At 39.2% G+C, this 72,089-nt stretch overlaps 1 protein-coding gene across 2 annotated transcripts; it reads left to right on the forward strand.

Annotated features, from left to right (window-relative positions):
- The first annotated feature begins 2,742 nt into the window (after positions 1-2,742).
- On the forward strand, positions 2,743-26,267 carry crlf2 (cytokine receptor like factor 2). 2 transcript variants are annotated; one of them, XM_062975324.1, is made up of 10 exons: positions 2,743-5,576; positions 6,671-6,709; positions 8,489-8,606; positions 13,589-13,755; positions 16,208-16,344; positions 17,891-18,038; positions 20,032-20,149; positions 22,378-22,462; positions 23,687-23,803; positions 24,670-26,267. In XM_062975324.1, the coding sequence occupies exons 1-9, from the start codon at positions 5,501-5,503 to the stop codon at positions 23,801-23,803; spliced, it is 1,005 nt and encodes a 334-aa protein (XP_062831394.1). In that variant the 5' UTR covers positions 2,743-5,500; the 3' UTR covers positions 24,670-26,267. The 2 variants fall into 2 exon arrangements, with proteins under 2 accessions (XP_062831394.1, XP_008105345.2); XM_008107138.3 differs by having other exon boundaries at positions 5,486-6,709.
- Positions 26,268-72,089: the final 45,822 nt, after the last annotated feature.

A 72,089-nucleotide genomic window follows, 5' to 3' on the forward strand; every position in this document is an offset into this window, starting at 1 on the left:
TTGTTTCATTTTGGATTAGGTTTTCATAGTAAAAGACATTCAAAAGGGATTTACCAATCCTTCTTCTGTTAGGTGCTAACAAGTGTTAGCTATGAGGCCACTGCTGTTTCTGAGAGATCCTCTGCTAGTATACCATCCACTACTTCTCCCTGGTAGTTGGTTGTCATATTTAGTCTAGCTCCACAGAAAAAGCTAGTCTAGCATGAGAGACTATACTAGCAGCATTTCAAATCTATAGTTCTTTTTAAATGCATGCCATTGTGCAGTTCAGTGTTCTAATGCTGGTTATATTACAACAATACTCCCTTACCCATCAGAAATAAATCTTCTCTCTGCAGATCTGCAATACTGACTTAACTTCAACAGATTTTGTAGGCGTTCACCAGTTCTGTCTTTTTCATCCTTGCCAGAAATATCACAAGATTTCTCCGATCAAAAAAAGGTACTGATCTGAACAGCCTCTTAATTGACCCTATTGTCACTTATTCACTGCTGTGAATGACTTGGAAGTGATGAAAGTGGACTTACAAGGGCTGACATTGTGGATAGCGCTGCAAGAGTCGACACAGAGTTGAAAATGAATGAAAGCACCCATGGAAAAGATGAAAGAAGAGAGGAGATCAGGGAAGCTTACCAAGCTGAAGCTTCTTTGTGTAAGAGTTCCAATTGAAATGTGGAATTTGTGGCAAGTATTTTCTTAGTATTTTCTAGGGGTTTCGGGGAATATTGGTGAACTGAACTAACCAAGGCCATAGTTGGCCAGTCATATTTCAGTGCTTGGAAACAATGGCCATTAGAAGCAATTTCATTTCCAGATATAGAACCATGTATTAATGAGTACTTAAAAACCCAGAATACCCTATCTATCTCCAGGCAATATGCCTAGTGTCCTATGTGGTACTTTTAGTAGCACACATAAATCTGTATTTGGGTTATATCGAATTAATCTCCATGCAATCTATTTAAAATTGTTGCATGGAATACCAAACTTTATACTGGGTACAAAATACAGGGTTGTTTTTCCTTACCTTCTTCTTATGAGTTTGTGACCAATGTCAATCGGATCCTCTGTAAGGAAGGATTCCATCTTAAACAATATGATTACATAAAATAAAGCAATAAAATTACCACTGTGGGATAAATTAGTGTCATTGTTTTTAACCTTCCATTCATGCTGGGCAAAGACAATATACAGCCCATGGTCTCATGTAGCCCATGGCTTTTATGGAAGCTCCAGTCACCCCCTTAAATTGCTGCTCTTGCTACACATGTGGGGACAAAATTGAAACCCCCTTTTCTTCTTCTCCTAGCAAAGGTAAAAGAGATGCTTTGTCTTGTTGTGTGTGAAGGAAATCTGGCTTCAGATTTCAATGGAAACAGCAGTGGGCATTAGAAGGTGCTGCTGCTGCTGCCAGTTGACTGGGAAAGCCATTGGAGGCAGAGAGACAAAGAGCGATAATAAATAGATTTTAGCTAAATTATAACAGATAATAATCTAAGAACTCTAGACTGTGGATCCTGGCCTAGCAGTGCCCTTCTATTGCCTCAGATAGCAAGGCTATTGGCCATTCTAACTGAGGGTTATTGGAGTTGTAGTCCTATGCATTTAGAGGGCAAACTTACAGAATTCTAAAACAATTAATATACTTAATTGCTTATTTTATCTTTGAAATCACATGTTAAAATCACCACCCAGGGAATGATAGATCACATCTCATTTGAAAGCAGTATATGTGAAAGGGACTGAAGAGTCTTAATAGACCACAAGCAGACCATGAGTCAGAAGTGTAATGCGGCAGCTCAAGGAGCTAGTGAGATTCTAAGCGGCATCAAAAAGCAGTATGATGTCTAGATTGACAGAAGTTATAGCCCCTTCTGCAGTTCAATGCAATTAAACTGCATTATTTGAGACTACACTGACCAAAAAATGCAGTTTCAAATTACATTATGTAGCAGTGTAGATAGGGTCTAAATTAGATTTCATACATATCTCTTATTTGTTGTTTCATATTGTAAACAGTTCCTTATGCACACATATGCCTGCTGATGCATGCCAAACTTCCCAACAATGTGTGACACATTCGCCTGCCAACACTTGCTTGATACCTGCTTGAGACCTGTCGACAAATTTGACTAGTTATCAGTTTTAACGTGCATTTTGTGTGTTCATTTGGAAAATAAAGTAATAATCACTACAACTTCAACTCTGTGTAATACAACAGATGAAAGATGTATGAATGGCTTTTCAGTTTTTTTCTTTTCTTCCTTTATGTTTCAACCACCCCAATTGCACCCAAGGCTAGTACTGGTGCCCTAGATCATTCCAGAGCCCCCCAGGTGGGAAATATCACCCATTTACACTCACACAAGCACATTATTCATTCTGTTAATCATATTTAGCATATATTATTGTGACTATCCTCTTTCTGCACCATTGTATACCTCACAATATTGTGCATTACTGTTGTGCCAGTAAAAAGCCTTCCATAGTGAAATCTAATTGACTGTAATTCTAGAATGTAAATATATTACTGTTAATAATCCCATAATGGAAATATAATGAACAAGTGAAATGTACAGTAGATTATCTGTAGTGTTGGAAAAGCTTATTAAATGGATTAAGAAAGAGAATTTTCACAGGAACTCTGGTTCTACCCACCTAGCCGTAATGGCGCTTAACAATTTTAGAGTAATCTTTAGATGTTGTGCTTTGCTATGCTCAACCTTTGATTAAACTATCTGTAAATCACCAGCCACAACAAATTTCCTTTCAGTTTAACTTTGCAGGATGGTCACTGAACAAGAGACATACGGGGATTTTGACCTTTCAGAGCTGAAGTATGTTACACACTGTCCAACATTTCATATTTAAAAGCCAGGATACATGTGGTCAAGAAATATCAGATTGTGGTCAAGATGGCAAAAATGTGGAAGTTTGAATAAGCTAGGAGAGGCTGCAGCAGTGTGTTTTCATGAGTTTATAAGGAAATGCAAATTCTGTCTGTTCCTATATCCCATGGAGTTAATTAGTGCAAACTACTTTTGTACTTTGAACTCATTTTCCAGCAATTGAAAATGATCATATACATTACTTGTTGTTTTCTGGGCATCAGAAATATATTCTTTATTTGAATGAATCTTTTTTTCTGTTAGAAAAACAACACACCTGTTTTCTTTTTAGCTTCAACTTAGTAGCAAGCACTATTTTAATCTTTTGGAGATTTTCTATATGATTAGAGTGCAAACGGGAAGATCATGGTTATTTCCTCCAGCTTCTCTCATTTCTTTTTCTCACGTGAAAAGATCTGAAATGTGCTAGGAGGAAGTCATAGGCCAACTTTGTTGTGGGATTGATAGAGCTGCAGTAAGACTTTGTTGATCTCTACATTCTGAAACAATGGCTTTAGTTAATGCAGTGATTCCCAACCCGTGGCCTGTGACCCAGTGGTGGGCTGCGAGGCCTAAAATTAGGTCTAGGAAATATGGGGGAAATTTTTTTTATTGGTGTCTTCATTTTTAGGCCTGTTTCTGGAGTTATTTGGAGTGCTGATTCAGAAAATTGCACAGGATAGAGCAAATCAGCTCTAGATTATTAAATATGGTTTTCTATGGGCAAACAGATGGTGACTACTGGATGGCATATGTTTATCAGAAACTAGAGCTGATGTAGTCTATCCAATTCAAGTTTCTGAATCAGCACCCCAAATAACCAAATCAGGTCAAAGTGGTTCCTGGTCAAGTGATCCCTGGTCAAAAAAAGGTTGGGAACAAATGAGTTAATGGATGGAGAGGAGTCAATTTTAATGATTTAGGCCGGGGAAATGTGTTCAAAGGAAATGAGACTTATTTGTTGTGTTTTAAAACCTTTTGGGTCTGATGGCATATCATATAGCACCTGAGACTCAAATAGCATAATCAGAGGCATAACCCAAAAGATATAAAAAACAAAATGTCTATAAAATAAGTAGGAGCTAATGTTTGCAAAGGGGCCCCCCTGGCGGCACAGCGGGTTAAACCGCTGAGCTGTTGTACTTGTTGACCAAAAGGTTGGCGGTTTGAATCCAAGGAGTGGGGTGAGCTCCTGCTGTTAGGCCTAGCTCCTGCCAACCTAGCAGTTTGAAAACATGCAAATGTGAGTGGATCAATAGGTACTGCTCTGGCGGGAAGGTAACAGCACTCCATGCAGTCATGCCAGCCACATGACCTTGGAGGCATCTGCAAACAAAGCTGGCTCTTCGGCTTCGAAATGGAGATAAGCACCAACCCCCAGAGTCGGACATGACTAGACTTAATGTCAGAGGAAACCTTTACCTTTACCTTTTAATGTTTGCAAAACTGTATGTTCTTTAAAACAAAACTAGGGTTAGAAAAGCTAATTTCCCCAAGTTAATTTCATTTTAGCAATTGCAAAATTCTAAAAAATGCAGATTCTAACATGCTAATGCAATTATTAATGTATAACTGCATTCAAGTTTACTTTTAGATTTACCAGGTCTGAGTGTGCTAAACCTTACAAATATCTGAACCTACTAGTTTTCTGTTATCTCTCTAATAAAATATTCTTTTAGCTTATAGTAAGCCAAAACTGGTCTATCTAGAGCTGCACTGAATATTCTGACTACTTTGATTGATAGCCATTCTGTCAGATCCTAACACAATCTCAGTTTTTTACACAGAATTAAGAGTAATTACATGGTAAAATATAATACATGGAAAGTGGGAGAACAATATGGGTGGAGAGAAAGAAAGAAAGAAAAATGAAGAAAAAAATGAAAGAAAGAACAAGGAGGAAAAAAAAAGGTATGTGGGAGGGGTTGACTTCCATCTATTCCTTGGTGTTTGTATTGTGACTTTCTGTATTTTAGTATTTTATAGTCCAAACCGTCTTCTTCCCCTTTGTCTCTAATATTTTCTTGTTGTTCTTATCATTTCAAATTATAAGCTCAATTTTAAGTTGATTAAAATATTCTTTTACCGTGTCCCAGTTCGTTTGTTTTTTTGGTAGTCCTTGGTTCGGAGAGAGCCAGTAAGTTAATTTATCCATATTCATTATTTCTAAGACTTTATTTTGCCATTCTTCTCTTTTCGGTATTTCTTTTGATCTCCACTTCATAACTTCTTACACAGGTGTAGTGACATCTGAATTCTTAATATTAGCTACCAGATAGAAAACTAGAAAGATGGCAGAAAATGGGGGCTCAGAACTTTGGTTTGGGACTCAGATGTGGCTCATAGAAATCATTGTTCAACTGAGTTGTAAAAGCTTTCCTTCAGCCCTTGGTTCTAGGTCTTAGAGGGAATCATATCTGAGATCTATAATAGCTTTGCAATTCTTTACTCTGAGATTAGGTTATCGTGTTTTCACCATTACAAAAGTTTCCTATAGTCATTTCCTCTACTTTTTTCCTTTATCATATAGATATATCTCTAGTATAAAAACAGTTATAGAGAATGATTGCTATTGCTTACATACTGATGAATATTTGATTTCTTGTAAGACATGGAATGGGGCATTCAGAACTATGTTATTGTAAATCTCTGGATCAACATGTTGACTCCTCAAACATGGGCACAAGGTAAGTTGAAATTTGAAGGCGTGACTTTTAAAAGCACAAATGCCACTGTTAACTATCTGCAATCACTTTATTTAGAGATTGCAAAAAAAAGTATAAAGATTGAATGAAAATTCCAGGTCATTCAATTTCCAATATATCAATTTTCAGGCAACTGCTACAACCCTGAGATTGGCGTGCCAGTGACAATATGACACAATGATCATTAAGCTATTTAGTAAGTTTGAGCCTAAGGCAAATGAAACAATATATAATCATCTCAGACAATGTACAAGTGGACCATCCCTTAGCTGGAATTTCAAAATTTGAAAAACTCTAAAATCTAAAATGCTCTCTATGAGAGGCTGAGATAGTAACACATTTGCTTTCTTGTGGTTTAAAGTACACAAACTTTGTTTCATGAACTAAATTATTAATATGATATAAAATTATTCTCAGGTAGGTATACAATGTATATATGACTTAAATATAAATTAATTTTGCATTTGGACTGGGGTCCCCAGCTCCAAAACATTTCTCAATGTATGTATGTACAAACACAAGTATTCCAAAATAAAAATGAAAATGAATGAATTAATAAAATAATCCCAAATGCTTCTTGTCCCAAGCATTTTGGAAAACAGATAATTAAGAGTGATGATTTAGTTAAAGTAAATGGTATCTGTAACATATAACACAAACTTTCCAAAATCCTTTAAAATTAAAAAAAAAATCTTATATGGTCATACATGTTTCTGCATCTTAAATTCTGAGCAACACTGGGTTAGACTCAGACTTACCAGGAAATTCTCACTGATTTTATTGGGTTTACTCTAATATGATGAAGTCTGGATCCAAACTATTTTTTTACAATGAGCAGACACAGGTAAAAGTTGCCTCCATGGTTATCCTGTTTTTCTTTGAGAGAGGTAAAACATTGAACTAACATTATTAAATAATGTTTTGTTATTTTTAGTCCTTTGTTCAAAGAATTATGATGGCAAAAAAGAGTGGTCTATTGGTATATTGCACACTGGGAAGTTTAACAAATATATTTTATTATCTGAAATTTAAGGTTTCTAATTCAACATTATTTCTTTTGTTTTGTTACTTGCAAGTTTTACACCCATCAAAAGATGCCTGCCAAGAAAAAAAAGGTAATAATAATACCTATGCATTTTTAAAAAATTACACACGTGCACTTTCCCCTTTTGGGGGAAAGTCCCCATTCGGGTGAGAAGGGCGGGATATAAATGTTGTAATAAATAAATAAATAAATCTTCTGCATCTCAAGATAGTGGGCGAATCTCTTGGTCTTTGCTTGTTCTTGATATTCTTACTGAGTGGTAAGAAAAATCTCATCAATAATTTTCAAAAAAGAAACCAGTTTTTTATTTTATTTATTTATTTACTTTATTTTTACCCCGCCTTTGTCAACCCCGGAGGGGATGCAAAGCGGCTTACAGATCCGTCAAAAATTCAACGCTGCACAGGTAAACAATAAAACACATCTCATAAAAATATAAACAATCTAAATATATAAGCAATTAAAACACATAAATCATTTAACACATTAAAACCATATAAAATGCCGAGTCATGATCTCATTTTTTTAACCGCATATACTTATATATATATTGCTCATGTGTAAGTCAAGGGCAATTTTAAAGCCAAAATTATGGATTTTGATATGATTCATGGATAAATCAAGGATCATTCAATAGAGATGGTAAAGGGTCAAGGGATCGATTGTCCATCACCACTACCATTTCCCTACCCCAGCATTCAAAAAGGCATTTCACCATTCTGCACAAAGAAGGGAATGGTTCATAAATGTTAAAGTGCAGTTTTAATTCTAATTTTTTTTTAAAAAGAAATAATCTCAAGAGGAAAAATAGAACTGGTTTCTTGCTGTCATGGGGATTGCTTAGGGTGATGACAAATCTTAGTGAAATTTTATCATGCTAATATGGTTAATTCTGAGAAACATAGGTAAAGAAGTGGGTTCTTTCACACCCAGAGGTAGAGCATACATTAGTTATGTTTTGGTTATTAAATTCTAGATTCTGAAATGTAAAAGCCTTTTCTTGTTCTGGATCCTTTTCCTCACTTGATTTCTCATAAGAGCCCTCCACACGTTTTAAGAATGTGCCTTGACACACAGAATATCCTTGAATGTTGCCAGCACTATCAAATCCTTCGCATTTCCCTCTTCTGATAATTGTTCACTGGACGTTTATGAGAATTACTGCACATGTAGCTATTTGCAAAAAGTGAGCTCTTACATTTTAGGAGTTACCCTGTGGCTTTCTCTTATGAGAGCCCATTGAATTTGGCAGTGTAGGGATGGTGATGTGCATGTGATTGATTTTGATTGTTGATTGATTGTATGGAGAAGCACATGTGACACCCTTGGTTCCACTATTGATCAATATGCCATTAATGTCAGCAGCTCAATACTGAATTTGTACTAATGGAAAACAAACAAACATTAAGCTTAAGGAGCTTGGTAGAAGTAATACTGCCTATATCCTATATCTCTCTGTAGTCTGGTTCCAGGACTCTTCATGGATACTAAAATCTATGGATGCTGAAATCCCATTATATACTATGGAATAGTAAAAAGGTGTTCCTTCTCAAAAATAGCAAAATCAAAGTTTGCCTTCTGGACTTTTTCTTTTCCAGTATTTTCAAGATGTGGGTGGCTAAGTCCATGGATACAGAATCCATGGATACAAAGAGCTGACTGAGATGTGGGATGGGAATAGAAAATGGTGTTACTTCAGCTGCTGAATTCCAATACCTATCAACCCTAGTAAGGTTGGACAGTTGTCAGGAGTGGTGGGTTTTGTTATTCAACATGTGGTTTAAAGTGTATTCCTGTGATCATCCCAAATTTCAAATGTAGCATTTTCTTTTTCTTTACTCACATTTAGGTTTCTCGGATAACATTCTTTGTTCAAACCAAAATTACACAATTGTATGTTTTCAAAATAACCAGACAGAAGTCAAGTGGGATGACATAAAATTTTTAAATGTGACAATGTTTTATAGGTAAGTACTGCTCTGAGGTTCTAGGTCTGAATGCTGATGATTCCTTCACATGGGCAGGAACCAGTTTCCCCAGCGAAAGTGTCCTTCCTGTGTCCTCCCTTTTTCTACTTCTTGCTCTCTTTCATTCTGAAAAAGCTAAAGGCATATAAGTGAGACAGGAGTTGTGTCATGCTTTGCCTATAGGTTTTGGCTACCTTACTGCTACTCTTAAGCCTTTGCACCCTTTGTAGAAAGAACTACTGGCAGTCCTCCCTCATTCCCTGTAGTTAGGAACACAGGACACCAGTGAAAGTAAACAAACAGAAATAAAGAAAAGGCTGTAGGAATGTCTAGGTCTTGTAGCACAACTCTATGGTCAACTCCCACTGGAAGATGGAAAGAGAATTACATTGGAAGAAATAAACATTCCTCGACAGATGTTTTCTCTGGACATCTGTGGGTTGTTTAGCATGACTAGAGAATCCTAGACAGAACATTTTAAAACAAATTTGTGAAAACTCAAAAAGTCAAAACTGCAAATTAGCCGAATGCTGATATGTATCTCTTCTCACTATTTTCAGCAGGTACCTTCCAGATTTACCTTTCAATATCCTGCTTAGGTCCTCATTCCTTCTTTTAGGAGCACTGCTCAGGTCCTCATTCCTACTGCCATAGAATTACAAGCAGAATTAGAAAGTTACTTTTAAAAAGTAAATTTTTTCCTCTTTCTTCCTTGCACTGTTTGAAAAATGATTGTTGCTTTGTCTTCTGACCACATTTTATTATTCTCTGTTACTTAGAGAGCATTGACATAAATTTTATAATATTTGGAAAATTCCACATCAAATACTTCTAAAAATGCCCTGAAATATATCTTATCAGAATAACCAGAAACAATCACTTGTTACACCGTCAGCATTTCACAAATGAAAAGCAGGCTGTGTGTGGCCAAGCAACCTCAGACTGCAACCAAAATGCTAGAAGTTATAAAGGAGGAAGCTCATACAACCTACAGAGACTGTAGCAGTTTGTTTTTCCCTAAGACTATTGGGGAAAACAACACCCAACATCTGCCTTTGCTTTCTCCATTATGAGAGAACAGAATGAAAACTATTTTTTAAATAGTTTAACTTAAAACTTAAGACGTGGCTTTGAGATCAAGCTTTTGACAAGTAATTGGAGCAGTGCAATAATTAACCATGGATCAAAGTGATTGACAAATGTAATGCCCCTGGATTATGTTTTGGATGATGTGATCTTAATGGTTGTTTTGATAATTCATGTTTTAATTGTTTGTTTTTAACTGTAAATGTTTATTTTAATATATGTCTGTATGGCATCGAATGGCTGCCTGTTGTAAGTCCACTTTGAGTCCCCTCTGGGGTGAGAAGGGTGTGGTACAAATATGGTAAATAAATATGAGGGTTATCCAGAATGTTCATTACATTTTGGAATTAAAAATAAACAAAGTATAGGAGAAAACATTAACCATATTCAGTTGAAAGCCAGACCCAAATACCAGTTCTCACCATAGTCCCCATTGAAATCTAGGCAGTTATCATAGTGATAAAAGTGTTTGGAAAGCCCCCTCCCCCCCACATTCCCACCTGGCTTGCATCCTGAACCAGGCTAGCTTCCTTCCCTCAGCTGTGCTTGTGCTGCGCTCAGCTTTCCCCACAATCTTCCTGGATCGCTCGTTTGTTTTGCAAATGCTTGCAAGGAAGGCACTCTTTTAAGGTTTTGCAAGGAGCACACCTTTCCTGTCCCAAAAAACCTTCCTTGCAAGCATTTGCAAAACAGAAGAGCGATCCAGGAAGATCGTGAGGAAAGCTGAGCGCAGCACATGCGCAGCTGAGGGAAGGGAAGCCAGCCTGGTTCAGGATGCAAGCCAGACGGGAATGTTGGGGGGGGGGGGGGCTTTCCAAACACTTTTATCGCTATGATAACTGCCTAGATTTCAATGGGGACTATGGTGAGAACTGGTATTTGGGTCTGGCTTTCAACTGAATATGGTAAATGTTTTCTCCTATACTTTGTTTATTTTTAATTCCAAAACGTAATGAACTTTCTGGATAGCCCCTGTAAATAAATAAATAAATGCATTTTACAATATGAACTCAGATTGCAGCATTTGAAGTAACCTGAGAACAAATGGACAGAGTGGGAGGAGTAGATAGAGATTCTGGGACATTTTAAAAGCAACTGAAAAACTGAGTGTTAGAAGATTAAGGGAACTGTCCCTGCCACTTGGAAGTTATGGGCTAGAACATGGGTTCTCAAACTTTTTCACCCACAGAGCCCTTTTTGAAGCAAAGTTTCTCATGGAGTCCCAATAATGTTTATATATTATGTTATGTATTATACTATATATAATGTATATATATCAGGCATGGGCTGGGCCAGTGGCAGATGGATGGAGAGTGTGCAAACTAATTTACACGGTACAAAAAAGGAAAGAAAGAATAATACAATATTTAAGATGAAGAATTTTAAACAACATAAACTCAACAATATTTCAATGGAAGATCCCCGGGACCATCTCCAACCCTATTCTGCCATGCAGGAAAAGCACAATTAAAGCACCCTCAACAGATGGCCAAACAGGCAGAATAATAATAATAATAATAATAATAATAATAACAACACAACACACCAGACATCACAGCTGTGGAAAAGAAAATGGTTTGGATCACTGATGTTGCCATCCCAAGTGACAGTCGCATTGACGAAAAACAACAGGAAAAACTCAGCTGCTATCAGGACCTCAAGATTGAACTTCAAAGACTCTGGCGGAAACCAGTACAGGTGGTCCCGGTGGTGATGGGCACACTGGGTGCCGTGCCAAAAGATCTCCGCAGGCATTTGGAAACAATAGACATTGACAAAATTACGATCTGCCAACTGCAAAAGGCCACCCTACTGGGATCTGCATGCATCATCCAAAAATACATCACACAGTCCTAGACACTTGGGGAGTGTTCGACTTGTGATTTTGTGAAACGAAATCCAGCATATCTATCTTGTTTGCTGTGTCATACTTACAATAATAATAATAATAATAATAATAATAATAATAATAATAATTCTAGAGGCCATCCAGTCCAACCCCCTTCTGCCATGCAGGAAAAACACAACCAAGGCACCAACAGATGGTAATCCAACCTTTGTAATAATAATAATAATAATAATAATAATAATAATAATAATAATAGCAAAAATCCAGGAGGCCATCCCGTACACCCCCCTTCTGCCATGCATGAAAAACCAAAGCATCCCCTGAAAGTTGGGAAGGAAATGAGGTTTTGGAATGAAAGAAAGCAGGGGTGAGGGTCAGACAGGCAAGAAAAAAGTCTGGGCAGTGAGGGAGGTGGAGGAGAAAGGGTATGTGCCCAAGGAAAACACTGCTGCTGCTGTCCTTTCCAGAAGCTCAAAGCTTTCATTTCCCTGCATTTCTCAGGAGGAGGAAAGAGGAGTAGGCAGGAAGCAGAATGGAGCCACGGAGCCCCTCACTATCACCTGCGGAGCACCAAGGGCTCCACGGAGCCCAATTTGAGAAACTCTGTTAAAAGTTCATATAACCTTTAGGAGTCCTTTCAAGGCTGCACATTTAATCACTTTGTTGTGTCCCTTCAAAGTGTTTCCAAGTTATGCTGATCCTAAAATAAGCCTATTATGAGGTTTCCTGGGCCTGAAGGTATATAAATTACCCAAGTTCACCCAGTGGGCTTTTATAATGAAATAGAGAATCTAAACCAAAATCATAGGCTCATACAGTTTGGAAAACTACAAAGACTATGCAGTTCAGTCCCCTGCCATTGAGGAATATACAATCAAAGCCTTTTAGCCTCTGTTTAAAAACCTCCAAAGAAGGAGAATTCACCATATACTCCAACACAGTATATTCCTCTGTCAAAATGCCCTCCCTAATGCTTAGGTGGAATCTCTTTTTCTGTAGTTTTATCAAAAACAATTTCCCCCAAATTTCATCTATGGGTGTGGAGGCTTTTTTTTTTGGTCACGTTTTTAAACCTGTCCCCCCTTCCAGCATTTTTGACATGCAATTTTTTTTTTACAAAACAGTGAGTGGTCAGAAGTCTTCCTCTTTTTTATTTTATTTTATAAAAACCCTAATGAGTTTGAAAAAGTAGTACATAAAGATTATTGAAATAAAAAATGCAATCCCACTGCCTCTATAGTACCTAATAAGTATATTATCATCTAAACCTAGTTAACCTAAAATGTTCTACCCCACAAGGTTCTTTTCTTGTCTCTTTACATCTGAACCCTCAAATCTCTATTTTTATCTGTATCAACTGTCTCACATCATTCTTAGCTATTCCTCTCTTCTACCCTTCAGCGAATCCCTTATCACACAAAAATCCATCTTCTTTTTGAACTTGCAGGACTGTTCTGTTTCTGGCAATTATAAATCCATTTCCAAAGATGTGAGACCAAAAGTAAATTCCAGATTATTGTATATTTCCAATGCGTCAAATAAACACTGGGCATTTTAAGACACCACCTACCTCTTAGTATCTTTTAATATATCCACCTGTTCAGGGACCACTTTTAAATAGAACATTACCTTCTGTCCAGCCACTTGCCCATCACCAGGAAACTACATTAAAGACTATTTTATCAGATATTGCTTCTAAACAATTTTAATTAGTATGGTCTTCTTTGCAGTGTGTAGTTACTGAATAATTTTGGATTTTCTACTCATGCATGTGTGTTTATGTGCTTTTTATATCTTATACCTGCTGAAGACAGCCTCAAAATATGTAGAGTGTGAACTGCATTACATGTTTAAACAATTAGACATAACCTGTTAACATTATGAGATGTGTCCTCTTCATTTTGGCTTACTGATGATTGGGTCTATTATTTCTTCTTCTTCTTCTTCTTCTTCTTCTTCTTCTTCTTCTTCTTCTTCTTCTTCTTCTTCTTCTTCTTCTTCTTCTTCAAAAACTCAAACAAATTCAGTGTCATTATTTCAATTGCAGATTAGATGGCCAAGACTTGAAGCACTGTCCTCAATATACATTTGACCAAGGATATAAAATTGGATGTGTCTTTCAGGCTGAGCACAATGCAAATCTTCAAATTTTCATCAAGGATGCTAATGTGACAAAAGATCTTTATGATGATGAACAGAACATCTTTAAATATTGTAAGTGAATATGTATCATTAGTCTATCTTTACATATGTCACTGCTTGGCTTTTAAGACCAAGCAAAGCCTCACATGTAAACTAAAGGAATCTGAAGGCTTCTGAGGGTAGTGTATCCACTTCAGGTTTAGGATTGAAGCTAATGGGATCATGGGAGTTATAGTTTTAGAGGTCTTTAGCATTTTCTGCCAAAGAGTACTCATCAAACCTCAGATCCCTTGATTCTACAGCATTGGACTATGCCAGTTAAAGTGTTCTAAGTGTATTAATTCTACAATGATTTTTTTTGTGTGGAACACTTTTGGGCCTCACTACTGACAGTGTGAGCCCCCGGTGGCAAAGTGGGTTAAACAGCTGAGCTGTTGAACTTGCTTAACAAAAGGTCAGTGGTTTGAATCTGGGGAGCCAGGTGAGCTCCTGCTGTTAGGCACCTTTTAAAGCTTTGAGATGTGCTTCTTCTTTTGCCCAGGTGAACTACGGGGCCTTACTTAGAAGCTCTGGAAATCCCAGTAACCAAAGGCACTTTAAGTTGAACGATCAAACAAAATTTTATTTTCATGAAGTCCTTGGCAGACTTGGCACACGGAGTTAAGGTTGCAAATAAAAACAGTCAACTAATAAAACCTTGCAGATGTTCCTTTCTTGCTTTTCCCCTTTAGTTGCTGGGTTACCTTCCACCAAAAGCAAAGAGATCCTGAGATCCTCTTTACCCTAAACCTGAGCTGCTATCAAAAAGAGCAGGTCTATCACTATATAAGCCCAAAGCTAGTTTTTGAGGCGAAGTTGGTAGGGCTTCTTCCAGTGGCAGAGAAATCCTGAGATAGTCTTTTGCCCCAATACTAAGCTACTATTTTTAGAAAGAATAGGTCTTTCCCTATATGCTCAGCACTGGTTTTAAAGGCAGGTCAATACTTACGATGGCTTTGTCAGAGTTGGCCTGGCTTGGCCACACAAGCACATCTAAGTTGTTTCTTCTTCAGTCTAGAGTGCACACTGATATGGCATACTACATAACATCTGACTCTTGGCCAGAGACATTATTGAATATTTCACAGTGTTTTATGGTTGACAGTTCGCATTGTATTTAATCTTTATATCATATGGTAAGCAACCACAAAGATATTTAGCTGTGAATGACCATCTCCACATTTGCTTCTGCATCACCATACTAGAAACGGACAGAAAAAACACAAATTTTTGGATATGAATCTTTTACAGTGCAATTTAATATGGGTATATTTTAGATTTATTCACATTCTGACTTCAAATATAAAATCTCACAAGTCTTTTATGGTTTCACAGTTGAAGCCTGCCAAAATACAAAGAGGTAAGACAAGGCTGAAGATTTCAAGTATTAAATTCCTCATCTTAAAACCCACATCCTGATAATTATCTTTCTGTAATGATTCCTAAAAGGGGGGAGGCCTTCATAAAGGACACAATGCAATCTTTGATTAAGTATTTTTGTTGAAATTAATGGGGCTAGAAGCAGCCAAAAATCTTTGCTGCCAGTTAAGAAGAAAATATACTCTCCCCTATTTCAGATGCAAATGCTTTGTGAGATGCATATGACTCTTGTATCCATTCTGGGGATACAATTCCTTCAGAATTGCTGAAGATGGCTAGAGAACGTGAAGGCAGGTTACTTAAAATACAACTTTCTCCCAAAATTTGATGCCAGAGAAAACAACCTTATTCTGCCAAATGGGAGAGCTGGCCTCTGAGTTCCATGGCTCCATTTGGTCCTCCAGGTGTTTGGAACTTCAACTCCCAGAAGCCTCAACTAGCTTGGCTAGTAGTTAGGAATTCTGAGAGCTGAACTCCAAAACATCTGGAGGGCAAAAGGTTGGGGAACCACTGATGTACGTGAATCAGATTGATTAGCTTTAAATATCAATGCCTCCTATAACCGTGCTACTGTATTTTCAAGTTGGTTGAGATGGAGGACTGGCATGGTTTATGTGCTCAGAACTGATTCCCATATTTATGCCCATTGGCTACAGCTGTTTCTTTTATTCTTGGAAGAGTGCCAGAGACCTTTAGACAATGGCTCAGGAACTACCACTGATCAGTGGACCATTGCTTTGAGTAATAAGTATGTGTTGGCTTCGACGTGGTCTGAATTAAGGCTCTTGTATAAGGTCTGGTGGATGAATGGCACAAGCACTTTGCATTGTTTTAAACTTTGTATATTGTATTTTATGACTGTTTTAACTGTTTTAACATTTTAGTTCATTGTATAACTGTAACGGCATCAATTGCCACTTGTAAGCCGCCCTGAGTCCCCTCGGGTGAGAAGGGCGGGGTAAAAATAATTGAAATAAATAAATAAATAAATAAATAAATAAATAAATAATGCCCTATATCATGAAAACAATCTCCTAAAAACAGCAATACAATCATTTGGGGAGACTGTAGAAAATAAATTTGTATTTGGTTTTATCTTCACCAGTGAAGCCCAACCCGCCTGAAAATATAACCATCCAATGGGTGAATGATGAAGTGACTGCAAAGTGCATAACACCTAAGGGTTCTCACGATTTTAACTTTGAATTTCAGTACAAAAGCAATTTTAACAAATATTTGGAGGTGAGTAATTGGTAGCTAGCGTTTTAAGGGAGGCAAGTGGAAATGGAAACTTAAAATGGGGCTTTCTCTTTTTTATAATAGATTTTCTTTTGAGAGATTTCCCATCAGATTTCAAATGAACATATGCTTAATGAGCCACATCTTGTGATGTTAGCAGTTGCAAAGAAGACTTGGCGTTCCCAAAACATTACCCAGGTGCAATGTCTGAACATGGACCATGCTGATGAATCCACTGACATGGGTCTAGAGTTTGTCTTGTTCAGATATAAACATCAAAAGCTGATAAATCTAAATGTATTATAATTCAAATAAACCTTGTTCTCAGTTGCTTCTTCTTTCCCACAGCCCTTCTCTCCTTGTTTCCTCTTCAAAACAAAAATATTTTGGGTTGTGAAATCAAACCTAAACCAGGGAGCAATAGTTAAGCACTGCTTACAAACAATATATAGGTGCAATTACAACTTGATTTACCAGTTAGTATATTGCTTCCCTAGTTCATTGCGCATGTATGCCTCTTGTATCAAGTTTGAAGGTATAGTGTGCAGAATAATTGAACATTTATCTATCCTTGACACGTTGAAGGTCCCCCACAACAACATAATGGTCAACTGCTGTAACATTTCATATACTTTCAGACTTCTTAATAAAAAAAGCTGTTTTATGTAACAACATTTTTGAGAACAAAACTGTACTTGGCACAAAATAGATTATTTTATGCACAAATGTTGATCAAAAAAGTATTTTAATGAGTTATTTTCATAGTGCACCAAACTATCCAAAATACAGAAAAATCTTCATAATCTTAGCTAATGGAATGAAAACAAGATGCCACAGTTTTCAGTGGGAGAAATATATGGATGGCACTTTCTCATTGGAAGGCATTTGCCTTCATTAATCTGGGTTATTTTCTACTATATGGCTTTTTGTTAAAAATCCATATGAGACTGGATTTTTAAAAACCCAATTGAGCTTAAATCCTGACTAAAGGGGAAAAAATCTTTTTTGTCAAGTAGAAGGATGTCATTCATCTATTTCTAATGAAATTTGATTCTGGTTGCTCTGAAATGTACTATTTTTGGGACATTGACATGTTCATTCTTGCACTAGATGTTCAAATGGAAAAGGTAACTGAAATCACCTGTTCCCCAATCCACAATTTCTTACGAAAATTAAATCTGAGTGGTCACTGAAGCAATTGTACCCCAGTCGCTGAAAAAATACCACAGGATCAGTGATTGCTGAAATAAAATTCAAATATTTTAATTTTTCAAAAGTATAAGAATTTTTAAAGATCCTGACTTTTCTTTATCTTTTAAAAAGAAATTATCATTTATCAAATAATCTTGTAGTGCTTGTAATTAAATAATGAATGAAAAACAAAAAGGGAAAATCTCCCCCCAAAAACTCTTTTGGTAGTCACAGAAATAATACATTTTTGCTGTAGCCATTTTGAAGCCAGTTACTGTATCCTGTTAAGATAACTTTGAAGTGAAAAAAATGTACTTTGGATAACAATATTAATGACTGACCATTCTCTGCTGTTTAGATCAAGAAAAATGAATGCTGCAAGATTAAGGTTCAAGGATTTGATCCAGGGAAATGCTACTCTTTTCGATTCAGACTGAAAAACAACAATGGGGATTATTTCAGTGAATGGAGTGCAGAGTCACATTGGACAAGTGGCAGTTCTGTGGGTAAATGGTTCTTTTTCTTGTTGCTATGATAAATCTTCTTGAATTGTTTTCTTTTTCCAGATAAAATTCATATACAGTAGAGTCTCACTTATCCAACACTTGCTTATCCAACACATTTTTGTAGTCAATGTTTTCAATACATCATGATATTTTGGTGGTAAATTCGTAAATACAGTAATTACTACATAACATTACTGCGCATTGAACTACTTTTTCTGTCAAATTTGTTGTATAACATGATGTTTTGGTGCTTAATTTTTAAAATAATAACCTAATTTGATGTTTAATAGGCTTTTCCTTAATCCCTCCTTATTATCCAACATATTCGCTTATCCAACATTCTGCTGGCCCATTTATGTTGGATAAGTGAGACTCTACTGTATTAATCTACTTCTTTTTGGTGCTACCTTGGCATCCACAGTTGGTGATTTATTCCACAGATCATGGAAGTGGCTGCAATGGAACTATTGATACAAGATTTATATCTAACACACAGAAGGAATTCAAACTTGTGATTCCTCTTCCAGTCCCCGCCCCCCTCCGAATTTTGAAGAAACAAGAGACTCTGATCACCAGTAGAGTCGCCCAGGTGGCTATTGCTTAGCCCCTTCTTTCATAGACATTAGGAGCCAGAATTTAGGCCAAATGACTGGACCAGCAAAAGTTCTTTAATACTGGCAGCAAGAAGAACCTTAGTTTTGGTACAAGCTCATAAAGGAAGAAAGATCTTACTGGAAAATGGTAGGAGGCTCCAGATAATGGCCTAGCTTTTGGTCCCTCCCTACAATTAATATGTAGATCTACTGTTTTCAGCATTGTGGACCTGAGCTAAATCATATTTGAGTATGAATGAAAAGTACAATGGGGTTTCCAAACTGAGAATGAAAATAAGGGGCAGATGAGGAACTTTTATCCATCATCATTAGATCATTAGACCTTGGTTTTTGCTGAGTTCCAAATCAAATGAGATCATTCCCTTCACTAATCCATGTTATATGGGAACTATTTCTAAATGTTACTATGTATCCCGTCCTCTCCATATTCTAGTGTATAGCTGGCAAAGGGGGAACTTACTTCAGATACTTATTTACTCAAGTCTAATGCTGACCTTTTTTGGCTAAGTGACTTTGCCAAAATTAGGGTGCGCATTAGATTCGCATCATACAGCAATCTTAGTGCTCAACCAACTAAAAGGGGAAGCTTCAGGAGCTGCATCTGGAGCTCCTATTTGAGATACCTCATCTCTAATGTAATGGGCCATGGTTCAGTGCTATGCCATCCTGGAATGTATAGTTTGGTGAGCCACCAGCATTCTTTGGCAGAGAAGACTCAAGATCTTGTAAAACTACATGCTTTCATAGCATTGAGCCAGAGTAATTAAAGCAGATTCAATCTACAGTACAGATGCACTGTTTCCATTTTCCTTTCTGTTGCTGGAAGCTTTGGTATTTTAACACTTCTGCTTTTAAAGAAGGAATTCTAAGCAGGCAGCAACTGTAATGACCAAAATGATGAAAAATTCACTTTTCACCACTTTTTGTTCATTACTTTCAGCAGCAAATACTTTTTGTGGTTTCAAGGTTTCAAAAATTGGGTTGCACTTTAGATTCAATGGTGCATTAGCCTCAAGTAAATACAGTATATCAGGCAGGGAGAGTAGTGGATGGTGGTTTGGATTCAGCACATATAAAGATGCTATTTCTGTTTTTCTTACTCCAATATGTAACTAAATTTTATGTTAGAACTGTGAAGGTTAGATATAGAAGATATCATATGGTATTATCCCTTAAGTCGACTTTGTATCAGAAAGTGCTCTCACAAGGATGCACTTGTGAATACTACAAGATGCTCCAACAATGCTGTAAATGTATACTGAATTCATCTGTATAATTGTCTTTCAAAAGAAAAGGTGGCCATAACTTACTTTTCATAATCTAATTTTGCAACATGCTAGAAAATGCTTCCAACCTTTTCTTTCTATGGTTCTCTTGAGATTCCTGTTCTACTGATGCATTTGAACCTGGATCAAATACAGTAATTCTTTTAACTTCAGTGATGGGTGGTTTCCTGATAATATTTGTTCTTCTGCTCTGTGTTTGCAGGTTAAGCAGGTAAGAAAAGTGGTTTTTTTCATGTTTCTTTTTCATTACTACCAAATTAATATGACCAAGGATATTACAAAATATGACCTGTGGACCACATGCGGTAGTCCCTGATACCTTCATTTGCAGTTTCCGGCCTGCTCTTTCCCATCCCCAAATTTTGGGGATGAATGAAACCCCCATAAGTGAAGAAAAACAACACCTCTAAACTTCTCTAACTTTTGCAAACACCTTTTTTGCTTCCCTTCCAAAATAATGGCAGGTAAAAGTATAATATCACTTCTGTTTGCCATTTTTGAGTGGGGTTAAGAGAGACCCGGGAAAAGTCAGGAGAGCAAAGTTCTCCCACAATTGCCCACCTGTGTTATAAAGGAAAGATCTATGTACTTTACCTACTTTGTGCATTAGCAGGATCTTTCCTGTTGGAAGCTTATTGGTGGAAATTAGGCAAAGGTGCAAGACGTATTGGCTCATTTCTGCCCTGTATCAATAAACCTGTTACATGGAAAAATCCATGTAACAGTCTTAGAAGCTTAGCAAAACAAGTGGCTGAAATGAAATATGTCTCTTCAGATAAGTTCTTGAGTGATCGATAATGCATAATATGCACTATGTAATCCTGGGATTTGGTGAGGCACCAGCACTATTTGGCAGAGAAGCTAAAGACCTTGTAAAATTACAACTTCCGTAATTCCATAGTGTAAAGAACTCAGGCAGAGGGGAATCTTTTTATCAATCCCACCGCTGCCACCAAATGTAAAGAACTCAGGCAGAGGGGAATCTTTTTATATCTCCCACCTCTGACACTGATTGTGGAGAAGGATGATGTTCCTATTAATTAATTATTATATATTTTATATCAGCTGCCACCAATATAAAGATATTTCATAATTTAAACACCGCCACCAAATTATAGATGTTTTATAATGCTGCCACCAAATTACAAAGGGGATTATCAACACTTGCCACCACTATAGGAATACGTAGCCACTAGCTACCTAGAGAGGAGACTTTTATTTTTCTTTCTTCTTGTTTATTCTTGATGTGTGTATATATTTATTTATTATTTATTTATTTACAGTATTTATATTCCGCCCTTCTCACCCCGAAGGGGACTCAGGGCGGATCACATTATAACACACATAGGGCAAACATTCAATGCCCATAAACACATCAAACAGAGACTGAGAGACACACACGCAGAGGCAAGTTAACTTTCTTCTGAGGGGATGTTCGATTCTGGCCACAGGGGGGAGCAGCTGCTTCATCATCCACACTGACGGCACTTCCTCATACCAGGTCGTAAATTAGTTAATCTTGCCTCCCCACTTTTATTAGTGGTACCTTATCTCCTACTTGATAGATGCAACTATCTTTCGGGTTGCTAGGTCAGCAACGAGCAGGGGCTATTTTTTATTTTTAATTGACGGGTGCTCACCCCGCCACGGGCTGGCCTCGAACTCATGACCTCATGGTCAGAGTGATTTAAGGCAGCTGCTCAACAGCTGCGCCACAGCCCGGCCCCCTATATGACAGACTGAGATGTTTGAGAGAACAATAACAAGTTTATTCAGGCACAGCTTAATGGTTACAATTTCTCACTTAGAGGCACTTTCCTTAACAATTGCAATAACAGAATTAAATGATTCAAGCTTCCTAAAATGTCACTTCTTTCTCCACTAACAGACTACCTTAAAATAAGCCACCAAACTTATTTTAAACTGACTCAAATAAACTCTTGAGCCTCCCAGATTCCCTCAACTGAATCATACTTCCCTGTACCTTATCAGGGCACAGACTACCTAAAATAAGTCAACAAACTTATTTTAGAATGGACTCAAATCCCACATTTGAGCCACCCTGGTCCTCCAACTGAGAATCAGACTTCCCTGTGGTTCGCTGACCACAGACACTGACTGACTGACTGACTGACTGAGTTTTCCCTCCAAATTCTGCTCTCTTTAGCTAACCCAGTTGGCTCTGCCCCCTTTTCCATGGCAACCAGCTCTGAGTGCTGAGTAACTGAAATATTAAACCTTTTTAAAACACAGTTAAACATGGCTTCTATAACTTAAAAAAACCACACTTCATTACACATAGCATTGAGCCATAGTAGCTAAAGTGGGGTTAACCTGCATTTGTAAAGCATAGATGCACTCTCAATCAATAAAATGATTGCAATGTCCTGTCTTTTGGGTTATTTCCTCTTTATTTTAATGTTATTTTTTTTTTTACAGAATTAGGAACACCCTAATACCTATTGTTCCAGACCCCAAACATGTATATTCTGAAATATTTACTGGTCACAACAGGGACTTCCAGGTAATGTGTCAAAAGGTTTGCCTTCTTTTAACTTTAGTAAATCAGTCAGTGCAATTATTTGGGGAGAGAGATTATCTGGGCTTCTAAATAACTAGTATTCCACCAATGAAAGTGTTGAAGGACTGCGTCATCCCAACATTATGGAACGGTATTTTAAAAAATAATAGTTAATGCATCTTAGGTCAGTGGTTTGATGTAGTTGTTTGTAGTTGTTTGAGTTTTACACTAAGTCTGTGGAAGTCCAAAGTTCAAATCCCCACTCAGCCATTAAAACCTACTAGATGACTTTGAGCAAGACACATTCTTTCTTTTTAGTCTTAAAGGAGGCAAGTTACTAATGAATCAAGTTTGCCAGGAAAACCCTAAACTGGCACATAGTTTATGAAAGTAATATAGTTTGAATGGAATTTTTTGTCATCTTTTAAATTTTTGATCTTAGTATAATATTTTTATAAAAAAATATCCCATTTCATTGATGCACTATAACAGTGGTTCTCAACCTTTTCTTCACCACAGACTCCCTTTTAAATATATTTTGTGGACGTCGACCCCCAAGACTTCACTCACGATCAAAGGCATTAACACTGCATCAATTAATTATTTCAATTTTCTCATAAAAGTCATTCAAATTTATAGAAAAGAGGATAAATTCATCTGTTAATGCACATATATTAAATATGTTTCCATACAAATTTAAAATAATAGTATCAACACTAATCATAGTAAATAATGTAATAATTTAATCTTTCATGTACCCCTTGTGATGACATTGGGGACTCCCAGGTGTTCCTGGACCCCAGGTTGAAAACCACTGTGCTATAGTGATACAACACAGTAACTTAATTTTTTAAAAGGAGAAAAAAAGAGAATGAGACTTTTTATTCAAATGTATCTCAAAATGTTTAAAAGAAACTCATTACATGGTGGAAAAGAAACTTTGGGATAACTAAACATGCTGATGAATAACATCCCAATTGGTTTGCTCCCTGTAATCATCTGATTATGCACAATGATATGCCTTAATTTGTCTTGGCACCAACTCAGCCCTCCCCAATCTTTAGTTCCCAGATATTGTTGGACTAGAAAGGCCACCATCCTCCCTGAGTATGGGTTGAGTAAATTGAATTGTAATCTGTACTTGGGGAAGGCTGCATTAGCTGAACATGTCAAGAATAAAGAACTACTATTTAAAAATGATGAGCTCCACACTTCTCTCTTTTAAAGGAATGGGCTAGCAAAACTGAGAATTTGTTGGCTAAAACAAATTTGCAACGTATCGAAGAAGAATGTATAATTGAGGAGAAGGGAGCAGATTTCCAAGAAAGCAAAGTTGAAGCATAGGTACTGTTTTTATGAAATATTATGTATGAATGGAGAAAGGGGGAAGGGAGGGATTGGGAAACTATTGTTGCTTATTTCCTTTTTCTAAGCAACCTTGGTCTAAGCTTATGCCATCTGGGAAGATTTCATGATGGAAGTGCTGGTGCTTCAATATGCAAAGAATACAGAATAAGAGCAAACATACTATTAGAATTTGAGATTTTTAAGAGCGTTGAATAAAAATGTGTAAGGAGCACATGAAAGGGTGGAGGTGTATACAATTAGATATTTTGTGGAGCATTTACTATAGGGAAGTTTTATTTTTCCCCATAATAACACTACTATAGATTATCCATCTTCCACCTTCCCAGCTGTTTTATTAACTCCATTATAATATTAAAGTATGGATTGAATGATGAAATAACATTTGTGAACATTTCTTTCCATTAGATAGATGTTTTCTTTGGGTGACCTGGCCCTTCTACATTTCTTTCTTCCCTTCCCCCTTCAAGAATGGTGTCGGTGGGAAAAATATAGATGAAGAGTTCCCACCAAAAAACATTCACATTTTTGCCTGTGCTGTTTAATTCTGCAAAATACACAGCTCTATCAGCATAGTAATGCTATTCTGGGTGACAAGATGGTGGTTACTAGGCCATTTAGGGGGCTTTGCCAGTAGCAGTTCTGGGCCATGATATAGAACTGTGACCGTTTACTGGACTAACCTTGAAGTTAGGCAGCCGACTCCCAGGTGAATAAAGAACTACATGCACAAGTGGGTACTAGATACCTCCTTACACAAATGTGAAAACAACAATGCAACCACAGTAAAATCAAATTCTCTGTTTTGTCTTAATATGTGTTAATTTTCTTCAATTTTCTTACAGTAACAATCAAAGAGCTGCAATTTGCCTGAAGAATTCCAATGCAGGTGGGAACTTCACAATCAACCTTTGTTCCATGGTTGCTAATAGAAACAAAAGTGTATCTTTTCCTCACAGTCAACTGGTTTTTGCTCATAAGTTTGTCTCTATCCTGTTGACTATACAATTTTTTCATACTGCATATATAGCATTAAGCAACATGGTGTAAGTAGAAGCAGTCATTGCACTTATAGGAGCATTAAATCATTTGTTAAGTAATCATTCAGTGCAGATATTGTAAAGGATTTTAAATGATACTCTTACATGCCATTACAAATGCTCCATAGCCACTAGGGGTGTGCATTTGTATGAAACCACTGTTTGTTTTGTTTTGTTTCATTTGTTTTGTATCAGTTTTGAATTTGTCCCCATTTCTGAAAATGGGGTGCCTATACGAACAGAATTTTCATCTCGCTTACAAAAAACCGAAAATGTTTGGACCATTGGCGGCAATGGGAAGGCTTCCGAGACGCACACCCCTCCCCCCTGCTTGGCTTTTGGGCTAGAGGGGTCAAAATCACCACACATGGAGGGAATTTCGACCCCTTTTAGCCCATCAACTTTTAAAACATTTGGGTCTTCCACAGAGTACTATTGTTATTAATATTAATATTATTATTAACATCCATTGGTATACATCAGCTGTCATGGGGAAGCAGAACTCTCTCTGACACAGCTTAGGGTCACAGAGTAACTATTGTTATTACTACTAATATTATTATTAACACCCATTGGTACACATCAGCTGTAATGGGAAAGCAGCCCTCTGTCAGTACCTGCTCATTGTTACGTGGCCGAAACGAAAGGAAAATGAAAGCAAGCATGATGACTATGTAGCTATCATTTTCGTATCACCTCTCATTTCCTACAAAAATATCATCATTCATTTTGTGTAGACGAACAGTCAACACGAAACAAATGCACAAAAAGCAAAGAAAACATATATCACACACATCACTAATAGCCACTCAAAGAGGCCTGCTTGTGGCTTTTTGCTGTTGAATCTGAAATTACCATGCTGTTTTCAAATGACTAAACTCTGAGATTCTATTCTTTAATAAGCCCATGAAAAAAGAGAGAGAAGAAACTATATCTACATCAGAACCTCATAAGGAAGACACAGTATGAATTATCTACTTCTTGGTACATGTCTATACTAAAGCATGTGAAATTTACACAGCATCCCTATCAAACAGACATGTTTAGGAATGGTTAGGATTACATGGTATGTTTATGTGTTCCTTTCTTTCAAGTTTTCCTTTAATCAGGTTTAGTTCTCTTCTTTTTTTCTCTGCACTGAAATATTATGTCCTGTAAGGAAGGAACTACTTGTTGGGGATGCTGGATGACCAGCTTGAGAGGAAACATGAAAGATAGCTATATATGATTACTGCAGCTGGAATTGTCTGTCCCCAGAGATGGAAAAAATGAGCTATCCCAATGCAAAAAGGATGGCTGCCAAAGATGTGTAAATTAGCTGAGATTGACAAACTACCTTTTTTGTATCTGTTTTTGTATGTTTGTACTTTTGAATAAAATTAGTGTTAAAAAAGAAAATATTATTTTTGGTATTTAAAATATCATTTATTGTGCAAAACAACTACAGTAGAGTCTCATTTATCCAAGCTAAACGGGCTGGCAGAACCTTAGATAAGCGAATATCTTGGATAATAAGGAGGGATTAAGGAAAAGCCTATTAAACATCAAATTAGGTTATGATTTTACAAATTAAGCACCAAAACATAATGTTATACAACAAATTTGACAGAAAAAGTAGTTCAATGTGCAGTAATGTTATGTTGTAATTACTGTATTTACAAATTTAGCACAAAAATATCATGATATATTGAAAACATTGACTACAAAAATGCCTTGGGTAATCCAGAACCTTGGATAAGCAAGTCTTGGATAAGTGAGACTCTACTGTATCCAGAGGCGGTCCAACCATAAGGCGAAATAGGCACTTGCCTGTGACGCCATCGTCCCAGGGGCGCCATCGTCCTGAGAGGAGGGCACCAATCTCCACCTCCTTCTCTTTTGGGCCTTCCGGCGGCCACGCTGGGCCTCCCGGTGCCCGTGCTGGGCTTTCCGGCCGGCGCAGACCCACCTTCGCACCTGTCAGGACCCAGACCGCAGAGCACCAATAACCATACACCGAGGCCAGAATCTATCTAATATCTTTATTGAAGTAATATATAAAGTTGATAAAAACAAGTGTAGAAAATAGTCCAGAAGTAGACCTTTCAGGAAAGGTCAAAATTAGTCCAAAGAAACAATGTCCAATATGAAATATTAAGGTCCAAAGTTGTAATCCAGTAACCGAAACACTCACTTTGCCAAGCAAAGTGAGGGGAGATGACAAGGTCCTTTAGTCCATGAAACTTAAGCAAGGCTAGGAAGTAAACTTGATTCTTGGAACACTAGGCTTATTTCAAGGCAACAAGAAACGAGGAGCAAGAACAGGATCCGTGGTAAATTCGTGGCGAGGTCCGGGAAGCAAGGCAAGGTCCGTGGAGCAAGACAAGGTCCTGGGAAGCAAGGCAAGGCTGGAAACGGGAACAAAGGGCTTGGACGCGGGAGTAGCGTAGTCCACACACAACCTACTCCCGAAGCTGACGAATTGACTACGCAAGATTCCTACGTGGGCAAAACACCTAAATAGGGTCTCGTTTTCCCGCCAAAGAACATTTCTCTGGGGAACCAGAACCGAAAGCCATTCTCTGTGTCCAGATGCATGACTCCCTAAAGTTTCCCATGGGAAGCAGGCTTAATCAGCTGAATGCCTGGCAGCAATCCTAGCGCTCCTGCGAAACGCCTCCTGAGCGCCTTTCTGTTGTTTATAATAATCACGGCGAGAAAATGGGGGAGATTTCTGCTCAGGGCTTGTTTGGCAGACTTCTGGAAGGCAAATCTCCTGCAGGTGCAAGGGCTCCAATTCTGGCTGAGAAAACTCCAATTCTGGCTGAAACGGTGGGAAACCTAAGTTTTCCTCTTCATCTGTCACAACAGTGCTAGGAACGGAACTACATGGCCCATGAGTCATCACAGCACCACAGGAGCCCACCTTTGGGGCCTTCAGAGATTGTGAGGTTTGTGGGAACTTGGAAGCTAGGTATGTGGGGTTTATATATCTGTAGAAGGTCCAGGGTGGGAGAAAGAACTTTTCTTTGAAGCAGGTGTGAATGTTGTAATTAATTACCTTGATTAGCATTTAATGGCCCTGTGGCTTCAAGGCCTGGCTTCTTCTTGCCTGGGAGATTCTTTTTTTGGGAGGAGTTAGCTGTCCCTGATTGTTTACTGTCTGGATTTCTTCTGTTTTCAGAGTGTTATTCTTTATTTATTGTCCTGATTTTAGAGGTTTTTTTTTTAATACTGAGGGCTATCTGGGTTATCTAAGTCCACACTGCCCTATATCCCTGTTCAATGTTTAGTGCTAAATTTGCAAATATAGTAATTTCTACATAACATTACCATGTATTGAACTGCTTTTTTATTGATTTGTTGTAAAACATGATGTTTTGGTTCTTAATTTGTAAAATCATAATGTAATTTGATGTTTAATAGGCTTTTCCTTTATCTTTCTTTATTATCCAACATTTTCGCTTATCCAACGCTTTTATTTTTCAGTGATTGGTTTGGGGGGGGCGCCAAAATTCTGTGCGCCTACACTTGAAAAATACCTAGGGCCGGCTCTGACTGTATCTGCAAATTTTATGCAGAATAAATTCCAAACTGCAAAGATTCTTATCTATCCTGGATTGTTGTCATGGTGTTTCTCAGTAGCTGCAAATCATGTTTTTTGAACATCTTTTAAATATTTTGAAATATGTTTTTCACACCTGCTCTGTGTTTAGCTGTTTTTCTCTCTCTCTAGTTAGAACCAGTGTTTCCTGTTGATTTATGTGCACATAAAAGACTTATTGGGAGACAGTGTTGGATTATGACTCTGGAGACCAGAGTTCAATTCCGCACTTGACAATGGAAACCTTCAGGGTGATCTTGAGCGTGTCACACACTTTCAGCCTCAGTAAATCTCTGAAGGTTTAAATGGAAATAATTTGAAATAATAATAAAAAGATTAGGGCCTATTTTTATTATCATTGCTGTTATTATAACCCCACATTTTTCCAATCTGGGAAACAAAAGTTTAGAAAAGATAAAGCAGATAAAGCTACACATTCATATCACAAAGAAGTAGAATAAAATTATTAATATAATTAAAATAAGTGAAAAGCAAAAGAAAAACAACAATATAGGTAATAAAGACCCTTATGAACAGTCAGCCCTCAAAAGCTGTCAAAACAGAAAGCATTTTCATTTGCCTATGAAAAGATAGCAAGAAGGGGGTACCAGTTGGACTGATTTTGAGAGATTTGGACTGAGTCAAATCATCCAAAACCACAAAAAAGACAACAGTTTGTTCCCTGAAAATGTCTGCTTCAGCAAAACTCTCAATAAAGCAACAATAATTAGCCAAAATGGCAATTGGAAGTGACGTCCCATCACTTTGAATGAGCTAAACTTGTTGTAGCCTGCCAGTCATGCAAACGGAGGAAAAATTACTTTTGTTGTGTTTGCAGTTGCCTACCCCTGCTCTACAGTAGAAACAAGGGATTTAATCCAAACATTAGAGGTTTCTTCTGCACTGTGGTTTTGGAGCCCCCGGTGGCGCTTGGGTTAAACCCTTGTGCCGACAGGACTGACCACTTGAGGGTTGGGTTGCAGACTTGAAGATTGCCTGCTGGTTCGAATCCAACCTGGGGAGAGCGTGGATGAGCTCCCTCTATCAGCTCCAGCTCTATGCGAGGACATGAGAGAAGCCACCCACAAGGATGGTAAAAAGATCTGGGCGTCCCCTGGGCAATGTTCTTGCAGATGGCCAATTCTCTCACACCAGAAGCGACTTGCAGTTTCTCAAGTTTCTCCTGACACACACACACAAACTGGTTTTGGTCTAGTTTGAGTTCCCATACATGAATATCTGCTGACACTTGTTATCTGGGGTCCTAAATAAAAATATTTCCAAGCCTGCCTGGAGATCTGCTATCACAGACGTTAGGATGACATCCTTGTGTTCATCACGTGTTCATCCTGTGGATATTAGATCTTTGATGCTTTCAGGTATGCTCTTATGACTGTCTGATGTGATGTCAGATGGATTTACAGAAAGGGAAAAGTCATATTTTATGAAAAATTGTATGTTTAATGTAGCATATATCTCAGTAGCTATAGCTGATCTATCTGTATGTATGTATGTATGTCTGTATGTATGTGTGTATATATATACAGTAGAGTCTCACTTATTCAACATAAACGGGCCGGCAGAACGATAAGCGAATATGTTGGATAATAAAGAGAGATTACGGAGAAGCCTATTAAACACCAAATTAGGTTATGATTTTACAAATTAAGCACCAAAACATCATGTTATAAAACAAATTTGACAGAAAAAGTAGTTCAATATGCAGTAATGTTCAATATGCAGTAATGTTAATGTTATCATGATGTATTGAAAACATTGACTACAAAAATGCGTTGGATAATACAGAATGTTGGATAAGCGAATGTTGGATAAGTGAGACTCTACTGTATACACACACACATAGAGAGAGAGAGATACAGCATAGATATCTAATAAAAGTACACAGATTCCCAGCATTGCCCACCATTGTCACTATCATTTAGAAGACTACAGAATTCTCATTTTTGACCCACAATGTGAAGAGAAGGTGGTTCTAATGGATGATTCTTCAAGAACAGGTTCATACAGGAAGAAGTAATCATTTGCACTCTTGTATTTTTATTTGCTTTTGGAAAACAGTTAAATTTGGTTGATCAGTTCTCCGGGGATATACAATTTAAAAGTAGATCTGCAGCCACAATGAATATTGGTCTTTGCAAATCACTCTTTAGATGTAGGCAATTGTGGATGAGGCTACCGTGTGCTATATAATAACATAATATAAATTAATTTAAATAAGTCTCTAGCCAACAGATTCCCATCCTGTTATGGAGGTGAGGCTGAGTAAGAATCATATTTATCTTCTTTTCATACTCCTAGTCCTGGTTTATGTGTCAGGCCAGTTTTTCCATATGTTTGCAATTAGGCTATAAGCTGTAGTAAGATCCTTTGTACCAAAACCTCGGCATCAAGAGTTTTCTGTAATGGAACACTGAGATATGTCTATGACTTATCAGACCACACAGACACATGCACAGAGGCAAAACACATAATAGTAAGAGCAGATGTTTTGATACATTCCTGTAACTATAATAATATGCTCAAGTGCCTATGGGTATTTTGGAGAAATGGGAAGGGGAAGCCCATAATATTTTGTCTAGACAAATCTCAAGCTTCTCACACGCATTCACTTCCTGAATGAAATCAGGAATCTAACTATCAGAAATCTTTCTTTTGGGTAAAAAAACCTAGCAGTAACCATAACTTTAATGTATCTTTATAATAAACTAAAGAAATATAATAAACAAACAAGTAATGGATGCAATGTAATGGGACTTTCTCTAATAACGGTCTATATATTATAGCATATTATTAATAATAACAGCAATTAACATTTTATATACAGCCTACTTTTCCCTCCAAATTTGGACTCAAATTACAATATAATAAAGATATACAAAAAGTCAGCAATAAAACAGAATTAAACTGTTAAAGAGTGCTTTAACAATTGAATATATACTAAATATAAAAAACCTCATCAAAGCAGAATAATTATAAATATATGGCACCTGCTTTAAAGCCCTTTCTTTAAAAGCCTGCAATTTTAAAAGCTGTCATGATAAAAAAGCTTTGCCAGTTGGCAGAAGGACAACAAAAAAGGGGGCGGATCAGGCCTCTCTGTGAAATGAATTATAGAGTTTGGAGCCAGTCATTGAGGGGACGTCAGATGAGTCTACGTGGATAAGAAAACATGGATTCGTCTTTAAGTCATTTCTGGCTATTACCATTACACAGGCTGCCATTTGATGTATACTGTGTATTTTAAAGGGTTAGACTGGCTTAGCCTTGTTTTGAGCGAAGTTGGTTAAGTAAAGTTAGGGATACTCTGGAGTTTGCTGGATACCCTAATATATCCTGTGGCTTTGGGAAAGTCTGGATAATGGTACTGGGACACATTTGGATTGGTCAATTGTCCAGACAGGACATCATTAGCCTGAGGCTTTAGTGGCCATCCCTCATCTCATGTCTACACCAGCTGTTCCTCCTAAGGTAAAGAGTCTGAGAAAAGGGCCTGTCCTGAGGATCTTGGGCCTGACAAACTCATATGGGGTGATATAGTCTGTCCGATAGCCTGGACCTAAGGTTTGTTGGTCTGTATTGTCAAACCGGAGCCCCGGTGGCGGAGTGTGTAAAAGCACTGAGCTGGAGACCGAAGCTGGTCCCAGGTTCAAACCCCGGAAGTGACGTGAGCGGCCGCTGTTAGCTCCAGCTCCTGCCAACCTAGCAGTTCGAAAACATGCCAATGTGAGTAGATCAATAGGTACCGCTCCGGCGGGAAGGTAACGGTACTCCATGCAGTCACGCCAGCCACATGACCTTGGAGGTGTCTACGGACAACGCTGGCTCTTCGGCTTAGTAATGGAGATGAGCACCAACCCCCAGAGTCATACATGACTGGACTTAACGTCAGGGAAAAACCTTTACCTTTACCTATTGTCAAACCAGCACCTTGAATTGCACACGGCAACAGGCCAGTAGACCTGTTGTAGCAAGTGAGTCATATGGTCTCTGTAACATCTACTAGTTAACACTCCAACAGAAACCCTTTGTGCCTACAGTGGTTTTTGAAAACTCTTCAAATAAAACTCCAAATATTAATAAAAAATTGCTTGTGGAGGCATTGAAAATTCACAGAGGACCAAGTTTTAGTGAGCCAGGGTGCGTCCAGACAGGATTGAAACCCGTGATGAAGTGGGTTTATGAAAACCACTTCATTGTGGGTTTAAGTTCCCATGGGTGAACAAAAGATCACACTGGAATGGGACCACCCCAACCCTCCCCCAAAGCCTTAAAAGAAAATAAAAACTTACAGTGCCACCATTAGGCAATTTGGCTCCCCCCGTATCCTGGCACATCATGGGTACACGCCAGGAGGCCTCTAGAAAGGCTTAATTGTGGCATGGTAAGTTTTTATTTTATTTTAAGGTTTTTTTGGGGGGGGGGGAATTGGGGGGGGTAGGTGCCTTCCTTAGTTCTACGGGCTTTTGGAAGCCCAAAGAACCAAGGTGGGCTGTGAGGATTGGCCCCAGGACAGTGGAAGCAGTCCTGTGGGTCAGTCCCTATTGGCCCTATATATATTTCAGGAAGGCTCAGGTCTAATGGAGTATCAAAGTAATTCAGGACAAAGCAGGGTTTACCTGCTTCGTCTCAAATTACTTTGCTTTTATCTGAGGCTTCATTTGGACACCTCCGGTAAAAAATCTGACAGGGCCCACATTTTGGGCACTGACTGGAAGGGCCCCGTTTCTTTCTGCTTATTAGCTGCCACTAATATTAAGTTCCACGTGGGAACCAGTGTGGTGCAATAGTTTGAACATTATGCTATGACCTTGGAGAATTAGGTTCAAATCTCTACCATAAAAACCCACTGGTTGACCTTGGGCAAATTGTATTCATAGAATAATAGAATCATAGAATTGTAGAGTTAGGAGAGACCTCACGGGCCATCCAGTCCAACCCCCTGCAAGAAGCAGGAAAATCTCATTCAAAGCACCCCCGACAGATGGCCTCCACCACACCCCTTCACCACACCCTGGGGCAGAGAGTTCTACTGCCGAACAGCTCTCATAGTGAGGAAGTTCTTCCTAATGTTCAGGTGGAATCTCCTTTCCTTTGGAGCCATTGTTCCGCGTCCTAAACAAGCTTGCTCTCTCCTCCCTATAACTTCCCCTCACATATTTGTACATGGCTGTCATGTCTCCTCTCAGCCTTCTCTTCTGCAGGCTAAACATGCCCAGCTCTTTAAGTCACTCCTCATAGGCTTGTTCTCCAGACCCTTAATCATTTTAGTCGCCCTCCTCTGGACGCTTTCCAGTTTGTCAACATCTCCCTTCAACTGTGGTGCCCAGAATTGGACACAGTATTCCAATTGTGGTCTGACCAAGGAAGAATAGATGGGTAGCATGACTTCCCTGGATCTAGCTGCTATACCCCTATTGATGCTGGCCAAAATCCCATTGGCTTTTTTCGCCACCGCATCACATTGTAGGCCCATGTTTAACTTGTTGTCCACAAGGACTCCAAGATCTTTTTCACACGTACTGCTGTCGAGCCAGGCGTCTCCCATTCTGTATCTTTGCATTTCATTTTTTTCTGCCTAAGTGAAGTATTTTGCATTTGTCCCTGTTGAACTTCATTTTGCTAGTTTTGGCCCATCTCTCTAATCTGTCAAGATTGTTTTGAATTCTGCTCCTGTCTTCTGGAGTGTTAGCTATTCCTCCCAGTTTGATGTCGTCTGCAAACCTGATGATCGTGCCTTAGTTTTGCCTAGCCCACATTTGACTAGCTTGTTTGCCAGAAGGTCATGGGGTCCTTGTTGAAGGCCTTACTGAAATCCAGATAGGCTACATCCATAGCATTCCCCACATCGACCCAGCTTGTAACTTGTTCCTGGACAACTTGTTTCCCTATTTGGGGTTGGATTTCCATCAATCCTTCATCCGCTCCATGTTGCTGAGGTTGAGGATGGCTTTCTTTTTGTGAGAAGACTGAGGCAAAGAAGACATTAAATACCTTTTCCCTATCCCCTGTCAGAATTTCCCCATCTCCTCCTCGCAGAGGCCCTATTGCCTCCTTTCTCCTTTGTTCTGTTTCTGTGAAAGGTTATAGCCTTCAATGGCTACATTCCAGTGATGGGAGTCATCCCACCACGTTTCAGTGATGCCTATGACATCGTAAGTGTGATGTTGTGCTAAAAGTTGGAGTTCGTCTTGTTTATTCCCCATGCTCTGTGCATTCTCCCAATTTTAGAGGAATGAAATGGCAAACAAATCTTAATAAGAAAACCCTGTGATAGATTTACCTTAGGGTTGCCATTAGTCAGAAACAACTTTAAGGCATATAGCAATATTACATTCCACATAGGAGCCATGCTCAAATTCATATTTGATTTGTATTTATCTTCTTGTCTCAATTCCTTTTCCCTGGCAGCAATCTATTGTACCAAGGAGAGACATCATACACATAAAGTCTTTGCAAGAAATTCCATGTGATCATAGTATCTATCTACTAAAGGGCAGTGTTGAAGGAAAGACTATGTTTCAAGTACATATTCTGAAGCCACATGGGTCATTGTCCCTACAAAATATTCACTGCAGACTTTTCTGAACTCAACATATAATATGATGTAACAATTAGTACCATTGTGGAACGTTTATAGAAATAGAAGTAAATGCAAACACACTGTCTTTTAAAACAAGATTGTACCAGATTGTTAGGCAAAGGTTGTTAAAATTTCGTTAAGCAAAATGGTTTTGATTCATATAGGGCTGAAAATTAAGAATGAAACATTGAAACTGAGAGCATTTGGAGATGACTTAGTGGTTATAATAGAAAATCCAACAGAAAACAGATAATTTACTACACATTAGAAGAACTTTGAAAAATAGCAGGTTTTAAAATAAACAAACAAAAACAAAAGTCCTTACAAAAAATAACAGAAAAAGAGAAGAGAAAGCTAAAAGAAATATCAGGATTACAAACTGAAAAAAGTAAAATACTTAGGAATAACACCCTCAAATTAGAATACTACACTATTTCAAGACAATTATGAGAAGACATGGAAAGAAATAAAATAAGATATACAAAGATGGAGCGCATTATAGGTGTCATTATTGGGAAGAATATCAGCCATCAAAATTAAAATACTGCCAAAATTGCCATCCCCCCAAATGTTTGAATTATAATAAACAACGCACCTTTTAAACAAAAAAATTGATTAGAGCAATTTACAAAACACAAACCTCCAAAATTGTAGTGAATGGAGAATGGTGTTATTGAAAGCTTTCATGGTCAGAATCACTGGGTTTCTGTGAGGTTTTCAGGCTGTATGGCCATGTTATAGTAGCATTCTTTCCTGACATTTCGCATGCATTTGTGGCTGACATCTTCAAGTTTCTGTTGCTAGCGAGGCAACTGGAGAGTAGATATATATGTGCAATGTCCAGGGTGGGAGAAAGAACCCTTGTCTGTTTGAAGCAAGTGTGAGTGTTGCAATTAGCAAGCTTGATTAGCATTGAATAGCCTTATAGCTGCAAAGTCAATCAGTGAGGCTTATTTGCAAGGCTATTGTGCCTGGAGGCATCTTTGTTTGGGAGGTGTTAAATGGAACATGGTGGTTTGCTGTCTGGAATTCCCATTTCTGAGTGGCATTTTTTTTATTTACTATCTTGATTCTGGTAACCAGATTTTGTTCATTTTCATTGTTTTTTCCTTTTTGTTGAAATTGTCCACGTGCTTGTGGATTTCAGTGGTTTCTCAAAGGCTTCTTCAATGAACCACCTAAACTGGGCTCTAGACAACCATCATGTCAGACTACACAGAGAAGCCATTGAAATCCACAAGCCCTTTTAATATGGTCTGCAGATTAAAGTGAGGGATAGAAAATTTCATAGCAACTCAAGTTTCATGCAAGTAATCTACTTTCAGCTTTTCTGTGTGGTAATACAGATCTAGAATTTAACCAAAAGAAAGCCAATGGAGACAGAGTTCCAAGTGTGTAGAAAATATGTCCCCTGCCATGAGAAAAGCTTCATGTGTTTAAGCCAGAAATATTTGTGTTGCCTTCTTCAAAGAAAAATAAAAAAGAAATCAGCGTGCTTTGAGTTCCAGGAAAAGCACTTCTAGTTTTCATATCTAGCAGCAAAGTTCTCCTGTTCTTAGGAAAAACCCACAGAAATATTTTTAGCTACAGCTTCTAGCTTAAAAATTAGACTAAATTCTGCTAAAATGTTTTAAATTGGCCATACCAAGTGATCATATAAGTGGTATCAAGAACCTGCCAGCATCTCTTCGAATTAGTTCTAATCAGAAAATGGAAACAACTGTTCAGAGTTTCCTTATTGGGAACAAGATGCTCTAACTTTTGATCTCCCTGGTGTTTTAGACTTCAGCTGACTGGGTCTTCTGGGAGTTGATGTCCCAAACACCAGAAGAACCAAAGATTGAAAACCACTGTTCTAGAGCAGGACTTCTTAAACTTCTCCCACTAGCAACCCCTTTCCGCCTGATAATTTTTTATGTGACCCCAGGTATATTAGTATATAAAATAGGTATAAAAATCAAACATTTACTGATAATAAATCAGCATTTGCAAAGGTTGCTAAACAGGCTGATATTCCTTTTTATGGAGTACATCTGAAGCATTTTCTGCAGAGTCCACTGTAAACGTTGAATGTTGTGACAAACTGATTTTTATAAATGCATGGAAAGTTTTTATTGTTACCAATTTTGTGACATCAACATTAAGTGAAAGGTACCCCATTTGGGACCAGGACCCTCACTTTAAGAAGCAGTGCTCTAGAGCAGGGGTCCCCAAACTAAGGCCCGGGGGCCAGATGCGGCCCTCCAAGGTTATTTACCTGCCCCCCGCACTCAGTTTTATAATATAATATTTTATATCATTTTAAATAATATAATATATTGTATATACATATAATATTGATAATAATATTATAATGTTATACAATATAATATGAATAATACCATATAATAATATTAATTATATGATATATATTACATATAATATTACAGTATAGTGGTAGAGTTCAATATACTAATATATAATGCTAATATTGTGCTATGCTAATAATATAATATATTGTATGTACATACAGCTGCTCTGTGTCCCCTTCGGGGTGAGAAGGGCAGGATATAAATGTAATAAATAAATGTAGTAAATGAATAAATAAATAATTTTAGACTTAGGTTCGCCCAAAGTCTGAAATGACTTGAAGGCACACAACAACAACAATCCTAATTAACTTGACTACCTCTTTGGCCAGAAGCAGGCCCACACTTCCCATTGAAATCCTGATAGGTTTATGTTGGTTACAATTGTTTTCATTTTTAAATATTGTATTGTTCTTTCATTGTTGTTGTTGTTTTGCACTACAAATAAGACATGTGCAGTGTGCACAGGAATTTGTTCGGTTTTTTTTTCCAAATGATAATTCAGCCCCTCCACAGTCTGAAGGATTGTGGACCGACCCTCTGCTTTAAAAGTTTGAGGACCCCTGCTCTAGAGTATAGTAAGGAGCCAGCCATGAATGTGATATCTAGACTTATTCCACCCCAACTTAGTCCAGAATGTGGTTCCAAAACTTAACTTCCCTTATCCATGCTTGGATAAAGTTCCAGATTGGATTACTATGCTCAGCTGGCTGCACTTGAAAATTATTCAGAAGCTCCAACTAATTCAGACTTTGGCTAATCAAATCCTAATTGATTTATTTAGATAGAGTTGATAAATCTATTTCAAGGTGTTGAGGATCACAATAATAATAATAATTTTATTTTTGTACCCCGCCTCCATCTCCCAGAAGGGATTTGGGGCGGCTTACATGGGGCTAAACCCAAATAATTACAACAAACAAAATACAGTATAACAAAATACAGATGAAAATATGAAATTCACACATTACTATAATACAATTTTAAAAGGTGACTGTAATAAAAACATGATTTAAGCACCAAGATAAAGTCATAAAAGCAACTGGGTAAAGTGCACCAAATGAGTATTGTAAACACAGGGGATAGGTAGTTAGCTAAAGTGCTACAATCAATGGGAAAGCAACTTTAAGGATCACCCTTAAAGTCTTTAAATAGACTCAATTCCAATACTTCCTTCTAGATTCATCCCAGCAAACATTCAGACCTTTAAGGATTATTTTATGACTGGAATGGGAAAAAATTGCAAAAGAGAGAACTTTTTCTGCCAGCGTCATATCCTTTCTTGCACCAAATCATAAAGTTCTTATTTTCCCCAAGGTCTTCAGTATTCAATGGTATTGGATTGATTGTACATTCATCTGTTTTCTGGTTAAATTTAGTATATTCATACATCTTCCTATGTGTATTCATGTAGTCATTTAAATCCAGATTTTTTTTCAAGCAGAGCAAGATTCCAAATTTTGTCTGCCCAGTTTCTTATAGATAGGGTTTCTTCCTTCTTTCAAAACAATGGATTAGACTTTTGTTGTATTTTTTATTTTGGCCCTCAAAGATCAACACAATGCTGCTGAACAATGGCAGTGTGAGGTGTTATTCAGCTCAAGCCATTTATGATATTTCTCCAGAATTCTTCCACTTTAGCACAATAAAGTCACACGTGCAGTAACATGAGGCCACTGTATATATTTTCTTATATCCTTGTCAGCATTTTTGGGAGAAACTTGCATACATTTTGCTTAGTTTCACTGGGCAAGGTGCTATTTATAAACTACTTTTAAGATTTTCTGACTAAATTGTGCTGATGTAGATCTACAAGTTGGGGAATTCCACATTGTCTTCCAATGAACTTCAGGAACGATTTTGGTAGTTTCAGCTTCCACACTATCTTAAATCTGCTTGTATGTCACTATGAAGAGTTTGTTGTAATCTTATTCATTTTCAGTACTTGATGTTTGGATATACCTTCATGTTTCACAGAGAACATTTCAACAACTGTTAGACACCTTGCCTTTTCCAATACAGGCAGTTCTCCATATCCCCAAATTCTGCATCTATAGATTCAACCAACCATGGTTCATAAACATTTTAAAAAGCTAATTTTAATGTTTCCATTGTATATAAGGGGCACCATTTTACTATATCACTGAATATAATAGGATTTGAGCATCCATAGATTTTTGGTATCCATGTGGATTCCTGGAATCAAGTCCCAGTGAATATTAGGGGCCCACTGTAACTTATGGAGCAAACATAACTTGGTGCTCAGTTGTTATAGGCTTGTCAGCATGCAAACATTTTTTTCTTTCTGTACAGACCTTTTACCCCTGTCCTTTGTATATTTTACTTTATCTGGAATGTTAGAAAAGATTAATTCACATGGCATATTAAATATTTTTGAGTTAGATTTGGATAATCCCCTTACCAAAAGTCAGGAGAAAGTCTGAATTCTGGCTCAGAATCCTGTCTTTCTTTTGATTTGGGGATCTGGCTATAATTGCAGACAGATCCCATTGGATATGGCTGCAACTGTAGGGTTCAGGTGGCCCAGGAACTCAGGATGGCAGTTTCCTTTCCCCTTCATCCTCTGTATCAAACTGAATTAATTATACAATGCAGATGGATCTTTTTACATGGTAGCAGTGGCCTCATGCTAAAGAAAAAGCAATAATGATCTTGGCCATGACAGCCACAGATCTGGTATAAACCAATCTTGGTTTAACCAGTGTCCCCTTGATTCTGATAATTATTTAGCATTAAACAGGCTGACTTCCTTTTTTTCATTATTTCCTTCAGTAAAAGATGACCTTTTCTTTAAAAGAATAAAAAAGAACAAGAAAAGGGCAAGGGGAAAAATTGAATATAACAGTATCTTTAGGACTAACTAGCTTTTATTTTTGCTTGTACTTTTATGGATATGAACTCACTTCCTCAGATACATGAAATTTCATACAAAAACCAAAATGAGTTAGCCTTAAAAGTGCTACCACATTTCTCCCCTTCCCCATTTTAAACTGTGAGAGATTAACATGGCTACTCCATTGAAACACACTTGAAAATTGTAGTGAAGACACATTTTGTAGGCTGTCTTCAATTGAAACCACACATTAACCACACTGTTCTTCAGAAATGCTGATTTCTAGAACAGAAAATTATCAGATGGATTTTATGGCTTCTGAAGAAAGGGGAAATGAAAGATATATACAATCTACAGTTTCTGAAAGGAGAAAATTCCCAGTAGTGGTCCTAATCTTTTAATTTTTAAAAAAATAAAGGACTTTCTAGCATGAGTCTTTCAAGGAATTCAGCAAGTACTCCAAATTTTAGCAGACCATTTCTCAGTATGTAGCTTGACGGACTGGACTGTTAATGAAAAAGTGCAAGCTATGAACACCCTCTTGTTATATCTCTAATGTGTTGGCTAATACTTTCTACCCAATGCCAACCCTCTACCAGATCTTTCTAAGGCAATACATAGGACGAGCTGTCAAGGGCTCTAGATTGTGGCTTTGCCTAGCATACAGAAATTGCTTCTCTACACCTCCCTTTCCTGCTTTGACAAAAGAAAATTTTCTAACCCTTCCACCATTTTTAACTAAAGTACTTTAGAATGTCAGGACATATTAATGCATTAATTAAAACAATTGATTTGATTTGTTTCTTATGGCTACCAATTCAAAGTGCAGGTTATTACCTATAAAGCCTTAAACAGTTCAGGACCTGCCTATCTCCGTGATTGCCTCCTCTCCTACGAACCAACGCGAACCCTAAGATCATCCGGGTAGGCGCTCCTCTCGCTCCTGCCTTTGTCTCAAATGCGGCTGGTGGGGATGAGGGAGAGGGCCTTCTTGGCAGTGGCCCCCTGGCTCTGGAACTCTCTCCCTAAGGAGATCAGGTTAGCTCCTTCCCTGCTCATTTTCTGCCGGGAATTGAAAACATGGTTGTTCCAGAGCGCGTTTGAATGAATAGGCCCAATAGAGCTGTCATTAGAATACTTCTTTATGTTTTAAAAGCATATGGCACTTTATCACTGTTACTCATTTCCATGATACAGCACTTTATGAAACCTGTCCCCGCTGGTTTGCTTTTAATTACCCTGATTTTATCTGCTTGGATTTTAATGTATTGTCCATTATTTTATTTTGTGTATCATTGAAATATTTTAAGTTTTTGTCAAATATGTTGTGTCGTTGTTTTGGGCTTGTCCCTGTTGTGAGCCGCCCCGAGTCCTTCGGGAAGATGGGGCGGGATATAAAAATAAAATTTATTATTGTTATTATTATTATTATTAAGCCACTTTGAGTGTCCTTGCAGGGAGAAAAACGGGATAGAAATAAATAAAATAAATATAAATAATTATGAAATCTGACCAGTTTAAGCCAAAGCTGTGTAGCACAATGCAATCAGATGGAAGCCATCTAGTCTATTCTACCTGGTACTGTATATACTCATATATAAGCTTATATATGAGTTAAAAAAATTACCCCAGAAATCAAGGTTGACTTATCCACAGGTCAATGTAAATACTGTACGTTTAACTATTATTTTAAAAAGAAACACCTCTGAGTGGAGTGGTTAAAGGTGAGATTTCAGTCCAATTTAGTAGTACCTAAAATAACACCAGTCCCTCTCACTCTCTCCACTGCTGACCTTTTTGAAAGCCTAGCAAAATGGTGGCAACAGCAATCAGGAGCATCTAGCCTCTGAAGTGATGCTGGGATTGTTTAACTTGTCCCAGCTTCCTTGGGGTATACTTATGTTGTGGAATGAATGCAGTTTGGCACCACTCTAACTGCCCTGATTCACTGCTATGGGATTCTGGGAGCTGTGGTTTTGCAAGGTCTTTAGCCTTTACTGCCAAAGAATCCTGTTGCCTCACCAAACTACAAATCCCACCATTGCATAGCATTGAGTCAAGGCAATTACAAGGGGTGTCAGACATGAAGGAAAGGTGAGGTGGAGAAATACAGGGAGGCGGAGAAATGCAGGGAGGGGAGCGGAGATATTGGACCTAATCAACTCTAGAACAGCTGTCCCCAGATGTTTTGGCCTTCAATTCCCAGAAATCCTAACAGCTAGTAAACTGGCTGGGATTTCTGAGTGTTGTAGGCCAGAACACCTGGGGACTCGCAGGTTGAGAACCACTGATCTATCCCCTTTAAATCCACTTGAAATCCAGAATTTTGGGGTTTGTAGTTTAGGGAGGCTCCTTTAAACTGTTCAGTCAGAGAGCTCTTGGGCCTCACTAAACCACAAGCCCCAAAATTGTGCAGGAGGCAACAACTAGATTTAAAGTGGAAGAAAAAGAAAAAGGGGTAGAGAGATTGATAGGAAGAAAAAGGAGTTTGGAGAGTTATGGATAGGAATAAAAGGGAAATTTGGAGAGATTGATAGGAAGAAAACTGAAAAGGAGTTTGGATATGTATAGGAAGGAAAGGGGAAAGGAATGTGGAAATATTGATAGGAAGCAAAGGGGGATGAAGTTTGGAGATATATGGATAGGAAGAAAAGGGGAAAGTAGTTTGGAAAGACTGATAGGAAGAAAAGAGGAAAGGAGTTTGAGAGATATGGATAAGAAGAAAAAGGAAAAGGGGTTTGGAGAGATATGGATAGGGAGATAAGGGGTTTGGAGAGATCAATAGGAAGAAAAAGGAAAGTAGGGTGGAGAGATACATTACAGACACAATTTGGCTCAGTTCAGTGCAAAGATTTCATGGCAGGTAAGGAGGGGAGATGTTGCACCTCAGGTTAGCTTCACCTTGCTAAAGACACCAAGCCACACACAGAAAATAGGCAAAAGATAGTTCATAAAGGGTAAAAGTTCAGTTCCAAAAGGTAGGTACAAAACAAGGCTGTAAGCAATAAGTCCATAGAACATAGAGCATGAAACAAGGTCCTTTTCATAGAAGCCAAAAGTCCCAGCAAACAGAATATATCCACATGGTATTTATTTCGTGTCAAAAGCATTGCATAACAAATACATTTTAAAATGATGAAAAAAAAGGAAATCACAAGCAACTAAATAGTTTTGGACCAAAAGCGGGCAACAGCAACCGCATTGCAAAAGCATTGGATGAATCCACATGGTAATACAGGAAAGCAAACTTGGTATAGGAAAGCAGACTTGCTTCTTGATCAAGCAATGAAGTTGCAGTCCCTTTCAGCAGACTGTTTTAAAAGCATGACATAAAGGCATTCCTTTGCCCTTTGACCTCCCGTTTATTAGCTATTCGAACACTTCTCCGCAACCCTCTAAATTCCAGTCTTGTAGCTCGATCGAGATCGAGAGATGCGGCCTCAGAGTCAAGGCCACTGAGCTCAGTGTTATCAGACGGAGGCAAAGAGCTACTCTCCCTTTCTGCTTCCTGCACCTGAAATCCGTCATTAGAAACAACATCATCATTCCTTCCCATAGGAACAACTCCCTGTTCTTCATTTCCCACAGCAGGAACAGAGTCATTTTCAAATTCATCCTGAATCCCATCATTATGCACATATAACCCAGAATCCTCATCAGGGTCACACAAAGGCACATTAGAGTCACACAAAGGCAAAGGCTGAGTCACAACAGGAGAAGCCCATTTGTAACTACAGTAGAGTCTCACTTATCCAAGCCTCGCTTATCCAAGCCTCTGGATAATCCAAGCCATTTTTGTAGTCAACATTTTCAATATATCGTGATATTTTGGTGCTAAATTCGTAAATACAGTAATTACAACATAACTATGTTTTCTGTCAAATTTGTTGTATAACATGAAGTTTTGGTGCTTAATTTGTAAAATCATAACCTAATTTGATGTTTAATAGGCTTTTCCTTAATCCCTCCTTATTATCCAAGATATTCGCTTATCCAAGCTTCTGCAGGCCCGTTTAGCTTGGATAAGTGAGACTCTACTGCATGAGTTTTTCATAAGTCAGATGTTCGTATCTCAGATAATGCCTCTATATGGGAAATCCAAGGCTAGTCTGGAACAAACACACATGCTCTCCTGGACCCACTGTAGTGGTGGGTTAGACATGGGTGAGCTGGAGCAAGATTGTGTCAGTCCTGATGGATTTTCACAGCACCACTGCTGCTCCTAGCTGGCCACGGGGCTTCATGTAAGCTCCTGGCCATCATGAGTGCCTTGTGCTGACATCAGCAGAACAACCCGTGTGTCAGGGAAGAATTAGGGAGGCAATCTACCCACCTTCTTCCTAATCTTTTGGGCATTTCTGCTGATGTCACAATGATGATTATGATTATAATTATTTTTAATGTCTCCAAAACTAGGAGAAATTAGAAGGTCTGATGAACCTAGCATCCAATTTTATGAAGAGAAAGAAAGTCATTTCTGTCTTCCAACCTGACAGACTAGCATCAGAACAAAATGAGAACCCTGAACCCTATTAATTTTTCAAGGTTGCCAAGACACTACTGCAAAACTCATATGCTGGGGAAATTCCACCAAGTTAATAAATCTGAAGTTTTGACTACAGCCTAGATGCCAGTTGAACACATACAGTCTTCTTTAAAATAAAGAACATTTCCTCAGTCATTATTACATAGCCCCACCAGTACCTTGCTGCCGTAAGGGACAAGATATACCATGCCGCTTTCATAGTGTCACTTTGTTCTTCTGAAGAAAGACCAAGGTAATATAAAATCATGTTAATGGTTGTAAAGCAGGGCTGGCCCTAGGTAATTTTCAAGTGTAGGCAAACAGAATTTTGGTGCCCCCCCCAAACCAATCACTGAAAAATAAAAGTGTTGGATAAGCGAAAATGTTGGATAATAAGGAGGGATTAAGGAGAAGCCTATTAAACATCAAATTACATTATGATTTTACAAATTAAACACCAAAACATCATGTTTTACAACAAATTGACAGAAAAAGCAGTTCAATACATGGTAATGTTATGTAGGAATTACTATATTTCCGAATTTAGCACCACACATTGAACTGGGATATTGGGCAGTGTGGACTCAGATAACCCAGTTCAAAGCAGATATTGTGGGTTATTTTGCTTTGATATTCTGGGTTATATGGCTGTGTGGAAGAGCACTGAGGGTCCTTCCACACAGCCATATAACCCAGAATATCAAGGCAGATAATCCACAATTAAAAGGCCACTGAAAAGGAATCTGGCCCCTGGTATTAAAAAACTCTAAAATCAAGACAGTAAATAAAGAACACCACTCAGAAAACAGAGGAATTCCAGACAGGAAACAATCAGGGCCAGCTAACACCTCCCAACCATGGATTCCCCCAGACAGGAGCAGACAGGCTTTGAAGTTGCAAAGCCATTCAATGCTAATCAAGGTGGCCACTTACAACATTCACACTTGCCTAAAGGACTGACATTCCACATATATATAAACCCCACTTGCCTAGTTTCCAAGAGACCTCGCAGGAAGCGGCAACGCACGCGTTCGCCAGCTGCTTCACCCCGCGGGAGGCAGCCTCAACTGCTCCCCCCAAAGGATGGTGCCCAAGGCAACCGCCTAAATTGCCTTATGGGTGAACCACCCCTGGTGTAAAGCCATGTTAGTTTCCCCACTTTTTCAATTCCAATACCTGAAAAATAGTCCATCTCTATCTTATCTAATTCAATCCAGCTATCATCAAAAGCTAATTGTTTTAAGCTTTCTTAGTTAACTGTTCTGTATTTCACATATTTCTTTTCACATCCAAGGCACATGCAAGACCACTACAACAACGGAGTCCTTTCATCAAATCTATTTTACTAAAAGAGCAATGGATAATAAAATTAGGCCCCTGTGTGTGCTGAACTGCAGTTTCATCTGTTTGGGTTCTGGATACCAGAGTGTTGAAGATGTAAAAGACTTTACAATTAGATCGATTTTTAAAAATTCTATGCCAACAAAATATGCCAAATGTACTTCTTGCAAACAGCCAGGAGGTGGCAGCAGAACCCTTCCAGTTCTTTCTTTAACTTTAGTTTTTAAAAACTAAACTAGGATAAAAAAGTAGGAGGAGAAGGAGAAGAAAGAGTTGATACACAAGAGATTATATGGAAATTAGCACCAGGGAATTTTTGAATTGATTATGTGGTTGACATAATTCCAAAAAACAGATTTGGTCCACAATATTACTGTATTTTACTCAGCCTATACTGCCCTGTATCCCAGGATCTTATCCCAGATTATTTGTTTATCCTAGATTATATGGCAGTGGATTTTTTATAATCCAGTTCAAAGCATATAATCTGGGATCAAATCCTGACTCTCAAATTTAGCATTGTATTGCAATTCCAGCAATACGATGCTTTTTTCACTTGCTCCTTCTGCAGTTAATTTTTTTCCTGAACTTGAATGGTTAGCAGAGGTGTGGTAATACATTTTGAAAAACAAGCACTCATCATGAGAACTCTGGAGCAGTGGTTCTCAACCTGTGGGTCCCCAGATGTTTTTGGCCTACAACTCCCAGAAATCCCAGCCAGTTTACCAGCTGTTTGGATTTCTGGGAGTTGAAGGCCAAAACCATCTGAAGACCCCAGGTTGAGAACCACTGCTCTGGAGCCACATCCTCAACAGAATCTAGAAAAATGCAGGTGATTGTGTTGATTCATAGCAACAAAAGGAGGCCCCAGATGGCGTAGTGGACTAAGTGACTGGAAGGTTGGGTTACTGACCTGAAAGTTGCCAGGTTCGAATCCCACGTGGGGAGAGTGCGGATGAGCTCCCTCTATCAGCTCCAGCTCCATGCGGGGACATGAGAGAAGCCTCCCACAAGGATGGTAAAACATCAAAACATCCGGGTGTCCCCTGGGCAACGTCATTACAGACGGCCAATTCTCTCACTCCAGAAGCAACTTCGGTTGCTCCTGACACGAAAAAAAAAGCAACAAAACAGTTTGAGTACTTTTCATCTTTTATCTTTATCAAAAAAAAACAAAGCAAAACAATAACTAATGGGTCTTATTCAAGGCTAAAAGCCCCTCCAAAATACTTTACATCACAACAGCAATAGCTCTGAATAATTTATTATTGTCTAGGATCCCATCCAACCCCTGGCTACTGGAGGGACCGCAGCTATATTTAGAGAAAATGGGGAATCCTTAAAGTGGTTGGTGTATGACAGTATCATTCCTATTAATCTCAAAGCACTGGTGTTCTGATTTTAAGAGCCATGCTCCCTGACACCTCTGACACTATGCCTCCAACCACCACCCTCACCCAAAATCTGAATTAGAAATTGTTTTAATTTCAGAGCTTCTGGCAATACAACAGAGGGTGCAGTTAACTGCAGAATTAGTTCAGTTTGACACTACTTTATTGAATAGCTCAATGCTATGGGACCATGAGAGTTGTAGTTTTACAAGCGCTTTAGCGTTGTCTACCAAAGAGTGCTGGTGATTCACTAAACTATTTCCTGTATATAATGTGTAATCTGTGTTGATTCATATTCAAATTATGCCCTATTGTCCTGGTTATGAACATATTGGCCGCTGCATTATATTCATTATATTTTTCCCCTGATCCATTATATGCAATTAGACCCAAGGGAAAATATTTCATTTTTCCCCTCCTGCATTTCAAGTTTTCAAAACTCCATTTCTTTTATCCTACATATGTGAAATGTCTAGTAATTTTTTAATTTTTTTTTATTTTCCAAGAATATTATATTCAAAGCATGGCGTATTAAATAAAAAGCAGCTAGTTGTTATACATGTCCTCAAAATGTGTTTTCTATGTGGATGCGTGTTGCAGTGAATATTAGAGATGTGGATATTGTAGCCTCCTCCCAATAATCCACACGATTCTGGATTTTACAGCATGTGTAGCTAGGGCTCAGAAAATTCAAATCAGCAATAAAATGTGTACAGCTGAACAGTGTGTGATCACTGCAGAACAGGTATGGGGTACAATATGTAAAGTGATTGTGTAAACAGTGCAACCACTGAAATATCCAGACGCAGGATATGATGATCTCAGGACCTCTCCACCTCCCACCCCCCACCTGAGGGAATCACTTTCTCTTTTTGGTTTTTCTTCCTGCCAGGATTCCCATCTTGAGTATTCTAGCTCGAGGTCAACTGTGACCAGCAGTGCTGTGGAATTTGAAGATTCACGAATAGAGGGTGAAAGGAAGACATGTGCCAAGAGGAAGGTGTGTCAAGCCAACCCTGACCGGGACTGCCGTCCATCTGGAAACTAATGTCCTCACTGTGGAAGAACATGCAGGTCAAGAATAGGACTCCACAGTCACCTATGTACCCACTGCCAAGACATTACACTTGGAAAGCCTTCATAGTAGAACCGCCTTCTTTCACCTACGGCAGGCTAGACGGCTGGCCCCCTATCTGTCAAGGGACGACTTAGCTACAGTGATCCAGGCCACGGTCATCTCAAGACTGGACTACTGTAATGCCCTCTACATTGGCCTTCCTTTGTCGGTGATCCGGAAGCTAAAGTTGGTACAAAATGCAGCTGCTCGACTTCTTGCGGGAGTCCCGATGAGATGTCATATAACACCAATCCTACTACAGCTGCACTGGTTACCAATTGAGGACCGGATCACTTTCAAAGTGATGGTGCTTACCTTTAAGGCCTTACACGGTCTAGGGCCAATGTACCCGAGGGACTGCCTCACCCCTTACCAACCCCAGAGATCCCTCCGTTCGGAGGACCAAGATCTTTTGGAAGTTCCCAGTTTTAAGACCTTGCGTCTAACAGCAACTAGATGTAGAGCTTTTACATCAGTGGCGCCATCACTCTGGAACACTCTGCTGCCTGAAGTTCGTGCCCTGCGGGACTTATCAGTCTTCCGCAGGGCATGTAAGACACACCTGTTTCGGCAGGCTTTTAAATTGCTGTTTTTAAATTGCTTAAATTTTAGCTGTTTTTGTAAGCCACTCCGAGCCCTGGGGGAGTGTTTTTAAGATTTTTTTAAAAAAGATATTTTAAAGATGTTTTTTAAATTGTTAGATTTTAGCCTTTCTTATAAGCCGCCCCGAGCCCTAGGGGAGTGGTGGCATATAAGTTTAAATAATAAATAAATAAATAAATAAATATTCAGACGAGGGATCTCCTAAGTAAGTAAGTAAGTAAGTAAGTGTTAATTAACATCTGATGGGCTGCTTCTGTTCAGTACATTTCTCCCAACAGGATAAGAAAAAATATTTCTTTAAATTGGATTGATCAGCAAGAGGGGAGCTTTGTGGACACCATGGTAGCTTCTTCCTGGTTCCCAGGGTGCTTGTGGAGACTTTCAGGAGTAAAACTGGATTCCTTGAATCCACATTCTGGATCAAATGGTCACGTAGAAGCAGCCTGAATTAAGATTGTGAAGGGCCTGGATGGATGAATCTCTCAGTTTTGGTTTCTTCCATGTTCATTAAAAAAAAAAAAAGAAATCTTGAATACTTTCAATCCCCAATATGAAGAACTTTATGAATTTTGATAAATTCTTAATCATACAAAAATTGAAATAGATTCTTGCCCATCTGTAAATCAATGAGCAGTCTGAGCACATCAGCTCAACAGAGCACATCAACTGCAGTGGCTTTCATGCACTTTGTTAATTAAAATTAAGTGTCTCTTTTAAGTATTTTACAGGGTAAGGCCTAGAGTGCTATGCAGTTGGCAAGATCAAACTCTTACACAAAAAAGAATTTATATGATCAATCCCCACTGAGCTATATGTAGATATCTATATCCACATCCATATAATTTGCACCATTTGCAGTGAAAGAAAAATGAAGAAGCCTATTAATTTTTTTCTCCTGTTGCCCCTTTTGTAATATTGTTCCTTTTGTTAGTATTACTGCTTCCTTTACCTGTATACATTGTAAGTCTTAAACTTCCTTCAACCCAGTGACTTTTCAGATGCATTCCAATAGTAGGCAGAGCCACAAGTACCAGACCAAAAACAACAATATGTTTTAAGTTTTAAATTCTTAACTGATAGTAACTGATTTTAGAAAGATAATTTGATTCCTTTAGATTATGGGGGGAACCTCTTAAAGAACAGTGTATCAGTGGGAAGGGGAGTGTATCCATCTGAGGAATCTCAAAGGACATAATTGGGATTGTATTGGGTCCTGAGACTCTCCACATTGCTATAAGGAGTAAATACTCCATCAAGCTAGAACAGGAGTGAAAAAGTGAAATACAGTGGCTGGCTGGATTCCATGACTTCACTTTCTCCTTGAGTTGGATGGCCTCCATGGCTATGCCCCTGGCCAAAAGGTGTGGTCATGTCTCTATATATCATTGGGTTCACATGAAGCTGCTTCTCCCAGGGTGATTCCATCTTTCTTTCCATGTGGGCAAAAAAGGGATGTGTGTGATCTAATCTCAGTCATTTTTGTTCCAAATGAGAAGAAGGGACACTTTTTCTTTTCTCTCCTTTCCCGGAGGGTTAACAATCCCACTGAAATAGCAAACCTGAATGAACTGAGTTCCATACAGGGATGGTGTCTGAAAGCAAACAGGGGGTGCTTCCAGACATAACTTAAACCTGCACTGAAGTGAGTTTTAAAAATCCGCTTCTGTGTGGGTTTAAGTTTGTATCCTCCCCCAAAAAAACCCAGCCTTTCCCTGGGTTGTGTAGTTGCCAACTACCAGGATGGCATCCAGCCACCCCAAAGCTTCCCAAAACTACCCCTTAAAATTTCTTTAAAACTTACCTGGCTGCCATTAAGGTACTCCTGGAGCCCTCCTGGCATGTAGAAATGATATGCCAAGAGACCAGGAGGTGGGAAACAATTTTCCTCCTTAGCTCCCCATCTCCTGGCACATCATTTCTACACACCAGGAGAACTGAATGGTGGCCTGGTAAGTTTAAAAATATATAAGGTTTATTTTGGGGGGCTTCGGGGTGGCTGGATGCCATCCTGGTAGTTACTGGGATGGCATCCAGACATCCCCTGGAAAGCCTGGTTGTTGTTTTTTTTGGGGGGGGGGGTGCAATGTGGCTGGGTAAGGTTTTTTAATTTTAAGAGGTAGTTTGGGGGAGGGGGTCCTCTTGGTTTTCCAGGTTCATGGAGTCTGAAAAACCAAGTTGGCTGTGTGGATTGGGTCTGGGATTATGTGACACAGTCCCTAGGCCCAATCCACATGGGGCCCATATCTGGTAAGGTCTTACCAGGTATCTAATTAATTTGGAACTAAGCAGGTTTCCCTCCTTTGTTCCAAATTAATTCGGTTTTACCTGAGGTGTCATTTGGATGCCTCCAGTAAAAGCGCGATAGGTCCCGCATTTTTGGGCCTGCCTGGAAGGGTCCTGAGTGGGCAAGGGACCTAATGTCCTTATTATCCCTAATCAGATAAAATGGCATGGATTATTTCACTGCAAGATCAGGGGAATTCCTGGTGTTATTTCCAATCTTTGATTACAAATAGTGAGATGTTATCTCATTTATTGGGGAATTATAAGAGATCAGGGCTGGCAGGGAATCTCTAGCTGACCAAATTCTTACTCTTTGTGGCAGAGGTGGGCCATTTCAGAAGGTTTGGGGGGGGGGGTTGTGATTTTTTAACTTCCTCTATAGGAGGAAATGGAAGAAAGTGGGGAACTTAAAAGGAACTGAAAAAGTGGAGCAGTAGAACATTAACCTTGACTCCCTTTGTTAAACTGATAGTTGGAGGGTATGGCTTTGCTCCCTGGCTCTATGGACTAATTAGGTCTGGGTGCCAAATGTTCCCATTTTTTAGGCCCAAAAGGAGTTCTGTTGGGGGAATGTTAGAATTAGACAGGAATATTTGAGGTAGAGGAATATAATAATGTCACCTCATAAACATGTCACCTCATAAATAATTAACAGGGAGTTCAATGGGACGTACTTCCAGACAAGTAGATATAGGATTGCAACCTGAAAAAGATGTAAGGAATGATTGAGATTTCAAGTCAACTAGAGAAATCAAATATGTTAAACAGATTGTTGTTCAAAAAGTGGAAAAAGATGGATTTTAAAAAAAAAGTTAAAATAAAAGATGTTTATGAAAAGGAAAGCTTTCTTTCTGTAAGGATTTGAACACTGTTAAAAACCAGGTGTTAAGTATCCACTTATATCAGATGTTAAAGCATGTTTCAAATCTATTCATTCCCCAAATGGGACAGTGAGAGGGAACTGCTTTGATTTGCTTTCCCCCCCAAGCTGCCTGCTTCTGATTGTTGCAATTTTAAGAAAAGAAAGATGTTGAAAAAGACTGAAGGATTATCTGTGCTGATCTGTTACAGATGATTGACTGATTTACTTTTACACTAGCAAGACGTGAATAATCATTATACTAAGGCAGAGACAGAGAACCTTTGTCTTTCCAGATGTTTTGGCCTAAACCTTCCACAGCTCAATCTAGTATGGCCAGTGGTAGAGAATAGTGGAAGTTGTAGTCCAAAGCATCAGGCCAGAGATTCTCAATTCCTGTAATATAGATTGTTACAGTACTACTTGGGACCTCATCTCATGAGCCGAGGTGGGGTGGGGCGAGTGAGGGAAAGCAGAATGAGTGGTCTCCTCAAAATGCATTCTGGGCTCTGTTTCCATATGCTGCAGAAGCAAGTCCCACGGAGCCCCACTGAAAGTGTCCTTATGTCATGTGATGGCCTCCGTGGGACTCCCATGGGACTCCGTTTCCAAACTGCATGGAAACTGAGAGAGCTGTTTCTCTCTCTGTTTCTCTCGCTCACTGTGAGAGCTGTTCGGCAGTGGAACTCTCTCCCCTGGGCTGGGGTGGAGGCTCCTTCTTTGGAGGCTTTTAAGCAGAGGCTGGATGGCCATATGTCGGGGGTGCTTTGAATGCGATTTCCTGCTTCTTAGCGGGGGTTGGACTGGATGGCCCATGGGTCTCTTCCAACTCTACTATTTTATGATTCTATGATTCTATGAGCCCAGAATCTGTGGGATGAGGTCCTAGGTTGCTATAAAGGAGTCTGAGTTGGACAGCACAGGTGTTAGTGAAACAGATTGATATTTCCCCATTAGCAAGCAGCCAATTTACTAATTTTGTATGAGAAATTATAGGAAAAGACCACAGAAAATATAGCTATGAAATTTGGAGTAGCCCAAGCTCCCACTGTTAACATAGAGACTATTCTCCTTGGCCCTTCTACACTGACCCTTTAAGTGGGCTCAGTCTGGTGTCCCAGATGACAGATTAAGCCCACTTGACAGCCCTAAAGCAGTGGCAGGAAATTTGGCTTTGCCTATTTGATCAATTCAATTCAGTATCGTCTCTTGCATTTCCCAACAACCTATGTATCTAACATAAGTTGATGCCAGCAAAAACACAGAAAAAAATCTTCATACATTCTAAAGACCACGATGGGTATTTTAAAGAAAAAAAATTATGAATGCATTGACAAGTATGTGAAGTGGCACATGAATTGGCATGGTCTTTCATGGTTTAGATAATGTGCTTGTGGTCCCTGAACTGGTGAAAATTGTTATCCTTGCTTTAAGCTAATTTGGCAAGAGTTTGGACATAATAAATAATATCTGAGAAAATCAAAGAAGTGCTCCATGGTAATCTGTGGTGATTGTATCAAGCAAAGTCTATTGAGAGAAAATATTAAGCAGCTCACTTATTTTCACCTTCCTGATTACACATATATTTCACAATTCTTTCCCCCTTTTCCCTGATCATGAAAGCACCTTTGCATATACTTTCCCTTGATCCACAGAACAGAGAAAATGAGCACAGCTTTTGTGAACAGTGGACCAGTTAGAATTAGAGGCTGTCCATGTGTCCACACTATCCTGGAGTGCAAGGCTGCTATGGAGTTTGGTGAAACTCTGGAGCATTCCTTGATTTTCCCCTGATTTTTCCAAAATGGGTCAATCACACGTTACCTATCTGAAGTCTCTGGACGTCATGTGGAGTGACTTCTGGTTGTAACCAGGGTGTAGAGCCAGTGCATGCAAGTCCAAAGACATCCTTGGAGGGCCACAAGAAGTCCAAGAATTTAAAATCTTTGTGAAAGCCATGGTGGTCTTTCTGCCACTTGAAGAGAGTCTCCTTTGGCAACATTCTTCTTTTCCTAATGCAGACTGAATTTAATAACATCCTTTCAGCTTTCTTTTCAAGCAGTTGTTATAATTGTTTTCTTAATGTCTAGAAATTATGTTTGTGTGTATGTGTGTGTGTATGCATGTATATATGCATGTGATATATATATATATAGGATTTCACCCAACTTAAATTATCTCCTACTTTTCTTTGCCTATACAAATATCTATCTGCAGAATAATCCCTTCCTTCCATATAATACCTTATAAAACATTATCTCAATTGGAAGGTAAAGGGAACAAGAATTTCACTTCCAAAAATTATGACCAGTGAAAGGGAAAGGGAGGGAAATTATTAGTCAAAATCTTGAGTTAAACACATGTTGAAATTTAGAGGAACAGTATGTAAAGAGGTATTAAGCTTTGTGAGCAACAGACAAGAGGGGATTGTTTTAAAGCATGAATGAACATACTGGGACTGAAGCCAAAGGCATAATTCATATCATAGACATGAACTAAAATCCAAGCTATGATCCTTTCGAAAAATTTCCTGCAAATTATAGGAGACTTCAGTGGCTTAAAGACCTGTTCAGCAATCCTCTTGATTGATCTACGTCTTATTGCTGTGTGGTGTTTGAAGGCATAAAATAGACTGGGACAGGAAAAGCAGGTTATGATTTTCTGGATGAGAAGGCAATCTTGTATGAAAAAACACTGCCCTATACAGAATCAAACCATTGCTGTTGACTTTGACTGATAGCAGCTCTCTGGGGACGTAGAACTCTTGTAAAAGTTACATATTGGACTACTACTCCCCTTCTCAGCTTTACCCAGAATGGCCACTGGCAGTTATAACCCTTCTCCCCTGAATTTTCCAGAGCTCTGGTATTTAGCCACAAATTTTTGTATTTCTGTATTGAGATTCTAGAGCAATTCCCCTATTTTTCTAATTTTCACATTTATTATCCCAATTTCATAATCAGGGTTTTGTGTTTTGTCACTAGGCGATCATCAGAAAATACTCTAAATCTATGCATGTGATGTTTCAGTTCATTGAGTCTTCTTGTTCCAGTCACTCAGTCTAACGTAAATGAAATTTAAACTCACTTCAGCATCCCAAGAAATGAACAACCCCCCCTCCCTATCTGATAAACTGACAATATTTTTCTAGCACTCCATTATAACATGATAACTGGCTTTTAATTTGTTAGTTGACATCATTTGACAATCACTTTCTACATTACCATTTCGTTATTACCTTGCAACATCTGTATTTTTCAACTATAGTAGAGATGTAATTTTTTCTCAACTCTTATATGTGCTTTGGTATTATTTGTCCTCATTCATCTCTGTCTGCTCTAATGTGCCTATTGAATTATGTAACTGTCACCATTTTTATTCACTAACAGAATTATCTTAGAATTTTAATGACAGTATTAAATAAAGAAGACAATGAAGATCCCTACAGTAGACACCTCACCTCAGCTTGATAAATACTATATTACCAAGTTCTTTGAAAAATCTTCCAACCACACGAATGAACACAGATCCAAACCAAACTGAATTCATTAAAAGGCATTAGTTTCTGGAGACATCATTTCAGCTGTTTTGGCTCAGTCCTAAGATATTACATCCATTCTTCTCATTTTTCTTCTCATGCTTCTGTCTCCCACAAACACATGCATTTATTTAAGTCAAGAACTGTAATCCTGTGCATAGGTACTTGAGAATAAAGCCCACTGGGACTTATTTCGGAATAAACTTGCATGGGATCCAGCTGTAATCACATTTCGTTAGACATGAGCTGCTTTGAAATTGACAGGGCTTCCAAGTACACTTGGTTAGGATAACATTGAAACCACAAACAGTTTGAATCCTTTTAATAGACCTCCAGAAATCAAGGGGATATAAATTAACCACGAATAACCTGAATGCCATTAATTTCAGTGGGCCTGCTTCAAGGATAATAAATCTGGACCCAACTTGATGTTTATTTTTTACCATGCTTATTCTGATGTAACATTTTATAATTACAACTTTCATTTTTAAAATGGTGTCACAGACTCACAGATAAGACAAAGAAAGCTATTTTCAAGGAAAAATTCCATAAAGAGTATCCTGATTTTTTCTTAGGTTCTATGTACCACTGTGTAGCTCTGGAAAACTTGGATGTACAACCCAAGTAAAATATTTTCCATACTGTCTGTGCATTCATGACTCTACTGTTAAAAATAGTGCTATAAAGAAAAAATATTATGGCAGCAGAAAACTAACTGAAAGTTCTGAAAGGGTGCAGTTGCTTTCATATCCTCCTAGTGAGTTTTCCATAATCAGCTACCATTGAAAAAAGGAAGAACATAGGCATGATCCAACAAATCTTTTCTTATGCTGATATGTATGTTATGGATTACTTTCTCCCTTTCCACTCCCCTCTGTCCATAAAATACCTATGTGTAATAGAAAATCCCTGGAGTATAATTAGTAGGCTTGATCGATCCACGAAAAATTTGATTCTAAACTCGTTTCAAAACTAGAGGGGGGCAGCTTTTCGTTTCTGATGGTATTTCCGAATTTGGCCCCCCAAAAAATTCGAAATTAACGAAAATTCGTTATTTTCAAAATTAATTCGTTAATGGCGGACGCGCATGCGCAATTCCCAAAAACAGCACAGAGGGAGAGGACTTTACAGGACTCTCCCACCCTCATTTTTTGAGTGATCTTCTTCCAACTTGGTACAGTGGTAGAACACATTTAACACTGATAGCTCACCAAAATTTGGAACGTTTCCCTTATCCTCTGATTTTTGGCGAATTTTCATAGCTTTTATAATAAACCATTTTTTAATAATTGCAGAAATCTGTTCCTGGTTTGAAAGTCTTATTTCCTGTTAAATTGGGTTGTCTTTACTGTGAAAGTCATTGTTCTACTTCAGAAACTTTGTTTTTGTGGCTGAAACTTTGTTAAATTGGTGTGTGTGTGATATATACTGTGTATATATATAGTCCCTGCATAATGTGTGTGTGTGTGTGTGTGTGTGTGTGTGTATAGGTAAAGGTAAAGGTATCCCTTGACATTAAGTTCAGTCATGTCTGACTCTGGGGGTTGGTGCTCATCTCCATTTCTAAGCCCAAGAGCCAGTGTTGTCCATAGACACCTCCAAGGTCATGTGGCCGGCATGACTACATGGAGTGCCATTACCTTCCCGCCACAGCGGTACCTATTGATCTACTCACATTGGCATGTTTTCAAGCTGCTAGGTTGGCAGAAGCTGGAGCTAACAGCGGGCACTCACTCTGCTCCCGGGATTTGAACCTGGGACCTTTCGGTCTGCAAGTTCAGCAGCTCAGTGCTTTAACACACTTCGCCATCGGGGCTCATGTATATATAATATACATACACATACACACAATGTGGAGAATATGTGGAAAGGTAGATAGATAAGTTGGGAGCCACAGCGAAGGCACCTTCCTGGGAGCAAGGTCTAATAATAATAATAATAATAATAATAATAATAATAATAATAATAATAATCCCTTACAATATCCAAGATGGCTCACTGCTACAGAATCTTGGGAGGTTTAGTTTGATATGGTACCATTATTGGCAGAGAAAGCTAAGCTGTAGGAGTTGAAATCCAATCATTTATCCTCCCTATAGAATCAATTTTATATGCATTTTTAGCTACAGAAAAGCTAAAATCAGGACAGTAAAAGAACAACACCCAGAAAATGGGAATTCCAGACAGGAAACAATCAGGGCCAGCTAATACCTCCCAACAAAGGATTCCCCCAGGTAGGAAGCAGCCAGGCTTTGAAGCTGCAAGGCTATTCAATGCTAATCAAGGTGACCAATTGCAACATTCACACTTGCCTCCCACAGACAAGAGTTCTTTCTCCCACCCTGGACCTTCCACAGATATATAAACCCCACTTGCCTAGCTTCGCACAGACGTCAAAACCTCTGAGTATCAGGCCTGAGCTGAGGCGAGGCGGCGGCGGCCATTTTCCCCCTCCGTCTTCCTCCTCCTCCTCGGCCTCCTTCCCCCTCGCCCCCTCCCATTGGCTGAGCCCGTGACGCCCCTTTTGCTGAGGGACAAAAGGAAAGGGCCTGAATGGTGGAAGTTTGGGTGATTTGCAAAAGCTTTTTTTTCCTAACGAAAAAAACGACGACATAACGAAAAAAGGCCTCTCGCGATTCGAAACCGCGATATCCAGACGTGTGGACAACCAATGCCGTATATTGCTTCAAAACAAACGAAAATAACGAATTAATAACGGTTAACGGGGAAAACGAATTATTTGAGCAAGCCTAATAATTAGCCTTTTTCTCCTTTTCCAAATTCTTCGTTGCCTCATGTCCATGATCAAAAAAATAATAGCGAAACAATAAACAAAATTCCATTGGACATTCTGTAGTGATTTTTGACAAGGTTTGACTAAAAGGAGACATTAGGTGAGATATTGCCTCCCCCCAGCCAGCCACAGATTTGTGATAGGAGTTTTCTACCCACTCGCTCACTCGCTATCTCTGTTCCTCATATTTTGTAATTAATTACCTTGACAGCCCCTTATCACTGTTGTTTGTATGGTCACATTGTGAAAATCCCTTCCCTATCAAAGGGGCTGCCAAATATTTTACTAAGGTACTTTACTGATGCAGCTCTAGAGCTAACCCTGGGCCCCTAATAATAATAATAATAATAATAATAATAATAATAATAATAATAATAATAAGAAGCAAGCAATCAGAACAAATGCAATTAAGGCTAAGATAAAAAATCAGCTGATGACTGTGCAAGGAAGCTAACAAAACCATTGATCATATACTCAGCTACTGTAAAAAAAAATCGCACAGATACACTACAAACAGAGGCACAACTATGTGGCTCAAATGATTCATTGGAATTTATGTCACAAGTACCCTCTACCAGTAGTAAAGAACTGGTGGGATCACAAACCTGCAAAGGTATTGGAAAATGAACATGCAAAAATACTGTGGGATTTTCAAATCCAGACTGACAAAGTTCTGGAACACAATACACCAGACCTCATGGTTGTGGAAAAGAAAAATGTTTGGATTATTGATGTCACCATACTAAATGATAGTCAAATTGACAAAAAACGAGAAAAAAACAACCGTTATCAAGACCTCAACATTGAACTGCAAAGGCTCTGGCATAAACCAGTACAGGTGGTTCCGGTGGTAATCGGCACATTGGGTGCTGCGCCAAAAGATCTCAGCCGGCATTTGGAAACAATAAACATTGACAAAATTACGATCTGTCAACTGCAAAAGGCCACCTTACTGGGATCTACATGCATCATCTGAAAATACATCACATAGTCCTAAACACTTCGGAAGTGTTCGACTTGTGATTTTGTGATACGAAATCCAGTATATATATCTGTTTGCTGTGTCATACTGTGTCTTTGTGTCAATAATAATGATAAGTTTTATTTATATCCCACCCCTTCTCCCGGAAAGGGCTCATGGCAGCTTACAGCAAGTAACAGTTAAAACAATACATAAAGATAGTATATAGGTCAAATTAACATAACTTAAAATAGAACCATTGCGATTACTGAAAACACATAAAAACATAACATAACATCAACATCAAAAATAGCTGCTCTTGCTGGAATAAAAGCATTAAAAATATTTAAATCATCGATCTTACTAAAATACCTCCATTTAAGACTGATCGTCTCCAAAAGCCTGCTTCCAGAGCCAAGTTTTCTAAAAATAAACAAGGAGAGAGCCAATCTAATTTTCTTGGAAAGGGTAGCTACCACTGAGAAGGCCCTCACTCTCGTTTCCTCCAGACATGCTTGTGATGGGAGTGGGACCAAGAGTAGGGCCTCCCCTGTGGAGTTCAGGGCTCGAGCTGGTTCATAAAGGGGAATGCAGTCAGGCAAATAAGCTGGATCTGAACCATGCAGGATACAGTAGAACTGTTGAATCAATGGGAAATGTTTGTCAACATTTATGTATAATTCAGTTGATTCAGTAACTCTGCTCCAGCTGAGAACTAATAGCAGGATTTATGCCGCAATATTTACCTGGCATTCTTGTGGCACTATGATATGATACATCCTGTGATCCAGATGTTGCTAATTTTTTATTTAAAAGGTAACAAGGAAATAATTTTGTTTTCTTGTTCAGTTATGAAATAGAGAAAACTGGGTTGTGGTGTGAGTATTTCTTTATTTGTGTATTTAAATGTTTATTCAGACTTTTCACTGAAATAATAATGCTCAAGTATTTAAGAAAATACCTTATGGCATTGCATCTTGGTTGTATGCAGTGAGATCTCTTTGTCTGCTTCACACACTAAAAACCATCACCAAAAGGGACAAATGTGGTATGATATCAATTGGATGTCCATGCCAAAAGTGTATTTTATTATGTAAATAGTATGTCTGGGGATTCCTGTATTGCAGCGTTTCTCAACCTGGGGGTCAAGACCCCTGGGGGGGGGGTCACGAGAGGAGTTTCAGAGGAATCACCAAAGACAACCAGAAAACACATATTTCTGATAGTCTTAGGAACCCAAATCCCTTCAATATTTTCTGTTGGTCGTGGGGATCTGTGTGGGAAGTTTGGCCCAATTTTATTGTTGGTGGAGTTCAAGGATTTCTTTGATTGTAGGTGAACTATAAATCCCAGCAACTACAACACGCAAATGACAAGGTCTATTTTACTCAAACTCCACCAGTATTCACATTTGGGCATATTGAGTATTTGTGCCAAGTTTGGTCCAGATCCATCATTGTTTGGAGTCCACAGTGCTCTCTGGATGTAGGTGAACTACAACTCCAAAACTCAAGGTCAATGTCCACCAAACCCTTCCAGTATCTTCTGGTGGTCATGGGAGTTTTGTGTGCCAATTGTTTGGTTCAATTCCATTGTTGGTGGAGTTCAGAATGCTCTTTGATTGTAAGTTAACTATAAATCCCAAAATGACAAAATCAATCCCCCCCAAACCCAACAGTATTCAAATTTGAGCGTATCGGGTATATGTGCCAAATTTGGTCCAGTGAATGACAATACATCCTATATATCAAATATTTACATTACAATTCATAACAGTAGCAAAATTACAGTTATGAAGTAGCAACGAAAATAATTTTATAGTTGGGGATCACCACAACATGAGGAACTGTATTAACGGATCGCAGCATTAGGAAGGTTGAGAACCACTGTTGTTTTGGGTGAGAAGTCTTGGGATATCAGGGGTGGGGAAAGAATGTTTGGCTCTTTTTCACCTCACCACAACCTTGACAAAAATGACCACTTAGAAAATGCTATTTACATTTCAGGGGTAGCACCAGCCTATTTAATAGGGGAAATTCAGATGACAACAGAAGATTTTTGTGACAGGGAGGATATAAAGTCTTCCATACTGGCACATCCAGGCAAATGATAGGATATTAAATAGGCCAAATATTACAGTTTAGAAAAGCAAGGGGAGCTTTTTTGGGCTGCAATCCTCAGAATCCTCTCCAGCACACCCAGGGCTTATATTGACTGCACTTCTGGGAGTTGTAGTCCAAGCTCTGCCATCTTCTTCATTCCCAACCATCTCCGCCCTCCTCAAGAATTTTCATCTGCAAACAATCCTTCACTGTTTGGCCTGGATATATCAATATAATTCATTTCTTCAATTTTTTTAAAGGCAGAATAAGTTTTCCAAGTCTATTAAGCAAGCACACATGTACCTATGAGCTCTCTGAAACAAAATGGGGTCAGCAATGGGGATCAACTGTGAATAGCAGAAGAGAATTATCAACCAATTTGCCAATGACTTTGTTTCCAGCCCCTGCCATCTCTCCATTTCAAAAAAGGGAAAGACCACATTATCCTTGTTCTCCAGCAGTGGATTTGACATCTCCTGCACCAGGACTGACTGATGATGAGCCGTGTCGTTAACACAGCGCCTTTTGTTGCGATAAATGGCTCTTGGCAGGGATGCTTGCTGAGGGTGACAGATCCCTTTGCAGCCTGTACAACAAGAAGGCTGGGGCTTGGCTTTTGAAGTTGCCTGTCAATGAAATCATTAGGAAAGTGGATAAAACAAAATGTTTACAGATGGGTTGGGGGAAAGAAGAAGAAACAAATAAGCACAAAGATCAAGATCTCCCAGCCTCCTCACCCAACCCCCACCCAAAGGCTGTGTCTCAAAACCTCATTTGATTGTCAAAACATGTATAAAGAATGTATCAGCTATGTACTACAAATGCACAATGGACAATCTGATTAAGCCCCAAACTGTTCACATTTCAAAATAACCGAAACACTATAAAATACCTACATTTCATCCATTGATAGAAAGCATTTGATGTAAATTGGGAAGTGAGATGATCAAATGGGTGGATAACGCTCATGTTTCTTGGCTCTGGAACTGCTTTCAGGAAGTGTGCGAAGTACAAGTTCTACATTAAGTCAGTCAATCCCAAGTTTCATTCCAATTTGGATCATACAATAAAAATAGAAAAACTACTATTTTATCATAACGAAAGGGAGTAACAGGCTAAACTATTTCATACACAGGGAAATGGATCTGAAAGTACATTGAAATCTTTCCCCTCCAACGGTGTCATTTTGCAATGGGCAGTCTCATTCTCTACACAAGGGCTGTAGAGAATTATTCTAAATGCCTGTCTTCTTTGCATACAACTCTTTTCCTCTGGATGAAAGAATTGGCTTAAACCTGAGCATTCATAAAAGTGTTGCAAAACCTTATTATCTGCGATGGCTTCTATTGGTTAGGACTAAGTTTTATTTTATTAGGTATTTCATATGCCTAATTAAATACTTTTATTTTATTTGACATTTTATATACATTTTAGTACATTCCAATCTCTCTTCATCACAGATTCCCTTCTTCATCTAAAGCAATGTATTAAATAAACTTGAACACATGTGATAAGTAAACCAATGGCCCAGAATCGAAAGAATGATAAAACCTGTGTGCTCAGTCAGAGGCTAGGTTTATCTTTACTGAATCATGGCCCTTCATCTAGGAAATCTGCTGTTGAAGGTCCTACAAAAGAGGTTGTGAGATGGGCAGCTATCAGCTGTTCTAAGGAAAAAATGTGAAAAAATATACTGGAGGAATAGAAGTACCTTGAATTAGGACCACCCCTACTACTATTGTTTTGCTGCCTTCCCAGACTTTGCTTCAGTTGAACCCCTTTGCCATTAATTTTGTTTCTCTAGAGTTGTGTGTGTCATACAGACTATTATGTGCCTTGTAAGCTAGGCCACTTTCCTCTGGGCTGGTAGAGAATGGTGTCCCCGTGACCAGTATTGAAGTATTGCTAATCCACAGGATTCTATACATTAAATATTCAAATGCTCAATCTTAGTCTTTGTCTCAAAAACCAACTATCATGGAGAGGCCTTCTCTGAATGATTCTGAGTGGTTCACAGACTCTTGGTTGGTGAGTCAGACAAAATGACTCACAAGTAGAAGTAGGTTCTGTCTTTGATATATCCAGTGGAAAGGACCTCAAGCAGCACAGAACATCTGTATGAGGCCATTGAGAAGGACTGTCAGTGACTGAGGGAGTGCTGGGATAGTTGTGACCCACAGTCTTTAATGCACAACTTGGAAACACTGCTGCTTTGGACTACAGCTCCCACGATTGTTGTAGTCCAAAGCTCAAGGCCCTTTTCAGTGTAATGCAGATTACTGTGTTAGTAGGATGCCTTTCTCATGTTCTTTGCCATTGTCAATTGACACTGTCTCAACTCATTAAAGTATGTCTCTGGTTTTATCATTTTGCGTGTATGACTAGAGAGCACTCCAACCACATCATTTTAAATTGGAAAAACAAATACTTTAATTAACCTATCCACCCCCTGCTGGGACTCTCAACAGCTGAAATAACAATGGTTGGCTCGATGTATCTTGAGTAGGCTTGACAGAAGCCAAGAACCTCTGTTTTTGCCATTTTTTCCTTCTTGGCTCTGAAAACTGCTGCGGAATAGGTCCAACAAGAAGGGCAGTGAAAACAATCCACATATATTTAGGCATATATACTGATGCAGACACCAGGCAGTCACAAGCATTAGTTAGAACAATACATTGTCTACCTTCAAAGCTTGAGGAAGTTCCTTTTTGGACTTCAGGGATTCCCCAAATTCTATCCTAGCATTAGAGTGGAAGTAATGACAGGAAAACCATGGATGGGGGATTGAAAAGGCAACTAAAATACATAAGGAATGTACATAAATTGCACACGAAATAGAATGTACATTGGCATTCTAGGTTGGTGATGTTGTTGAAACCAAACTTATCATAGAGTCAGATGGTTCACAAGGCCATTTAAGCCAACTTTCTGCCATGCAGGAATACACAACTAAAGCAGTCCTGAAAGATGCCCAGCCAGCCAGTTCACCCCCTCCACCTCAAGTTAATTCAACCTATTACTGAATAGTTTTTCATAACGTTTTGGTGAAATAATTTTTTGCTTAGAATGTAAATCCTTTTGTTTGTGTTCTAGTCTCTGGAGCAACATTAAACAAGCTTGCTCAATTTTGACATGACTTCTCTTGAAATATTTAAACATAGCTATCATGTCATGGACCCCCGGTAATGCAACGGGTTAAACTGCTGAGCTGCTGAACTTTCTGACTGAAAGGTTGTTGATTCGAATCTGGGGAGTGGGGTGAGTCCCCGCTGTTAGCCCCAGCTTCTGCCAACCTAGCAGTTTGAAAACATGCAAATGTGAGTATATGAATAGGTAACGCTCTGGCGGGAAGGAAACGGTGGTCCATGCAGTCATGCTGGCCACATGCCCTTGGAGATGTCTATGGACAATGCCGGTTCTTTGGCTTAGAAATGGAGATGAGCACCAACCCCCAGAATCGGACACAACTGGAATTAATGTCAGGGTAAAACCTTTGCCTTTACCTAACCTATCATGTCACATCAGTCTTGTTTTCTCCAAGTTGAATATTCCCAACTACCTAGATTTTTTGTCATAAGGCTTGATTTCCAGACCCTTGGTCACCTTAGTCACCCTTCTATAGACATGTTCTAATTTGTCCATATCCTTCTTGAACTCTGGACACAGTATTCCAGGTGGGGTCTGACTAATGTTTCCTATCCCATCACAACTGACATCTTCCAACAGGATCTTCTGACCTTCTGTGCAATATACTCAGGGCTTGGATGATCTATTTCTAGATCAGAAAGGTCACTGTGGGGATTCTCTCCCTGCATGAATTCCAAATATCAATTTGAAACCAAAGCAAATTTTGCAGAGGACTGATTTTTTTTTGCCTTTTACCATGTTGCTAACATGGAAGTGCCCTTGACCTACTCAAAGCAAGTTGGCGTTTTTTTTTTTAATGTACTTTAACAAAAAGTCATTCTAATTGCCTTATTTCAGCAATAGCAATTCCAGATCTGACCCGTACGATGATTCCCCAGTGCCTTGTTCCTAATGATGATATTCCAGAAGGTTAGCAAAGAGAATCTGGAACGTAATTTTGCATGAGTGGGTGTTGCAGAGCTGTGGGGTTAATATGCCAGATATTTTTTTCACTTGCACATTTTCCCAATAGCCTTTTGGGAGACACACAATTATTGTGCATACAAAATCAGAGGGAGAGAATGTTAACAGTGATCAAGAAATTTCACAGAGGTGCCTGGTGAATATCAGCTATTTGATGCTTTAATGGGCTGAAATTCCCCAAATCAATTTCAACATCCTTTAGCATCATTCCCCACCTCATAGTGGGGAATCACATCCTGTGTTTTCTTTTTCATCCACTTGCTGCTTTCCATGCACAGCTTTCATGACATAATTAACTATTAGTCTTAATCACAGCCACACTCTCAGTTAGAGTTTGGTGAGGCGAGAGTGTTGCTGAAACTGGTAGGGCCTCTGAAGTACTCCACTTGTACATCTCAGGCATCAGACTGTGTGATTATGGATCTGAAGAGAAATCAGTTAACCTATTGATTCTCCCAGCAGAGGGCATTAAACTTACACTGATCCAACCTCAGAAATGATAAATGGAACACCACGGCTGTATCCCATTATTGCAAATATGAAAGAGCCTACATAGCTGTATGATCCTAGATCTGTAAAGATGGACCCGGCAGTGTATTTTGTACTAATATCAAAAGAGCTCAACTGTAGTCAGAGAATCTGGAATTTTTTTTAAAGGACCTAGGTATTTAAGAAGCCTCTCTAGGCAATCAATTTCCTGAAATTCCTCAGGGCTTTCATATTCCATAACTGTAAGCTTCATAACCAGAAATCTATTTAATTTCCTTATTGTGTTGTTTGAACTAGACGACAGGACAAGGCTTGGGTTATGCTGGGCTATTTCCACACCTTGGATAGTCTGCACCAGGCAAAAAGCCAGGCCACAAACAATCAAGCCACCTGCATCTGCTCAATCCAGAAGATGAACTAGCATTACTTCAGTATGGGCTATAAATACAATATTTAATAATATTTACTAAGACTTAAAAAGAGGCTATGCCACTATTAATTACACCCACCAGATATTTATAAATATTTAGAGACATATTGGAATAGCAGCTAGGTTAAAGCTTCAGTTTTACTGAAATGTACAATTTTATTAAGGCACAAGATAAACATTTTCATTCTGCACTGTTTCTATTCTATTCATCTTAAATCAGGACACGATATTAATCTAGTAAGCTGATTGCAGGCAGCTGAGAAGATCCAAAACTGCATTGGAAAATGACAGGTCCAAAACGGAGAAGTAAACATCATAGAAAGCCATGAGTATGGGTAGCTTAATTATTAATTAGATGAAAAGCAGCCTCAAGGGTGCACATTAAACCTCAATGTGTGCCCCTGAGGCTGCATTTCAAGTACACATTACTCTGAGCATAGCATGGGTAATAAGTACATCACGCAACCATTTGAATGCACCAATGGTGAGTACTGCCAGATTTGTCCAATCAGTTTCTGTGGACTTCCTTATTTTCCTACTGTTCCACAAAAAACATATATTTATGGGGGGAGAAAATCCATGCACATTTTATATGGCTTTTCCCTCCTTAAAATAATGATCAATTTAAATGTGTTTGTGCACAATTTTAAAACATATGGATTGTAAGGAGTTTTTTTTCATAGGTTTCACATGTGTGCATTTTGGATTTTTCTTTTCTTTTCATGAACCATAGCATGTCTGGAATTGCATAGTTCTCTGACTTGTATCCATTTTATCTGTTATTAGGGATGCATAAACCCATAAAATATAATAAAACATATATGCATATCATCTTTCTCAAAGTATGATACAAAAAAAGAAAAAAGAGAAAACACATTGTATATTCATATTTAAATCGACTTCATATGCAAATTTGGGGCTGAAATTATTTATTTTGATATGACCCATGGGTATGTTGATAGTCATCTCATGGAGAAGAGAGAGCATCAATATCACCTCAGGGAGCCAGCCATCTCTGACCAGCACAACCATTTCCCCATCTAGGCATTCAGAAAGGGCAAAATCAACATCATGGCACATATAGTGTGTTGCCTGTGTTGCCTACCTCATGTAGTTTTACTTCAATATATATATTAGTTCTAATTTTAATCAGTTGTTAGTCACTGATTATTTATTTATTTATTTTTATTATTTGAACTTATATGCCACCACTCCCCTAGGGCTCGGAGTGGCTTCCAAAAACAGACTAAAATCTAAACCAATTTAAAAACAGCAATAATAGAAATCAAAAGCCTGCTGAAACAGGTGTGTCTTACATGCCCTGCGGAAGGCTGATAAGTCTCGCAAGGCATGAACTTCAGGTGGCAAGGTGTTCCAAAGTGATGGCGCCACTGCTGTAAAGGCTCTGCATCTAGTTGCTGTTAGGCGCAAGATCTTAAAACTAGGAACTTCCAATAGAAGTCACGAGTGGAGCGCCGCAGGGCTCCCTCCTGGGCCCGGTTCTGTTTAACATCTTTATTAACGACTTAGATGAAGGGTTAGAAGGCACGATCATCAAGTTTGCAGATGATACAAAACTGGGAGGGATAGCCAACACTCCAGAAAAAAGGAGCAGAATTCAAAACAATCTTAACAGACTAGAGAGATGGGCCGAAACTAACAAAATGAAGTTCAACAGGGACAAATGCAAGATACTTCACTTCGGCAGAAAAAATAGAATGCAAAGATACAGAATGGGGGACGCCTGGCTAGACAGCAGTACATATGAAAAAGATCTTGGAGTCCTTGTGGACAACAAGTTAAACATGAGCCAGCAATGTGATGCGGCTGCTAAGAAAGCCAACGGGATTTTGGCCTGCATCAATAGGGGTATAGTGTCTAGATCCAGGGAAGTCATGCTCCCCCTCTATTCTGCCTTGGTCAGACCACACCTGGAATACTGTGTCCAATTCTGGGCACCACAGTTGAAGGGAGATGTTGACAAGCTGGAAAGCGTCCAGAGGAGGGCAACTAAAATGATCAAAGGTCTGGAGAACAAGCCCTATGAGGAACAGCTTAAAGAACTGGGCATGTTTAGCCTGCAGAAGAGAAGGCTGAGAGGAGACATCATAGCCATGTACAAATATGTGAGGGGAAGTCATAGGGAGGAGGGAGCAAGCTTGTTTTCTGCTGCCCTGCAGACTAGGACACAGAACAACGGCTTCAAACTACAGGAAAGGAGATTCCACCTGAACATCAGGAAGAACTTCCTCACTGTGAGGGCTGTTCGGCAGTGGAACTCTCTCTCCCGGAGTGTGGTGGAGGCTCCTTCTTTGGAGGCTTTTAAACAGAGGCTGGATGGCCATCTGTTGGGGGTGCTTTGAATGCGATTTCCTGCTTCTTGGCAGGGGGTTGGACTGGATGGCCCAAGAGGTCTCTTCCAACTCTACTATTCTATGATTCTATGATTCTATGATTCTAGATCTTGGTCCTCAGAATGGAGGAATCTCTGGGGTTGGTAGGTGGTGAGGAGGTCCCTCAAGTACATCGGCCCCAGACCATGTAAAGCCTTAAAGGTGAGTACCATCACTTTGAAGGTGATCTGGTGCTCAATTGGTAACCAGTGCAGCTGTAGTAAGATTGGTGTTATGTGGTATCTCAACGGGACTCCCTCAAGAAGCCGAACTGCTGCATTTTGTACCAGCTTGAGCTTCTGGATCACTGACAGAGGAAGGCCAATGTAGAGGGCGTTACAGTAGTCCAGCCTTGAGATGACCGTGGTCTCGATCACAGTGGCTAGGTCGTCTCTAGACAGATAGGGGGCCAGCCGTCTAGCCTGCCACAGATGGAAAAAGGCGATTCTGCTAACGGAGGAGACCTGGGCCCCCATCGTCAACAGAGGGTCCAAAAGGACTCCCAAACTCTTTACCAGTGATGACGGGCATAGTGCCTCGCCATCCAGGGTAGGCAACTGGATATCCTCACTGCCCCGTCAACCCAGCCATAGGATCTCCGTCTTTGCTGGATTCACCCTCAACCTGCTGGCACGCAGCCATCCAGTAACAGCCTCGAGGCATTGATAAAAGTTATCGGGTACAGAGTCCAGTTGGCCGTCCATCTTCAAGCTGAGTGTCATCAGCGTACTGGTAGCACTCAAGTCTGAAATGTTGGACCAGCTGAGCAAGTGGTCACATATAAACAACAGAGGGGAGAGACTGGCCCCCTGAGGATCCCACAAAATAGAGGGGACCTCTCAGAGACCAGGCCTCCCCTCTCCACTCGCTGTCCACGGTTGTGAAGAAATGAGGCCAGCCAATTTAAAGCTGTCCCCCTGACTCCAACAACGGCAAGGCGGTGGGTCAGAAGATTGTAATCGACTGTGTCAAATGCTGCTGTGAGATCCAATAACACGAGCAACACTGACCCACCCTGCTCAAGCTGGCATCAAAGATTATCTATGATGGAGACCAACACAGTCTCAGTCCCATGCCCTGCATGGAAGCCGGACTGGAAGGGATCTAGTCCGGCTGTGTCGTCTAGGAACTGCTGCAACTGCTCCGCTACTGCCCTCTCAATCACCTTGCCCAGAAACAAAAGATTCGAAACTGGGTGGTAGCTGGAGGGAATCAAGTGATCTAGATCTGGTTTTTTTCAGCAGGGGAGAGACCACTGCCTCTTTTAAACCCTCTGGAAAAACTCCTTGCTCAAGGGAGCTGTTTATTATCTTCAACAGAGGGTCACGTAATCCCTCCGAGCAGGATTTCACCAACCAAGAGGGACACAGATTGAGGGAGCAAGTGGTCAGTCTAGCTGCAGCTATGACCCTATCGACAGCCTCTGTGTCCAGCGGGATGAACCAGTCGAGGGTGGGCCCAGCAAGTGGCCACGGAGTCTCAAGTTCTCTCATTGTATCAGTTGTGGCGGGGAGGTCCCGGCGTAGTAGCGAGATCTTGTCTGCAAAATAGCTCTGAAAGGCCTCGGCTGAAAGAACCTGATCATCATTTTTTGGGACAGTAGGGACCGTCGTTAGAGATCGAATTATTTTGAACAATTTTACTGGGCGTGAGCTGGCGGACACTATCAAAGAAGCATAATATACTCGCTTTGCTTCAATGATAGCATGCTCATAGGACTCCTTTTTTTTCGTGTCAGGAGCAACCAGAGTTGCTTCTGGAGTGAGAGAATTGGCCGTCTGCAAGGACGTTGCCCAGGGGACGCCTGGATGTTTTGATGTTTTTACCATCCTTGTGGGAGGCTTCTCTCGTGTCCCCGCATGGAGCTGGAGCTGATAGAGGGAGCTCATCCACACTCTCCCCAGGTGGGATTCGAACCTGGCAGCTTTCAGGTCAGCAACCCAACCTTCAAGTCACTTAGTCCACTACGCCATCTGGGGGCTCCATAGGACTCCATAAATGCCCTATAAGCTGATCTCGATGCACTGTCACAGAGTTCTCACCACACACCTTCTAGCCGTCTCTTTTCCCGCTTCATCTGTCGAAGTTCCTCAGTGAACCAAGGAGACTGATTTTGGTGGGGTTGGAGAGGGCGTCTAGGGGCGATCTCGTTGAGTGCATTGGATAGCCTAATGTTCCATGTGTCCACCTGCACATTGATTGAGTCGCTGACAAGCTCCAGGTCCCTCAGGGCATTCCGGAACCTACTGGGTTCCATAAGTCTCCTTGGGCGAGCCCAAATCGGCTCGGCACCCTTGCCGGGTGGGTAGGCATGCTCCAACCAGACTCTCAGGGCACAGTGATCCGACCATGGAACCTCTATAGTAGAGGCTTGGGTCACTTGAATTCCTGCGCTGAAGATCAAATCTAGCGTGTGTCCCACCTGATGCGTGGGCCCAGTACTACAGAGCGAGAGTTCTAGTGTCTCCATGGTAGACACTAGGTCAGTAGCCGCTAATGAACAAGCATCTGCATCGGCATGGACATTGAAGTCCCCCAAGACGATAAGTCTGGGGAACCTCAAGGACCACTCCGACACAGGCTGCCTGCTGGTGCACTAGGTGCACGGTACACCAGTAGAAAGGCTGTAATCTCAGGGGAATCCTAGGATTGGACCTGTTAAAGGTTCTCGGATGAGTGATAATTTTTAAATGATTTTATAGTTATGCTATTTTAATTCATAGTTTGTTTACTCTGTTTTTAGTTCGATACTACTTTTCTAATTGTATATTTTATGATGTAAATGTTGACTGATTGGGCTTGTCCCCATGTAAACCGCTCCGAGTCCTTTCGGGGAGATGGTGGAGGCATACAAAAATAAAGCTGTTATTATTATTATTATTATTATTATTATTATTATTATT

Source organism: Anolis carolinensis, chromosome 3 (genome assembly GCF_035594765.1).
Source record: "Anolis carolinensis isolate JA03-04 chromosome 3, rAnoCar3.1.pri, whole genome shotgun sequence".
NCBI classification, from domain to species: domain Eukaryota; kingdom Metazoa; phylum Chordata; class Lepidosauria; order Squamata; family Dactyloidae; genus Anolis; species Anolis carolinensis.

Coding starts and splice junctions, on each gene's coding strand:
- crlf2 (XM_008107138.3), top strand. CDS start 6,547: ATGATGGCAAAAAAGAGTGGTCTATTGGTATATTGCACACTGGGAAGT. Junction 6,710..8,488: donor TGCCTGCCAAGAAAAAAAAG/GTAATAATAATA, acceptor ACTCACATTTAG/GTTTCTCGGATAACATTCTT. Junction 16,345..17,890: donor ATTTTAACAAATATTTGGAG/GTGAGTAATTGG, acceptor TCTGCTGTTTAG/ATCAAGAAAAATGAATGCTG.